This window comes from Galeopterus variegatus, unplaced genomic scaffold, assembly GCF_000696425.1.
Source record: "Galeopterus variegatus unplaced genomic scaffold, G_variegatus-3.0.2 Scaffold212, whole genome shotgun sequence".
Lineage (NCBI taxonomy): Eukaryota > Metazoa > Chordata > Mammalia > Dermoptera > Cynocephalidae > Galeopterus > Galeopterus variegatus.
The window spans coordinates 240,515-311,291 of NW_007726323.1; the positions used below are offsets into that span (position 1 = coordinate 240,515).

Sequence of the window (70,777 nt, forward strand, 5' to 3'; positions counted from 1 at the left end):
CATGTCCCCACTCCAGACCCTTCACCTGTGGAGGGGTATGGGGACCCGCTCCCCCTCCCCGCCTTCTTTCTCAGCTTCCCCACAGTTACTAAGGAGTGGGAGGCCGAGAGGGGCTGCATTCTGGAAGCTCATCTGCTCCCTCATTCTCACCCAGCACCCTGCTTGGCATAAACTATTTAGGGTGATGATTAACAAGGATGCAGAGAGGCACTGGGGGTGGGGAGAGAAAATAGGCGGTGTGGACAGAGTTTGCTCACATACTTGAATGTCCAACCAGGAATGACTATGTAATGACTGCCAAGCGTGGCTGCGCATTGGAATCACCTGGCTATTCAGCGGAAGTACAATTCCACAGTCCCAGCTTAGGCAGTTGCAATTTGGGGGCCGCTGCATTTGCATTTTTAAAAGCTTCCCAGTTGATTCTGATGCTTCTAGGTTTGGATTCACCATGTTAGACTGCATACCTCTCTCAGTGAACTGGGGGAAGCTCAGAGAGGCTGGGTCACTTACTCAAAGTCAGCCAGCAAGTCTTCAGCAGTTGTCCTGACTCTGAACCCAGTTCTTCCCGCTGAGTCTCCCTTGTTGAGCCTGGTCCATGGTTAGCAGAGAGAACTTCTCTGACGAATGTGGTGGGATTTCGTTGAGACTCCTTTGCTGCCAGGCTTGTCAAGGACTGTCTACAGAAGAGAACATGCTGTCTGAGCTGCCATCTGCTGAGAAGGCCAGAAGGGGTGGTGAGGGATATTGGTGGGAGAGGCTGGAGGGGGGCCAGCGGAGGAGGTGGCAGGAGATGTGGCCTCCTCTCTGTGGTTGCCAGCCTGCACGGTCAGCCTGCTGAGGACAGGAGCCAAGTCAGATGTATGCCACCAACAGTTGAGTTTTCATATGGGATACTTAATTAACAGAATTAGGGCCAATGACTGGGAGGTAAATTCCAGGTGGAACTTTCTAACAGTGATCAGTGGCCTGGGAGAAAATTAACCTTAGGGCAATTGCCCAGCTCCCTGCTTTTTTTATTATAAGATATTTGACATATGAAAATGTAGGGACAAATACATACAGATCCCATGTTCCCATGATCTGGATTGTGAAATAAGACATTATAAGTAAATAGAAGCTTCTCAGCTCATTCCCCTCCCACTGGCCCAGAGATTGTCACCAGCCCCTTCTCTGAGGTTGGCTTGAGTCATTCCCAAACATGTTTTTATATCTGTTACATATGTATACATTCATAAAACATAGAAAGTATTGCTTTGTAGATTTTTAAACTTTTTGTAAATGGCATAATATTGTGCATAGCCTTCTGCAACTTGCTTGATTCATTTACTATTGTTTGAAATTTATCTGTGTTGACATACAGAGCTCCAACACATATCTTTCCACTCTTCAATCTCTTTCACATTAAGTATGTACCATGATTTATTACTCCATTCTCCTGTTGATGGGCATTTGAGTGATTTTCAGCTTTCCCCAATAAAAACCACTGCCAGGACCACCCTTGTACGTGTTTTACACGTGCCTGGGGAGGAGTCACTGGGTGTGTGGGCATCTTGGGGCTCACCCGCCATTGCCCGACTGCATGTGAAGGGGCGAGCTTCTGCTGCTCCCCATCCAGACAAGCGCTGGCAACTGTCATATTTAGGAATGTTTGCCACTCTGATGGAGGCTAAATGTCTCTCTTTCTTGTTTTTAATTTGTATTTCTCTAATCAGTGGGGTTGAAACATTTTTATAATTATATTGGTCATTTGGATTTCTTCTCCTGTGGGTTAATTGCCTTTTGTATCCTCTGCCTGTGTTTCCATGGGGTTGTATCTTTTTTAATTGATTTGTAGGAGCTCCAATCCTATGATCTGTTGCTATTATCTTCTGCGGCTTGTCTTTTCAACTTATTTAGGCAGTCTTTTGATGTGCAATGGTTTCAGGTTTGAATATAACCCTCAGCAGTGATGTGTTCCTCTATGATTTGGGGTTCTGCAGTCCTCTCAAGCCGATGCCATTTTGCGGTGTGGCATCCTGCTCAGGAAGCCTTGGGGTGGAGTGTTAGGAGCATGGGCTTTAGAGCTGGGCCCACTTGGGTTGAAATTCAGACTGAGTGAATTATAGGCTGGGTGTACTTGGGGGTAAGTTATTTCACCTCTGGGCTTCAGCTTCTTGTAGAATAGGAATAAGAACAGTCCCAAGCTCTCAGGGATTCTACGAGGCTGGAAGGAGGAGGCTGATGTGTAGAGGAAGTACTGGAGCTCCCAGGAGATGGGGATTCACTGAGAAAAGTCTCCAGAGAAGCTGCTACCTGAGAGCCATCCAGGGTGGGTATCCTGATGCTGCCTGGCCCAAGGGGGCAACACAGTCTCTTCAAATCTCCTAACTGCATCTCAGAGCGGGACTGGGTCTCTGGAGGAACTGGGACATATGGGACTCAGGTCTCTCACTTATGGCCCTGGGTCCTGAGCCACTCCTGAGCCCATGTTGTGACTCTGGAGGCAGGGACGCGTGTAGAGAAGCATTCGTGACTCGTAGGAAAGCCAGGGGAGGATGGAAGACCTGCCCCATGCCCTCAATACACCAGGGCTACTCAGAGCTGCCCAGTCACCTGTGGCAGCAGGCTTAGGAAAGCATCTGATAGCTCCAAGGAAAATATTTGTCTGAGGAAAGAAAAGGACACACGTGCCTGGTTACTTTCACTCATATATAGCCACACGCCAGCCCACACAAACAGGTCTCTTGAGGCCATGGCAGGGGGGCACCCCGTCACCTCCAAGCAATTCATCCTGGGTACAGCAAGCACCATACTGGGGCAATAACAAGCTGGGGATGGGGAGAGTGGGCAGAGGACTGTGGGGTCAGCAGCCTCTGGGACAAGGCCATAGAGCCTATGGTCAATAGGGCCAAAAGATGCCTCCTACTTCATCCCACTTACTGACCCCAAGTCACCCCCCACCACCACTTCTGAGGGGTCAGCCTGCTCAAGTGACCAGAGCACTGGGTGGCAGTGAGAAATGTTGTTTAAAACTGAAACATTTCTGGAGAAGGTGATACATGTGTATGATGCAAAAAAGTAAAGGTACAAAGAGGGTATGGAGAAAAGTAAATCTCCCAGCCTCCCACTCCTGGCTTCCCAGGAAGAAGCAATGTTACCAGAGACTGTATATGTGTATACACACACACGCACTATTGATCATAGCACATTATACGCACTGTAGCGAACCTTGCTTATTTTTTTCCACCCCGTATTCTCTCCCCCAAATTTAGGACCTGGAATGTAACAGGCAAGAGTGAATGTTTGAAGAATGGATGGATTAGTGGAGAGGTGGTGGATGGATGAACCACGTCCATGCAGGTTTAGGCTTTTTCTCCTCTCTATTCTGAGACTCATCCTGACCTTGGGAGGGTGGCTCCCTCCTTCTTCGGCATGTTGCTGCAGGTGAGCAAATGCAGGCCTTCTTGACCCTGGCACAGAGCCATGATGGGGGAACTAAGTGATCCAGGCAGCTGAACAGCTTAATTGTCATTTCCACCAGCAGATGGTTACCAGGGAAACTCAAAGAATGTTAGAACGGGGAGGGGTTTTCAGGCAATGTGGAGGCAGCGTGATAAAATCTCAGACTGGGGAGGAGGGAAGTTCCCACAAGTTCTTTAAGACTTTAATATTTCATTTTCACTTCAGCGGTAATCTATAACCATTAAAAACTATTTTGGGATCATTTGGATGTCTGCCTCATAACATTGCATGGCCACACGACTTGGATGCCGTGTTGGTGTTTGTATTCATGATCATTTTGGCATTGAGATAACCAATGACTTCACAGCCTCCTGAATAAAATAAGATTTTGCTGTAGATCAAACTGAGGGGGTTCTTCAGTTTGGGTCTGCAGACCCCTAAGATACCTGGACATATTCTTAGGGCCAGTGAGAATCTTTTAAAGTATGTGTAAATTCCTTAAGCATAGAAATCCTGGTGGGGACAAAAGGATCCCTGGATTCAGCTCCTATCTCTGCCTCTTCCTATCTGGGTCACCCGGACTCTTCTGTCTTTCCTGCTTTAATGTCCTCATCAATAAAATAGGGATCAACATGCCTTCCTCACAGGATATTATGTGTATACATATGTGTGTGTGTGTGTGTGTGTGTGTGTATATATATATATTTTTTTTTTTTTGGTGACTGGCCAGTGCAAGGAACTGAACCCTTGACCTTGGTGTTATAAGGCTGTGCTCTAACCACGTGAGCTACCTGGCCAGCCCCCTCACAGGATATTATGAATGCAAAATGAGATAATGACTGTAAGCGTGTTCAACCCTTTCATTTTATAAAGGCGGGAAATGAGACTTGAAGAGGTGAAATGACATTTCCACCATCACACCATCATTGGCAGGGCTGGACTGAGAACTTGGGCTTCTAACCCTCTGCTGCCCTGGACGTGTAGGCCACGAACAGTAACGGTGTAATTCTAATTCTGGAAAGTGCAATAATAACATCTCAGGTGGGGCCTGTCACTATTTGGGCAAACATATTATCTTTATTTTTATTCATTAGGTGAAATTAAGGAAACCAAACAAATAAATGAGCACATTGAATTGCCCACAGCTATACCTCTCTCCTGGGAGCAAAAACAAATTCTTCTTCAGTCGAAAGATCAGAAAGTAGGCATGTGGAGACAAAACACCCAGGTACTTCGGTGCCAGACACCTGCATTTACTGTTTTGCTGGGTTGAAAGGCTACTGAGCCAGGCGTGTGGGCTTCATTTCATTACCTGGCTGCTCTGGGGAACATGGTTTCAGGATTTGGGTCCTCCAGGGCAGGCTGTGAGCACCAGAAAGCAGGGACCATGTCTGCTCCCTTCCGTTTCCCCCAAGCTCAGTGCACCTATGGGTGCACAATCAGCATTTAAAGAATGGAGGAATGAATGAATGACTAGAGTCACGTTCTTTGTGTTTAAAGATTTGGAGGGGTCCCAGAGAAGATGTGTTTCACATATCTAGGTTACTTAATCGGGAGGTCAGGAAGGGAACTCAGGGCAGAAATGGCCTTTTGGTCTGGATTTCAGGATCAGGGAGATAAGCAGGGAGTAACACCCAGTCCAGAGGCTGAGGTCAGGTGCAAAAAATTGATCGACTGTTTTGTTCTCTCTTTGAGCATCTTCCATGTGCTAGATGCTGGGGACCCTGAGTGAAAAAAATCCTGCACCTCAAGAACTGCCAGTCTCTGGTATTGTGCCACAATGGTGAAGAAGAGTTTGAGCTTTGGGATCCCACAGATATGTGCTCAAAACCCAGCCCCATGGTGTGTGACTGTGGGCAAGTAACTATTTCTCTCTGTTTCAGTTTCATTACCTGTAAAATGGGATGAAGAATAGTAAGTGCCACCTCAGCTGGTTAGGATGCAACCCTAAGGTTCATAGCATAGTGTGAGCTCTTTGTGCCTATTATCCAGCATGACGATCTGACTGGGCCTGGGCCCCACTAGAAGATGGGCCCCCCTCTTCCATCTGTCTTGAACTCCAGAGGAGTTTCTCTGAGTGGAGAGAAGGAAGCATCTTGGATGGGCATCTCCCATCCACGGATATCAGGTTATTTATAGTTGTTTGGTTATTGTGGTTTTGCAGTTGTTGGTGTTTCTATTAAGAACATCAATGCTATGAATAACTTTGTGCACTTCTGTTGGTGTACATGAGCATGGGGTTTCTTGAGGGTGTACATAATAATAACAAACAGCTCCAAAGGTAAGGGCACTGAACAGTCAGAATGAATACTATGGAGGTGGAGCATAGGCCTGGAGAGATTCTGTGAGGCCAGGTGTTAACCTTTTAGTTTCTGGATCATTGGGAGTTTGGGAGAGGGTCCAGGGAAGAGGCTGGGACAGCCAGAACATAGGTGGTTACACAGTAAGGGGGTAGTAGCTATTTACTAACTGGCATGGAAGCATTTCAAAATTCTAACAACCACTGTGGTCGAAATTGTAAGCACTGGTGTGTACATGCCTGGGAGTATATATTGCTTGGAAGTAGAGTTGCAAGGCTGTAGGGAAAGTGAGCAACCAACTTTATGAGATAACACCATCCCAAATCACTAATTCCGATAGACATTTTCTCCAGCAATGTATAAGCATCCAGTTGATCCACATCCTTGTCAACACTTGGTGTTGTCAGGCTTCTTAATTACTTGCCAGTCTAGTGGGTATAAAATGATCTCATAATGGTCTTAATTTGCATATCTCTGAATCCTAATAAGGCTGACCATCTTTTCATATGTTCATGGGCCTAGAGCTGTTTGCTTAAAAGACCAGGACCTGTATATATTAAATATGTGCAGTTTTTGTATATCAATTATGCCTCAATAATGCTGTTAAAACACACACAAAAAAACCCCAAAGCAGAGACCTGTCATTTTATTCTTAATACAATGGCTAACATTCAGTAGGTGTTTAATAATATTGAATTGAATATAGAAAAAAAACCCAAAACGCTGGGTTCCTCACACCACAGAGAACATTCTACTTCATGCCTCAGAGAGTAGCCAGGTGAGCAGTAAGAGCACTGGACAGGGAGCAGGAGACCTGGGTTCCAGCCTCAGCATGGCCACACCTCGCTCTGTGGTCTTAGACAAGTCACTTGCCTTTTCCTAGCCTCAGTTTTATGATAGGCCAGCTTGGGGAGAGCATTAGTCTGCTCATAGGGAGAGCAGCTAAGTAATTAAGTGAGATCATGGAAGTGTATGTGCTTCGGGGACTGAAACGTCCTGCACTAGGCAGGGATTATTGTTCCCTCTTTGAAGACAATTTAAGAAGTCTCTGGAGCCCAGGGGAGCAGGAGCAGCCAGCCAACCTCCTGGAAGCAGGGAGCATCAGCTCCAAGGCTTGCATGAATGTCTCCTCCCTTCCCACCACCCCCAACTCCAGGTAACTCTCTAGCCCCATCAGGCAGAGAAGGAACAGACTCCATTAACTCCTGGCATAGCATGCCTCTGGCCACCCTGAAGGTCACTGGGAACCAACACTCATGCCCAGGCTGTTCTCATGTGGAGATGGCGGGTCCCCTGGTACCCAATCCTTCCTGGGTCCCCTGGTACCCAATCCTGCCATTGTAGGCTGCTGGGCCGGCAGGCAGACACGGGCTTAGCTGCCCAGGCCAAGATGCAAAGATGTGGCCAAGCCAGGGTGCCTAACACTTAGGTTCATGGCTCTTTCCTCTGTTTCTTCTGGACTCATATTCCTCACCTGTTCAGTGGCAGGAGGGCTAGCCTTCATAGGAATTTCTCACAGCACGTGCTGCAGGACACTAACCACCGTGGATGGTGGCTAAACAGGGGTGGAGAAGGGGGGACGGTTCTATGGTCAGATCAAAACATTGAGTTAAATTATTTATGCAGCTAACATTTACTGAATATGTCAGGCACCAGGCTAGGCATTTTACCAGCATTGCCCATTGACTTCTTTACAACAACCTTATGAGGCAGGTACTATGACTGGCTCCATTTTACAGGTGAGAAAACTAAGTCTCTCAAGCAGTAAGTGGCAGAGCCATGATTCAAACCCAGGTGGCCTGTTTCCACATCTCCTGTTCTTAACCAGGTGGAATGAACTGGCCTTGGTGACTGATCAGGGGAAGGAGAAGGGAGTTTACATCTGCTTCTTTTGATTGAGTTCAGTGTGAGACAGTGTCCTGGCGGCGGGTGGAGGAACATGAAAAAAAGGCCCCGTCCCTACCCTCCCCGAGAGAACTTCAGGTAAGGAGGTAAGTTCAGCAGAGCACAGAGGCATACTGAGGGGCTTGGGGAGACAGGGCTTCCTAGAGTGGTCTCTTTCAAGCCAAGACTTCAGGGACCACTGGACACATGAAGAGCTGGGGACAGAGAGCACCAGGCAGAGGAAACAGCATGTGCACAGGCCAGAGTGGAGGGAAAGTGTGCACAGGGGCACACACAGCTGATTGAGGGGGTGGGGCATGGGAGATGAGGCTGCATGTCAGCAGGGGCCATCATGCAAGGCTTCGACTTTGAGGATTCTAGATTGGTGCGGGACAAAGGAGGGAGGAGAATGCTGAAAAGGGCCGAGGGAACAGAGGGGCTGCCAGCTGAAGCAGAGGACATGGAAGCAGGAGCAAGCTAGGGGTGGAGGGCTGGTAGTAATGAGCTTGGCTTTGGCCTCTCTGATTTTGAGGGGGGTCACTGCTAAGGTCTCTCCCAGTGCTGACCTTTTCAACTTCCCTGGAAGGAAGGAACATCTTGCTGCAGCCCCTCCACCCCCAAATATTCTGGGCAGGAAGGAGCAGGATCTGTTGTGTCAATGCAGCTTGCAATAAAGAGTCTCATTCAGGGAGGCAAACAGCTGCTTGACTATTAATAGGCAGGGGCCTCAGCCGCAGCCTGCTGGGAGGGCCTCGGCAGACAGTTCTGGAAAGGTGAATCAGTTCCTTCTGCTTGTCTGGGTTTTGCACCCCATGGTGGGACAATTGGCCAGGTGATTATTTCTCAGAAGGCCAGGCACCCCCAGGTGTTTGGGGGAAGCTTGGGAGGTGTGTGGCCTGGCCCTGCTAGGATGCCAACCCAGAGGTAGAGACATCCCAGAGGACCCAGAGCTGGCCAGAGAAGCAGGCATCCCTGGTGGATGGGGGGATGTCTGGTTGGGATCTCCACAGCTGCTCTTAGGAAGATCAGGTACCTGCCTTTATGGGGGACATGGAGAGATCAGAGGTGGGCAGCTGAAAGGGAAGGGGGGTCAGTCTAGAAACAGGGGGACTGATGAAAGGAACTGAGGATAGAGAAGGTGGAGGGGAGCCTGGGGTCAGGGAGAACCATGGGGCATCCCTGGTCATGAGCTAGACTGGGGCTGAGGGGAGCCTGGGAGTCCAGACCTGAGAAGGTAAGACCTAGGGAAGGCCACAGGCTCCTCCTGTTGCCACCGTCATGATGCATGACCTCACTGTGGCCAGATCACCATCTGGATGGGCCTGCAGAGAGGGCTGCTGGGAGCAAGCTAATGGAAACCCGCCCAGCACCCTGGGCTGCACCGAAGCCAAGTCCTGCCGTGCTAGAGTCCCCGTGCTCCTGCCCAGGCGGGCGCAGCGCTCACAAGCTCGCCTTGTTACTGCTCTCTCAGGTGGCTGCTTCAGGTGGTGGCCACTTCAAAGAGCCCCATTTAAAGTCGGGCTGAGCCTTGAGTTTCCTAAGGGCCCTGTCCAGGCTAATGAGATCATTAAGAGGCTCCTTGTTAAATGGGATTAAATAGTTTGCCAGTAAGGCCTCTGGCTGAGCCTTGCGCCCTGGCTGCAGTTTTTTCTTTTTTTAACGTATGTGTACTTGTGTCTGTGTATGCACTTAGCATGCTGGAGAGTGTAGGCTCTGCTGGGATCCTGGCCCCAGCACTTTCTGACAGTGTGACCTCAGGCCAAGTACCTAACCACTCCTCATTGCCTTAGTTTCCCCATCCAAAAAAGCAGGCTAATAACTGTACTGCTGAACTGTTCTGTAGAATCTTCAATGGCTCCCCATTGCCCTCAGGAGAGTGTCTAAGTTCCTTAGAGTGGTTAAACTTCCATGGCTTGCCCTTGGCCTTATCACCATATCTGTTTTCACCCTTGTCCATTTGACCACATGGACCAGCCCTCTTGATCTGACCTTTATGTGTGCTATGTATTCACCTTGGAGCGCTCTTTCTCTCCCTAAACTTTCTCTCCTTCAGGTCTTAGCTGAAGTTCCTCTTCCTGGGAAGTCTCTCTCTGCTGATGGGCCACGCTGGTTCCAGTATGTCCCACATGATGGTGCCCTCCACTCCATACTGTAATGCTCTGCCAATGTCTTGGCTTTCTGTGCTAGATTGTAAACTCCGTGAGTGCAGGGACCATGCCCCACTCCTCATTGTATTCCTCGGCCCTAGTGCTGCTTGTGATGGTTTCTTTTTATATTTTATTTGGCAGCTAGCCGGTACGGGGATTGAATCCTGGACCTTGGTGTTATCAGCACCACACTCTAACCAACTGAGCTAACCAGCCAGCCCTGATAGTTTCTTAATAAGTCTCAGTGGCTTACTTCCAGTTATTTTTGAGATAAAGACTCTTCTGGGTCTCCTTCCATTAGTTGTTCCTGGAAGCTGGAAGAACTCCCTGCTCCTTCTTAGGTTCCCAGTGGCCTTAGCTCAGAACCTGCTGCAGTGAAGCCAGTACCAGCAAGGGAGCACAGGGAGGCCCAAACCCAGGCACCTAAGCCCAGCCCATCTGAAAGTGTGTTGTCATTCCCTCATTGACACTGTGAACTCCAGCCTCTTGACACTAAGCCTCTCCCAGCTCAGCCGGGCCTTCGCCTGAGCACAACATGCAGATTTGCAGAGCATTCCAGGTCTTTGTGATTTTTTCCCCAGTGTCTGTCTGGTGTCTAGATTGAGGGAGGCATAGGCGGCAGTGCATAACTCCGAGTCGGAGGTCTATAGGCTGTCTGGCTGGCTGGAGTTGGGTCACAGTCATTACTGAGGGGCGAACAGCATTTTTCAAGTCAATGTCGTGAGGGAACGGTAGAAATGGGAGGCAGAGTAAGAAAACTCAAGTTGGGGGCAGGGCAGTGAAGAGAGAACTCAGGCCAGCTTGGAGATGTGAGCAGAGGCCAGTGGTTCAGGGTCAAGTGTGTGAACAGAGTGAACTCCATATCTAGCTTGTGCTATCAGGAGAGCCTCCTGATTTACAGGGGCCATTTGGGCTAAATACACATCCCCCCACTAAACCAGGATCTTCTCAAGGGGAGGAACCATGTACTCCTCACAAATGTATCCTCTGTATTACAGAATGAATAGCAAATTCTTTCAGACAGTCAGCACTTAAAGGAAGAGTTCTCTCCCTGGGCACAAAAATAGATATTTGTTGAGCTCTTACCATGTACCAGGCACTGTGCTAAATCACATGCATCATCTCAAAGGCTGTCAGATCCACGAGAGCAGTAACCGGGTCTGTTTTGTCTCACCATTGAATCCCCAGGGCCTGCTGTAAGCCTGACACATAGTAGATGCTTAATACATGTTTGTTGAATAAGCATAGAATACTGCCTAGTCTCCCGTTTTTACATATATGGAGCTGAGTCTCAAACAGGCTAAGGCACTAAGGCTATTCAGCTCATGGGATGGGGAAGACAGGACTTGAACTCAGGCCTATCTAATTCCCAAGTTCATAGCCTCAGCTATGCTCTGCTGTCACTGCCATTATCTTGGACCTTGCTAACAAAGTGTGGCTGGTGAACCACCTGGAGCTTATTAGAAATGCAGAATCTCAGCTGCATCCTGGACCTGCTGAATCAGAATCCACATTGTAACAAGATGCCTGGGTGATTCAGCTATGCATTAAGTTGTGAGAAGTGCTGCCTCCCCAGTCATTCCACCCCCACAGTCACTTGGGGGCTGCGTCCTTTGCTGCCAAGCAGGCTCAATCAATCTGCACTTGGCCATTGGGTCCTTTGTCCTTTGCCATGAGACTGCTGAGTGTAATTGCAGTGCTAGCGGCTTTGGCCATGACCTTTAAAATTATTACCACTTAAGGATCAAAATCGTATTTTCACCTTTTAAATTTTGCATGTCCATCAGGTTTCTACCACCCCAAGGAACATGTTCATGACAATGGAGGCAGAGTTTTCTAGCTGATTGATGGCTCGCCTCTAAACAGGACTGTCTTGGATGGGGTCTCATCCCCACAAGAGCCCTTCTTGATTCTTTGTTCTTCTACATTCAGTCATAGAGGTTGCGGATTCTCAGTCCTGGTCTTTGTTTATTATGAACAGACAATTTAATCCAGTAATTATATTCATAAACAATTCCCCAATGATTTAAGAGGCTCTGCTTGTTTACGTTTTGAAGCTTATGGGTTTGGTCTTTCAAAATAGCTTAAAGAATTGCTTTGTCTAGCAGAGAGAGCAGAGAAGATGGCTCATGGAAGGGGCCAAGCTTCCCCTTACCCCCTGCTCTCTCTGACTGAAGTCCCCCAGATCCCTAGGCCATCAACACCATGTGTCTCTAGCCTCTCCTAATAATTTATGTGGTGCTCTCATTCAAGAATTCAAGTTAGGGATTTGCTCCAGATTCGCCTGACTTCTGCTTATGGGTTTATCTAAATCTAGGTCTGTGAGATGAACTTGGAGGCCTGTGACCACCCAGAAATTGTATGTAAAAGTTGGTGCATTTTGTGTGGGAGAGGGTCAGTAATTTTCTCAGATTCTCAGTGGGGTCTGTGACCCCTACAAGATCACTGGTCTCTCCTGCCTCTGAACTTCTGGATCCACATCTATTTCTCTCGTTGTATTCAAGTTGCTTGGATTATATTTTCTCTGATAGACTGTAAGCTCTGTGCAGGTCAGGACAATAGCCAATGCCATTCACTTCAGAGGTTTTACCTTTTAAAGTGTGAGACCCTTTTGCAAAGTGCATTAGCCTCCTCACTCCAACATACACGAAAGGAGTTGTAATTTCAGTTACTATTATTATTTACAGATAATGCTTGTTACATGGACTATTCCCCAAACCTCTTAAAAAAGCTGCAGGCCCTACTCTAGGAATCTGTAGCTCACAGGTTAAGACTTCGATCATAGATAAAAAGAAAGGAAAGACCCTTAGGTAGTGTCAAGTCCAACACCCCATATACAGATGAGGACACTAAGGCCTAGAGAAGAGAAGTAACTTGCTCAAGGTCACACAAAGAGTTCCTGTCAGAGCTGTAGCTAGAAACCAAGTGTTCCGACTCCCCAGATTTCATGCCTGCCCCCCATACCCTCTCTGCAGTGCTAGCTACACAGCATTTTCAAGAAGTGCTTGTGAAATAAGCGAATGACTATTGGGCAGGGCAGACAGCTGTTACAAAGCCTGAAGATGCCCACAGATTTGACATTTTCTCTAGTTAGCTAAAATAAATTAATAGGGCCTTGTGTGTGCACTCTCTCACTCTCTCTCATACACACACACCTCTAGAGTGGGCTGATGCCACAGTTTGAGCCTGAAGGAAAAGACAAAGGGAGCTTCTCTTCTTGGAGCTTAAAGTTAAGGAGTGTTAACTTGATTGCATTTGACCCCAATCTCAGTTTTCTAATAATAATACTTATACCACTGTTCAAGCATGTATGCTTGTTTTTCTGGTGGCTGGCCAGTACAGGGATCTGAACCCTTTGCCCTCTGTGTTATAACACCGTGCTCTAAGCAACTGAGCTAACCAGCCAGCCAAGCTGGCCAGTTATTGAGTAACTTTTGTGTGTTGAGCACTGTGCTGGGCTGAGGATGTGAGATTCAGTAAATACAGGCATGGCCCCTGTCCTCTGGCTGCCTACAGTCTATGAGATGAAGGCTGTACACCTTTCTCATGGGCCATGGAGCTGATGGCCTCATTCTCCTGATTGCAGTCCTGACAGGATCTTCACTGAGCCAAGGGAGTTAAGCAACAGGGCCGCTTTCTCCTCTGTATCTGCCATTCCTAGCTCCAGGACTGGAAGGAACCTGGAGGTCATGCAGGTCCATTTCTTTATTTCATTTGGGGAATCTGGGGTCCAGAGCAGCCAAGGGACTTACCCAAAAGAATCCGAGGATCAGGGGCCCAGCCAGGACTATCACCTGGGTCTTGGAGGCTGGTCCGGAGGGCTGGATCAAACAGAGGGGGAGAGGAGGGCATTGTAAGGGAAGGCAAAAGCAAGGGCGAAGGCCTGGAAGTGGGATGTGCATGGGGTGAAGGCAGCAGGGAAAGGGCGGCCCTGGCTTTTCATATATTGCTGTGGAGTCAGACAAAGAGAGGCTGCCTTGGATGTGAGGCCAAGGTCACTGCCATGGAGAAGTTGTCATGCATCCAGCTCCAGAAACTGAGCCCAGGCCAAGGACTGATGCCACTCTCAGCCACCAGGGGCCTGGCAGGAAAGAAAAAGAGGTACTGTTATCAAATGTATGGAGTACTTTTGTGTGTCAGAACATTTATATATATTGCCCCTGTCAATGAGAAAATGGTTTCCCATCCCATCCTTCCTCAAAGAATCATGAGGGTCAATAATTAGTATTGTCATTACAATAATAGCAGCAGCCATTTATCTGAGTGCGAATGTGTGCTGAAGATAGAGCTCTGAGCCAGCAAGCGGTCAGACATGCTGCTCCTCGTGCACATGGCCAGAGCAGTGTGTGCATCCTGACTTTCCAGTGAGCAAACTGTACCAGAGAGGAGAAGGAGCTTGCTCAAGGTCACACAGTGGGCCTGCAGGGGGTGGGATTAAAATTTGCGTCCTCCTGCCCACAGGTCAGGGCCTGTCCTGATGCCACCATGGCTTTGCAGCCAGCCCCAAAGAGGGTGAGCACAGTCTTGACCCTCCGGGAATGTGCTGGTTCGCAACAGGCTTTTCCCGCATTCCCCCACCCTCCCTGACTCTGGGGGTCAGCACCGCCAGGGCCATGCCTGCCCTCTCCGCCCACAGGCAAAAGCATCACCCACAGGCCTGGCTGTCACCAGGCCTGTACTAAAGCAAGCGCTCAGCCCAGCTGAGTCCTGTCGGTGGCTCTAAGGCCACTGATGTCTCCAACAGTCTCTCGGTGATAGTCTTTAAGGATTTCTAGTCTCCCTTTTCTTACCCAGAGAGAAGCCCCGGGCCTAATCTGAAGGACTGGTTTTGCAATAGTGCACAGTTCTTCGAGGCTCAAAAGAGAGGAAACCAAATGGATTCTCAGGACAATGTGTGTGGCTTGGGGGGCAGGGGTTCAGGTTCCTTCACCCACACAGCAGAGCGAGGCCATTTACCTGGTGAAGGGACACACTCCTGCAGTGATGTCCAGGTATAGCACTGAACCACATGGAATCACTTGATGAGAAAGAGATGGAAAGTTCAGCTATATTTTCAGGCCTTCTTATTATACACTTTCAAGTTGATGCTAACATGTTTTTAATATCTTTCTAAGCTTTGCTTGTGTGTGTGTGTGTGTGTGTGTGTGTGTGTGTGTGTATAAATATGCTAAAAAAAATTTTTTAAAGAGTAAGCCTTGGGCTTGGAGCCTTTGGCAGGCAATGTATCTAGTTAGAATTTAATGGCATTGTTTTTATTATATTTATTTTTACTTTTAGCTCCTATTTATGGCAGGTGAGACTGGTTTTCCATTTGCAGTAGTGATATAAAGTTTCCATTTTAAAGACATTTATTTAAGTTAAAAAGAGTCTATTTAAAGAAAAATGCTAAATGAATAATAATACAGGTGGTAGCCTATGCGGTAAAGGTGGTACAGGAATGAATGAAATTTGGGAAACACTGACATATGCAGTCATGGAACAAAAAAGTCATATATTCTGAGAATCAAAGACCATTAAATTTTAGAAGCCCAGGATTCTAGAATCCCAGAGCATGGAATCTTAGCAACATAAATCCTAAAATGAACAATATAATACATGAGATAGTAGAAAACATAGTCTCACAAAATATTAGCGTGTGAAGGAGAAAGCATTGAAGTCAGTTCAATCCCCTAATTTTGATGTGGGGAAACTGAGGACCCAAGAGATTAAGGATAGAATGAAATAACATGTGAAAGAGCCTGGTAAAACATAATGTGTTCTTCAAATACTCAGGATATTTGTAAAGGGCCCCCCAAAGTCACAGGACTTTCCAGCAGAGACCTGGGACTGAAATCAGCTTTCTTGACTTCTGTCCCTGCATTTGTTACTTTCTTGGACTCCCTTGGCCTATGATGAAGTTCTTGAGGCCTTCTGACCTGGGCCTGGCCTTTGCTGGGAGCTAGGGCAAATCTGTGGAGGGTTGGCTGCTGGGAATCCTCCAAAGATGGGGACAGAGGAAGGGGAGACCATGTTCAGGGGTCCTGGGCAGAGGGAACAGTATTGTGCTGTGTGGAGGGGATGGGGGCACATTTAGTCTTCTCCATTCTCTGGGCTGTAGAGTTCGCACTTGCAAAACCAGCATGTTGCTAGATGGTCTCCAAGAGAAAATCTTCTCTATGATTTGAACTCAGCTTTTTTTCTGGGGCTTCAGTTTCTCCTTGTGTCCCATAGCCAGGCACCTAAGCAACTCTTTCGCTGTCCCCCAGGACTATACACCAATTCCAAGAGTCTTATTTGTAAAGAGAGTAGGACTCCATCCCATGGGAGTCTTGGAGAGTCTCAGTGGGGACCAGGACATTAGGCAAGGCAAGGTCTTGAGAGCGGTTGATGAGATGAAGGGAAAGAAACCCACACCCTGTTGGAAAAGAGCCCTGTCTCCCAGCTTCTGCAAGAGTGGACTTCATTTCTCCATGTGCCCGGAATTTATGGGCTCTCCTTGCCCTGGGGGCAACTGCCTTGAAAACTGGGGCTCCAGGGTGTGGTGCCAGGCCGGACCATGTGGTTAGGTCAGATATGCTGCTGTGACTTAGTACTTCTGGGTATGCAGCTTCTAGAATTGCCCTTCTTCCCATCCAGAAGCACAAAGTGTGGCTCCAGCCAGGGCCCAGCCCTTCTTCGTGCTGTGGGGTGTCAGGGGCCTCAGGCAAGGAGCAGGTAGGGCAACAATTTTCTACAACCACACAGTTGATGGGCCATTTCTCCTGACCACCAGACCAGAGGAAGCCCCTTTGGATGAAGTTTTCAGGAGGTCCAAGGCCACAGAGTTGCCCCTTCTCATGGACGGCACCTCTTCTGCCAGGCCCAAATTTTCACACCCACTTCTGAAGTGTGTCCTCTCTCTGTCTCCCGCAAGAACTGTTTCATGTGGCTCATGGGAGGAAAATACCATGGGTGGTTGCTTCTTTGTAGCTGCCTGTCTGGGGCTGTAGCAGCCCCCTCTTCCTGAGGTCACCCGCAGCCCACCTCCCAGGTGCCAGGGGCCCTGGCTGTTCAGTGATGTGGATTCCTGTGCAAATTTCAGGTGGCCCCAAAGCAACCACCGCCAACACGACTGACCCTTCCTTGCCCACCTTCCTCCAGACAGGCGCCTGGGGAGGAGGAAAAAAAGACCACTTCTCTTTGCCGGCCCTCACTAAGCCATTCTCTCCACATTAATCATGGAAAAGACAGCATGCCCCAGCTTGGGAGGGAGAAAACGCCTTTTTCGTCTGTCTGTCTGCATGGGTCTCAACACAAAAGTTCAGCCCTGGCTAAGCTCTTGCTCTTGATAGACTTCCCCGCCGTCTCTGACCCATCTCACCCTATTCCACCCACACCCCCAAAGGATAAGAGGATTAAGTCGATTTCACTTTTCTGAGAAAACGATCGATAGCCTGTCTTGTCCACTGTACCCAGCAGAGGCCAGCTCACGGCTCCTTGGCACCCATCCGTGGGCTCCCCTCCCTCGCTGGCCATTACCCTGGGCTGGGCCTGTTAAGTATTTCCTCATTAAAGCCCTGGCAGCTCAACTCAGGTCTGCAAGCCAACACCAATAGTTACAACCACCCCGGAATGTTTGGACAGATTTCTGCAGTTACGAGTTTATGAAGTTGAAAGGTTTTATAGATGGGGAACCGTGTTGGTATTAAGGGAGACCATTTCTCCAGGGGCCAGAGTCGGCTGTCTCAAGATCCTAGTGGCAGGAAGAAGAGGGGAGAGGGCTAGAAGGAAAACTGTGAGGCCAATCAAGGAGCAAATATAACAGAGTCTGGACCAGCCAAATGGTCTGCTGAATTAGGTGCAGGAGTGCCAGAAGGGGCACCAAGGGGCACTCGGCTAAAAATGAGGAAATATAAATTCCACAAAGAGGGAGCACCAAATCCTGAGCACCTTTTACAATCAAAAGAATAGCTATTTGTTCTTTGTTGTTTTTTGTTCCCAAATCTGAAGACCTCAGAGCAAGATCAGGGATTCTGGGGTAGGCTTCAAAGGGACTATGGACCTCATCTCCAAACTGGATGCAAATGTTGTGTCTGTGCTTTCTTGGGCAGAGGATACCTAAACTTCATTATATTTTAAAAGTCTTCTGTGACCAGAACTACTAAGTTATACTTACCCTCCTACTGTATTGATAGGGTAGGCAAATTGAGGTCCATCCATCCATCCATCCATCCATCCATCCATCCATCCATCCATCCATCCATCCATCCATCCATCCATCCATCCATCCATCCATCCATCCATCCATCCATCCATCCATCCATCCATCCATCCATCCATCCATCCATCCATCCATCCATCCATCCATCCATCCATCCATCCATCCATCCATCCATCCATCCATCCATCCATCCATCCATCCATCCATCCATCCATCCATCCAATATTCATTGAATGTCTAAGCACTGAAGACACAGTGGAGAACCAGACAGAAGGTTCTTGCTGCCATGGTGCTGACTGTCATGGGGCTGAAAAGAGGTATATGCACAGACAATAAACATGACAACAAGTAAACAGGAAATGTTCTGATGACAACGTGTGCTGAGAAGACCCTGACATGAGCTGACGGGATAGAGAGCTGGGTGACTGGGGAAACCTCTCTGAAAGTGACATTGTATTTGGGGCTCAAAATTCAAAGAAGCAGCCAGGTGAAGGTCTGGAGAAGAGAGTTCCAACCAGGGGGAACAGCAGTGCAGAGGCCCTGAGAGGGGATGAGCTTGGAGGGAAGGCAGGGAGGTTAGTGCGGCAGGCAGGGCACGAGTCAGAGATACTCCAGTGAGCAGTCTCTGCCCCCCTTGGGACCTCTTTCTTCTCTGCTCCACACTCTTTATGGCTTTCAACTGCCCTCAGAATAACCCCCTAACTCCTTGCCATGGCCTTACACAATCCATCCTGCTGGCCTTGTCTGCTCCCAGCCAGAGTCAATGAAGAGCTCCAGGGCAAGAGGTGTCCTCTTAAGACCGTTCTGCTTCTTCCTCCATAGCTCGGCTTGTTTCCTTCTGTCTCCCGGGAGCTCCCCGTTGGCTCTGGATGTGACATGGTCCCTGCCCTCCTCCAAGAAGCCTTCCCCAGGATCCGCATCTGCAGCTACCTCCCCTGGGCCCTGTACACTTTGGCGGTGTCTTCTGAGGCTGTGTTTCTACTTCAGGTTGTGATAATGTGTGTCTGTCTCTTTCTTCCTCCTCAACTGTGGTCTCAGACCTGAGATTTCACAGACCAGACATGTCCCCCAAAATGTAAAACAATTAAGAACTGGGAAATGAGATAGGATTGCCAACTATTTTCTCTGGCTAGCGATACTTTTTAAAAACTGTTGTTTACTATAGTGACAATTTCCTTAAAGAAAGGACATTTTAACATCAGACAGAGCAGGAAGGACATAACTCCTGAGGAAAAGACAATCCTTTCAACACAGTGAATGGTGGCTTTAAGAAAATCTACATTGTCCTTACTGTCTCTTTGCTATAGATCTATGAAAACGTCCCCTTGGACCAGCATTTGGGGCTGTGGCTCATCAGATGCTGCCTAAGGATACTCTCAGCCTGGCTCCCTGCCATGACGGGCTTCCCCCCCCAGACCCCAAAAGCTGTGATATTCAAGGGGTTATTTTTTTCACCTTGAAAGAGCACCAGGGTGCATGGATTCCCAAACCTGTTATTAATACTTTAAAAACTTCCATGTTCCAACCAAAATGTGGACATGCCTTTGAATGTTTGTAGTACCTCCCTCTACCTCTCAGCTTTCAAGAAGTGAGGACTTCAAAGGCCATTTCCTTGCCGAAATAAACACTGGGGCTGGAGGTAGGGGAGGGAAACATGGGCTTGTTGAGTGGAAAAGAAAATTGTATTTTTCTTCTAAAAGGGATCCAGACCCATTGCTGTATAAATGGCCTCTAGTCTGAAGGACAAACATTCAGAAGGTTGAGGACAAGGGCTGGGGCTGTATGTGGGATGTAATGACCAGTCCCTTTGCCCTGTGTGTCCTAAGGTTGGGGTGGGGGTGAGCCTAGGTGGTTCTATGTACAAAGGGCTATGCTAGTGATTATATTAGTCCACTTCTGTTGCTTATAACAAGATACCTGAAATTGGGTAATTTATAAAGAAATAGAATTTATTTTTTACAGTTTTGGAAGCTGGGAAGTCCAAAGTCCAGGGGACACATCTGGTGAGAGCCTCTTCCTGGGGTTGAGTCTGAAGCAACACAGAATATCACATAGTGAAAATGGCAGGAGCAAGAGAAAGTTAAGTTTCTTTCTCAGATGCTCTCCTTTTAAAGACATCAGAACCACGCCCATTAGTCCATGAACATTTTAACCCACTCACAAGGGTACAGTCCTCACAATCCAATCATCTCTTAAAGGCCCCACCTATCATTTGCCATAATAGGATTTCCCACCCTCTTAAGAGTTACGGTAGAGATCAAGCTTCAATGAGTTTTGGGGGGACATTCAATCCACAGCAGTGACTGTTTGAGAAATGCCTAGTCAGTGCTTAAGAGCTTGACTCTGGAGCCCGCTGGGTTCAATCACAGAGCCATCACTTAGTAGCTGGGTGGACGTAACTTTTCCATGCCTCAGTTTCCTCATCTGTGAAGTGGCGATAATAGTTTTTGTGAGGATTAAGCCAGTTAACACAAGCACTGTTGCCTAGAACAGTGCCTGGCACGTTGGAAGCACTAGGTAAATGCCAGCTATTGTAATTATTATTATTTATGAAAACGTTCAGAGGACAGGATTCCTATCTAATTCCCTTCTCCAAGGTCTTGCCCAAGTTTGAGAAGTTCTGTGACTCTGATCCCTCCCTACCTTCTCCCCGCTTTCCCATCAGGGGATCAGCTGGATTCCCTAGGAAAGGAGTAGGCCGTTGGCTCACTCGGCAGCCCTGGGCAAGCCCCGCCACGGGGCGATGACATATGCCCCTCTCTAGAGCCCTGCTCTTCCTGAGTGGCACAGGTGGAGAGGTTGTGCAGAGGGCTTGGGTGTCCACTGCCCTGGGTTGGAGCCCCTGCTCAACCATTTACCAAGGCAAATGTCACAGGCCTTCATCATCAAAATGGGACTAATGAGAGAGTCCTCCTGAGGATGCAGTGAGATGAGGGGCATGGCACGGGAAGCACTTATTGTTATGACTGAGTGGAGCCCACCTGAAAACGGTCACCTCGGATGTCCTACATCATCACCTGGGGTCGACCAGGTCCTGACTTGAGGAAGAAATGTGGGGTTGTTCCCAAGCCTCAGGGGAAGGGAAAAGGTGAGTAAGGACAGAAGAGTGGAGGGCATCAGAGGGATGTGCCCCAGAGGTAAGGCTGCAGAGAGAGGAGCCTAGGCTGGGAGCTGGCGCAGAGCACAGGCCAGGGAGGGTCTCTAGAGCTGCCCCCAATGTGTGTCAAAGCAGGGAGAGGAGCAGGGGTGCGCTGAGGAGGGGTCAGGTAGCCAGGAATCCACAGCAAGACAGGAACAGTGCAGAAGAAAGGATCTGGCTGACGTGGTGTTCAGAGTGGAGAGAGGGCCCTGGCTTTGTTGGGGTGGGGGGAGATGCAAGGGGCAACTAGGGAGGAAAGTTCTCATGGAAACAAGTAGGGAAGGCCCAGGCCGGGAGGGCTGAGCTCTGTCCCTGGACTGCCACGGTCCACACCAGGAAACAGTCCTACCACTCCATCAACCTCCCTCCCCACACCCTAAGCAACCACTCAGGGCCCCTTGTCACTGCCTCTGAGAAGCCCTCTGGCTCGTCCCTGCCCCCAGCTCGTCCTCTGTCTGTGCTCATGCAGTACCCTGTTCCTCTCTGTCACTCACTGACTGCAGTCCTGGTTTATTATGTGGGTTAACTCTTAGCTTGTGTCTTCCTCATAAGATGTGAGGTCCAGGAGGAGAGCCCCTGGGGAATCAGGTTCACCATGCCTGGGCCAGCAATACATGAACAGATAAATACTAGCTAAAAAGACATAGCAACAGCAAGGGTGAGAAAGAAAAGGTGTTTTGGGTGATCTTAGCCTAATTCATGCATATAGGTAAAGTCTCCCTCCCTCCTTTCCTCTTCTTTTCTTTTTTTTCCTCCCCAAATAAATCAAGTGCCTACCAGGTGCCCAGCCCTATATTAGGCACAACAGAAGCCATGTTGAACAAGATAAAGAAGGTCCCTGTCATCATGGGGCTAATATTCTAGTGGGAGTGGCTGGAGAAAAGATAAACTACATATAAATGTGTCATACAGTATCAGGGAAATGTTTTGGGGAAACACAGGATGTCAGGGTGGTGTATATGCATGTGGTTTTAGGTTGGGAGGAAAGGGAGGGCTTTGCTGAATGCCGAAGACCCGAATGACGTGAAGAAATGCACTGTGCAGACACCGGGGACGGCGCTCAAGGCGGAGGGCACAGCAGGTATGGAGGACGGTGGTGAGTGTGACCTCTGCATGTTCCAAAGAGGCTGGTTGGTGAAAAGCCAGGCCAACCCCTTCCGTGATGAAAGGAGAAAGAATACTAAAGAAGGGAAGGAATGACACCGAGCATGTCAGTGGCAGAGCAGGAGACAGGACCAGGAGTCCTGGCCTTTGTCTTAACTCCTGCCATTGTGCTCATCCTCAGGTCTGGAGCCAGAAGTGTCCTGCAGGACCACCCAGACTGAAATCATGTGACAAGAAAGCTGGTGAGGTCTGTCAGAGATTGTCTAACCTAAAGCCCTTGTGAGAAGACTGAGGACCAGAAAGAGAAAGGCTCCCCAAGGCGCACAGCATGCCCATCCAGAGGTGTTTCCAGACAAACCAGGCCCATTCTCTGTGAAGCCTGGCAAGGGACTGAGCAGGGGGCTGAATCAAAGGTGCCGGATGGGTGCATGAATGGAGGCCATGGGCTAAGGAGAGAGACAATGGCCACGATGTATAGCCTATGTATTATATGTGCCATTTCCTATGGTGGGAATGCTTGCTGTCACATCAAATTGGTGTTGATGAATATTTATTCAAGTTTACCACGTGTCAGCCATGTGCCGAATTAACTGCACTGCCTCTAAATTTAATCCCTGCAACAACCATATGGAATGGCAACCACTCTTCCCACTTTACAGAAAAGGAAACTGAGACTTGGGGAGCCAAGTGACAAAACTGAGGAAGGCCAGGAGAAGGGACAAGTTCCCAGAGAGAACTCTGGGAATGGGGAAGGTGGGAGGGCTGCAGGCACAGCCTGGGGTGCGGGGTGGGGGGTTTGTGCAGAAAACCTTGCAGTAAGTTTCTGTCAAGCTCACGTGAAAGATATGAGCAAGCAGGTAGCGCCCAGGAGAAAGTCTTCTCATCTGTTCACAGGTTTCCAGGCTGCAAAGCCCCTTCACACTCCCCACCTCATTTGGGTCTCACAAGAACCTGGTCGGTGGGGAGGGGGGTCACTTTCCCTCATTTTTCCATGAAGAATAATAAGGTCCAAGAAAGGAAAGTGCCCAAGGTCACCTTGGGAGCTGAAGGCAGGGTCCAGCACCAGTGCTACCTCCTTGCTCTCTCCCTCCCAGTTTCTATTGACTCTGAAAACAGAGGCTATGTTTTCAGTGTGATTGTGGATTGTGTATTAGTCAAAATGGCTTAGGTTATGCTGCAGTAAATACACAACCCAAAAGTCTTAATGGCTTATAACATCAAAGCTTATTTCTTGCTGGTGTTACATAATCATTGTGGCTCACCTGGGGGCTCTCTCTCCTCTGCACTGTCCTCACTCTGGGACTAGGCTCTGGAAAAGAGAGTGCTAGGTGGCCTCACACCAGCAATTAAATGCCCTAGCCCAGAAGTAATGTACAATTCAGGAAGGGCCAGAACTGGTCACATGGCCTCACCCAGTCACAAAGGGACCACCCAGGAGGCAGAAATCCAGAAATGCTTGCTGCACAGGGCTAATGATGACCACATAGCTAAGTTGCATTAAGTAACAGTGAAGCACACAGCAAAAAACTGATTTCCTTTTCAATCTCAATTTTAGCTTTCAGAGTATTTCAAGGCGAAAGCTTCAATTCAGTACTTGTGTATCATTGACACTTTTCCAACACTTGCTAATCTCCCTGTTTCATCAATTGAGAAAAGATTTCAGGCTCAGATCCTTGAATAGCAACAGCATCTAGCTAGAATTTACTAACATCATTTGGTTTTCATTTCTTTTATTTTCACCTTTGCCTAATATGGGGTTTTCATTAATAGTAGTAATAAGAAGTTTCCTTTGAGAAAAAAAATTTAATATAAGTAAATAAAACACAATGAAAAGCAGAGTGAGCTTTAGAGTCAGAAGGCCTAGGTTCAAATTCTGATTCCTCTACTCAGTGGTTGCTTGACCTTGGGCACATAATTGAGCCTCTCAAAGCCTCAGTTTCTCTATCTATAAAATGGCAGTAACATAAGTGGCCATAGGGTTGTTGTGAAATGTTGGTTACGCTCTTACCATACAGCCTGACCCATAGTAAGTTCTCAATTTTAGCAATTACTGTCTAGCTAGGTGGCCCTCTCCCCTCTCTGGTCTCAGTCTCCCTGTCGCTGAAGTGGGTTCAGGGTATGATCTGTGGCAGGCTGCCCTCCCTGCTTAGGTTAGTCAAGGTAGATGCAGGTTCTTGAATGCCAGTATGACTGCGCTTTGTAGTCAGGGAGAGGACCTGGGTGAGCCTGGGCAGCCCCTTCATCCCTGCCTGATCCCTCTCTGCAAGTGTTGTGTTGGGCCCCTGGCTGACAACTGTGTTTTCTCTGCTCAGTAAAGGACTTAACCATAAACAGCAGAAATCGGGTGACCTCCAGCCCCCAGAAAGCCTCACCCCAAAGGCCTGAGCAAGAAAAGGCTCCTTGTGTCTGGGGTAGGGGCGGGTTCTGCGTTCCTCAGGTCCAAACATTTGGGCACATTTGCTCCTGGAATGCAGCCGGAAGGCTGGGCCCTGCCAGAAACAGCGCAGCGCAGAGTGGCTTTGCTGTGGTCTCCTTGCCCACTCCGGAGGACTGAGAGTCACAGCAGCCTGAACAGGACATATGATGCCCCTTTGGAAAAACGGCCACATCTGTAATTTTCTTTTTTATTTTCCTTTTGCCTGTTTCTTACCTCATTTTTTCCCACCAGAATGCAAATTCCATGATGGTAGAAACCATGTCTGTTGATATTTGTGTTTTCTCTGCTTAGCAAAGGCCTAACTATGAACATCAGTGAAGCCTGTGATGAAAGACTTCCCTAGTCCTTGGAAAGCCTTGTTCTGAGCTCCGTCCCCACCCTGGTAGGCACTCAATAAATATTTGTTAAATGAATAAAAGGAGAATGTGGGATGAGATCCTGGATGATATTTACTATTATCTTAATAATAGCTGCCAACTCCTGAGAGCTTTCTTGGTGCATAAGTGCATTACATACATTCTCTCATTTAGTTCTTCAGTAGCCCTGTGAGTTAGGTACTGGTTTGCCCATTTTCAGAGGCCCAGAAAGGTTAAGTAACATGCCAAGGGCATAAGAGGCAGAGTTGGGACTCCACCCCCAACCTGGGCTTATCTTGGGGTGAAGCCTGTGCTCTTAACACTCCCTGCTACCCAGAGGTGGGGAGTGACTTTCCCAAAGAGAGGGTGTCTGAGAACCCTCTTGCCGCCTCCTACCACCGTCTCCTAGCCCAGGCAGTTGCTGGTGGCTTCTGCCCCGTGCTCCTTCACAGGGAACACACTGGGTCAACATCCCACTTCCGGGCAGCACAGAGGTAGCTGGAGTTTCTCTGAGTCATCTGAATCCCAGAAGCCCCCACATGTCAGCCCCAGACTGTTGTGCCATGACCTGAGGCTGACTCCCTCATGACTGGCTGAGCTGGAGGATGCCAGACTCTCCAAGGTACATGGGCAGGGCCCCGAGGCTGCTGAGCTGTGGTGCTCTCAGCCACGAAGAATGCTGCTGACTCACAGCGGCAGACAGGGGTGAGTCAGGGGTCGCTCAGGCACAGCCCTTGGGACAGGACAGGAGAAGGGTCTCGCTGGGGAATGCAGGCCAGGCCCACGTTCTGATGTGCTGTGAGGGCTCTCTTCACACCTGCAATTGCTGTTATCTAGCACAAGGAACTTAGTCAGCCCTTCCCCACAGTGGGTCTTGATTTCCCTGTCTGCACCTGGAACAGAGGCAGAAGATGATCCATGATGGGCTGTCACCCATGATTAAGATAAAGTGGCCGAGGACCAGGTGACGCAGGGCCTTGAATACCAGTGTGAGAACTGGGAAACTTGGTGAAGGCCAAAACCCTGGACTGGGAGTTGAAAGTTTCAAATCCTGCCTTTGACAACAACTCATTTTATGACCTAGCTAGATAATAATTGCTAAAATTGAGAACTTACTATGAGAACTATGGAACATTACCTCCCCTCAATTTCTGCATCTGTCAAAGACCAGCTTCTAATGAGCAGAGTGTTCTGTCACGAACTTGACTTTTGCCCACGGACTCTCCTCTGCTGAGAATGGCCTGATCACCATTTCTGCCTCTTGACTCTTCAAGGGCCTATGCAAGTGCCACTTCATCAAAGGAGCCTTTCAGCATCTTCTTTTCAAAATCAATCTCTCACAAATATTAAGGTTATGGCACAAATCTACATTTGATGACATAAAAAAATGTCCAAAATAAATTAAGTGAAGAAAAGCAGAAGACAGAATAAAATGCATAAAATTCATTTTTATCTGTAATGTGTGTGTCTATAAGTAGAAATGCACAGAAAAAAGTCCTAGTAGGATATATATGTATATGTAAATGTTAACTATGATAATCTCTGAGTCATGAAAATTATGTTGACTTTTACTTTTTCTTAATATTTTTTGAGGTTTTCTAAATTGCATGCAAGAAGCATGTTGCTTTTATAAACAGAGAGACAATAGAGCTTCTTTGCAGTTAAAAACTGCATCTCCATTCCTAAACTAAGGCTTGACTGTTGGTTCTAGCTGTGGCCTTAAATTGTTGTGTGTGCTTATATAAGTCCCTTCCTCTCTCTAGGCCTCATTTTTCTCACCTATAAAATGAATAGGTGTATTCTACAATGTCTAAATGCTCTCCAGTAGAACTTACTACAACGATGGAAACATTCTATATCTTTGATGTCCAGTATGGTACCACTCACTAGCTCTTGAAAGGTGGCTAGTGCTATTTAGGAACTGAATTAATGTGAACCTAAATAGCCACACATAGCTAGTGGCCACTGTGTTGATGGAATAGTTCTAAATTCTCTCCTAGCTCTGATGTTGATGGTCCTTTGATTGGGTCACATCTTATTTATTTATTTATTATTTATTTATTTATTTATTTTTTCCTTTTTGTCTTTTTTCGTGTCCGGCAATGGATCGCAACCCTCAGTGTCGCGCCTGTACCGGACCGGACCGGCAACGGGATCGCAACCCTCGGTGTTGCGTCTGCACCTCGCTCAGCCAGTGAGCAGGAACCGGTCTGTATGTGGGATCCGAACCCTCGGCGGGAGCGCCGCCGCACTCCCAAGCGGCGCACTGTAGCAGTGCGCCACCGGGCCAGCCCACACATCTTATTTATTAAACTAAAATTTCATTTTATTAGAAGAGTATCCTGTCTCCCACAGTCTTAGTCTGTTTGTGCTGCTATGACAGAATACTATAGACTGGGTAATTTATGACTAACAGAAATTTATTGGCTCATAGTTCTGGAGGCTGGGAAGTCCAAGACTGGAATGCTGGCATCTTGCAATGGCCTTCTTGCTGTATCATCCCGTGGTAAAAGTGCAAAGAGAGAGTGAGAAAGATCGAAAGAAGGGCCAAACTTGTCCTTTTATAATGAATCCATTCCCATGATGATTAATCCATTCATAAGGGTGGTGCCCCATGACCCAAACACCTCCTAGTAGGCCCTGCTTCCCAATACCACCACATTGGGGATCAAGTTTCCAACACATAAACTTTGGGGGCACATCCAAACCACAGCACCTACCCTTCAGGAATGTGACTTCCCCCAACTGTGACACTGATGGGAGCTGCCACTTTTCTTGTAGATCCCATCCCCAGATCCTGTTGATTGGCCAGGGTGGGCATCTGACCCAAGATTGGCCAATCGGATCTATTCTCTGGGACTTTTACATATTATCATGGTAAAATTCACATAACCTAAAATTAACCATTGTAAAGCAAACAATTCAATGGCATTTAGTACATTCACCATGTTGTGCAACCACCACCTCTACCTAGTTCCAAAACCGTTTCATCGTTGCAAAAGAAAACCCCCATTCTTCCCCCTTTCCCCTGGCCCTGGTGACCACCAGTCCATGATCTGTCTCTATGGGTTTACCTGTCCTGGATATTACACACAAATGGAAGCACACGATATGAATTTTCTGTCTGGCTTCTTTCACTTAGCATGTTTTTAAAGTTTATTTCTGTTGTAATGTATATCAGAATTTCATTCCTTTTTATGGCTGAATAATATAATAATGTATGTATTTGCTGCAATTTGTTACCCATACATCCTTGAAAGGACATTTGGTCTGTCTTCACCTTTTGGTTATTATAAATAGTGCTGCTATGAACATTCATGTACAAGTATCTCTGTTTTCAATTCTTTTTGGTATATACGTAGGAGTGGAATTGGTGAGTTATATGATTATTCTATGTGTGACTTTGTGAGGAACTGCCAAGCTGGTTTCCTCAGTGACTGTACCCTTTTATATTCCTATCAGCAGGACTTAGCAAGTGGCTCTTAGTCCCTTTCTGGTCATCATGAGGGCTCCTTGTCTGCAAGAATGAAAATGACACCCAAAGAGGGGTAAAGGTAAAAGATGGAAAGAGTTCAAGTCATCTCTGAAGCCTTGCTCTGTCCCATCTCCTTCCTCATGCTTACACAAGTCAGGGAAGTCCCCTTCTTGCCAATGGGTTTCTGTCACCCGGAATCCTGGCTGACATCCTCTTAGCACTGAGTTCAGAACTGTGATGGTTCAAGTCGTGTTTGAGGGTTCTCTAGGTAGAATCCTCCACAAATGTCAACCCCAGCCTGGACCCTGCAGCTCAATCACCTTTTAGTTCTCTCTGCTCCTCTGCAGGTCCTGAGCCAAGAGCCCCAGACAGAACACTAAGAAAAACTTGACCCCTGGCTGGTCACCTGATTAGAGAGTCAGCCAGAAAGGCGGGTGGTAAAAGCAGGCAGGAGGTGGGTTGTAGGGAGAAGAGGGCTAGATTCCCCCAAGGACACTGTGCAACCGGGCAAACAGAAGGGAGGCTGGAGGCCAGGCCAGGGGGCAGGAGGAGGAAAAGGTGGAAAGAAAATCCCAGCAGAATCGCCAATGTTTAGCTGGCCTTTCACAGGGTAATTGAGTCGGCTCTCCTGTGGCCAAACATGAAGGCAACGTTCTTTCAGGTTCTGAGCGGAAATAACTCCGATTTCATTTTCTGGGTGGGGAAGAGGAATGGAGAGTGATGGGGAAGGGCAGTTTTGGAGATAGATTCCAGGCCACTCTGACTCCTTAATTCTCTAGAATCTCAAATCTGAGACCTGGGCCCTTGGGAGCAGAGCTCAGACAGTTGTTTTTCTAAATAGGATCTTGGAAGCATACACAGGCTCCAGGATGAGGGCCCTGGGGGCAGGGGTGGGGAAGGCCTAGCTGCTGACGATGGGAGAAAGGCCCAGATGGAAGGAGCAGTGTGATATCTGGAGGATGAGGACAGGCCACAAGTGCCATCTCAGGCATATCCTTATAGGAAAACGATTCTGTGATCATCTTCTATTCAGAGAATGGAAAGACAATCCACTCTTCCCTTTTGCATGGTTAACCGAATTTTTCTTTTTAATGTTGAATGATTGGAATGCATAAGACATGAGGCTTCACACATGGATGTACTCACTGTTTATAATACTGCTGCAGGTGTGTGGCCTCCAGACACAAGTCTTCTGATAACTTCTATTTCACATGTGTATTAGTTCGCTAGGGCTGCCAGAACAAAGTACTGCAGACTGGGTGGCGTAAACAACAGAAATGTATTGTCTCTCATTTCTAGAAGCTACAAGTCCAAGACCAAAGCATTAGCAGGGACAGTTCCTTCTGAGAGCTGTGAGGGAGAATCTGTTCTGTGCCTCTCTCCGAGCTTCTGGTGGTTGCTGGCAGTCTTTGTTGTTCCTTGGCTTGTAGACGCCTCACCCTAATCTGCCTTCATCTTCACATGGTGTTCTTTGCATGTCTATCTCTGTATCCAAATTTTCACTTTTTATAGGAATGCCAGCCTAATTGGATGAAGAACCTACCTTAATGAGCTCATTTTAACTTGATTACCTCTATAAAGACCCTACTTCTGAATAAAGTCACATTCTGAGGTACTTGGGCTTAGCGCATCAACATATCTTTTTTAGGGGGTGGGGGGACACAATTATACCCATGACAGCATGATACCCATCAAAAAGGAAAAAAAAAAGGTTATGGTGCATTTATAATGGTATGTACTGTATTATAGAGTATATTTCTGACAGGAAATAATTTCCATTTTGTCTAAGCATCTCAGAGCACTGAGTCTTCTGCTTACAGTTTTATGGGTGTGATAATCAGAAGAATTTTCCGCAGCCTAATTTCTGGCTCCCTAGATTCCAAATGGTCTGTCTTCTCCACCACACACACTCCTCTTACCAGGCACTGGAGGACACGTTCACATCGCCATCCAAGCTCTGAGCCTGCCCCTTTGTGTCATTATGCCAGGTGAGTCTGCTCAGTGACAGCAAGAAAGAGACATTTCCATGTCCAGACAGCTGACTTAACTGTACATGAAACCTAGAGTTCCACTAAATGCAAATGAAATGCCTCCCCAAGTCTACTTCCCCTGAGTCCAACCCCCAAAATGCCACGGCCATTCTAAAGCCATCTGATAAGAGAAAAATGGCAGTGAGGAGGTCAGAGTGGAAAGAGTCATTGATCACAATTGATCGCAGTTAAAATGACTTGCTTAAATTCTGCAGCAGCACATAGTCATGTGAACATATTGCTAGAGTCCCGCTTGGGGCTTAGAGAGGGGCTCATGCCAAGGGAGGATGCTTAAGCTGTGCTCGCTTCATGGTCAGTCTGCCTCAGGATGGGTGCTTCTCTTCATCTTAAAAAAAACCCACAAACATCCATTTGAGAAACATGTATTCATTCACTATGTGCCAGCCCTGTGCCTGGAACAGACAAGGCAGAGACAAACAAAGCAAGCTGAGTGCAAATCCAACTTCTAGACATTAGAGCCCCTGGAGGGGCCTGGCGCGGGAAGACTGGCTTCTCCCAAGGATGGGTCATTGGATGAAGGAAAAAAAATTAGCCTCAGTTTTGGCTAGAAAATGGGGCCTTTCCCTTTGATAAGTATACTGAAAGCTCCTGTGAGAAGGAACCTCCTTCCAGGATAATCTTGATGCTAGAGAGCCCTTTAATAGTCAGAGTTCCAGACCAAAGGGAGAGCGCATCAATTAAGCTAGGAGCATGGGAGTCAACACCCTCAAATCAGACCTCGGAGCCATGCTGCTCCCAGGAAACTATCCCCTTTGTAGAGCCCTGGAACCTCCAGGTCCAACCTCTAGCCTTGGCTTGGAACCTTCCTGCTAAGCAGAGGTTCACTAATCCCTAAACCTGTTCTTCATGCCAGTGACCAACTAATCCCAGCTGCCTGTCTCAGCTCCTGCCCAGCCTCATTCAGGACTGCGGCACTCTTAATCATTTGAAAGACTCAAATTTTGGGGTGTTCTCCTCTTTGAGCCTCAGTGTCTTCATAGTCAAGGAGGATAACATCGGACTATCAACTCTAAGAGTGCCAAGTGGTTTGTCTTGTCTAGCCCTGTAGTCTCAGCCCACAACTATTATGTGAATAGTTGCTCAGTAAGTGTTTGTCAAGTGAATGAATGGAATAAAGAGATCCTTGACTTCTGTGTGGAGACAGTGTACTTGCAGTCGTTGGTACTCATTCAGTTGCAGGTGACAGACACCAACACCAATTGGCATAAGAAAGAAAGCATGTATTGGTTCACATAATTAAAGTCCAGGAGTAGTTCTAGCCTCTGGTATGGCTGGAAAGGATTCATGTGCTCAGGTGATGTTATTAGGGATCTGTCTGTCTCCACCTCTGCTCTTTGCTTTCCTCTCTGTTCCAGTAGCCCCAGATGGGTCCACGCTTCTAGTCTTCTTGCTCCCAGTCTAGCAGAAAAGAGACAACATAATTCTCAAAATTCAAGCAGAAATCTCAGAATCGAGTCTCACTGGACAGTCTTGGGTCACTTGTCCATTTCCAAAGTAATTAATCACCGTGGCCAGGGACATCCCATGCTCTGGTTGTACATGCCTGCTCCTGTGGTCAACCCACCTGTGGGGAGTAGTAGTTCTACAAGGAAAAACTCGGTTCTGTCACCAGGAAAGGAGAAATGGCTGCAAGGCAGACAACAGGTGCCCACCACAGTATTTGACTAAAATCTAAACATTTAGTTAAATCTTCCTCTCTCTGAGACTCAATCTCTTTATATGTCATTGATGACCATGATGACAAGAAATCCCTGCCCTTATTCACATCCTAGAGCTTTTGTGAGGTCCAAATGAGACCACGAGTTATAATAATAGCTAACATTTTTTGAGGCATCACTAGGCATCTGGCCCTGTACTAAATAAACCCTTTAAGATATATACTATTCACTTTTTTTTTTTTTTTTTTGGCAGCTGGCCAGTACAGGGATCTAACTCCTGGACCTTGGTGTTATCAGCACCATGCTTTAACCAACTGAGTTAACCAGCCAGCCCTACGTTTACTCTTTACAACAATCCATCTTACTGATGGGAAGCAGGTTGGGAGAGGTTACAAGGCATGCACGCTGTCACACAGCTAGGAAGGGAGGGAGGAGCTGGGGTTTAAAGCAGTGCCCTCAAGCATGAAGCTATATTTAAACTGTAAATAATTTTACAAGCATAAGGGACTATTAGTAACGGTCTGCACTGTTAATAATAGCAATTTTTAAAAAGCCTGAAAGGGAAATTCAAATAAATTCAAACAAATGTTTGTTTAGCACCTACTATGGGGCGATCACTCACAAGGGGCTCAGAAGGAGACACATAAATAACTGTGAAACAGGCAGACTGTGATCTAATAGAACTGTAAACACGCCCCAGGGGAGTATGGGGAGCAAGAGACTGACTGCATGGGGAGGGGAGGGGGTCTGGAAGGGTCTCTTGGAAGAGGTGGGATTTGAGCTGGGCTTTAAAGAGTAAAGAACTTCAGCAAAGGAGGGAAGGGGAAAATCAACTTTTAAGCGACCTGGAAGGATCTAAAGACACAGAGCAGAATTCTCAGATAAGAGGCAAGCACTTCTGTGCAGAATAACTTTCACACCAGCAGGAGCTTCAAAAGTGATTGACTAAGTAGAGCACAGCAGTTGCCATGGGAACAGAGGCAAGCCTCGTCCCTGTCGTTAGTGAGCATCCCTGGCTTGGAGCTATGTAGCCAAGGCCAGGAGGCAGAGGGAGCTGGGTTGCTCTGTCCCTCAGAAGAAAAGCCCAGCAGAATTGCTGTCCTGGGAAACTGATTCTTGTTTCACAGTGAGGCAGAGCTGACAAGTGACACCTGTGTCTGAGAAGATAGACAGCCAGAGGAAGCCTCTGCCTTGAAGGGCTCTGGGACATCTTGAAGCTATTGGAGCAGGCAGTGGGGCCTCAGGGAGCAAATGGGAAGGGCAAGGAACAGGCCTGAGAATGGTTTCCACGTGGAAGAGTATCTCCATTCCCACTTGGTACCCAAGGAAAGGAGCAGTGCTGGAGGCGGCTTTACCCAGATGTAAGCATGGTGTGGGAGTCTCCCAGAGCATGTATCTGTCCCAGTCACAGGTCCACTAGGGCCTCCTAGGGCCTCTGGGGGCTTCCAGGGCATCCCAACACACTGGGAGTGCTGGCATTTAACCACTCAGATGCAGAGGGGAAACTGCAAGTGAAGACTCCCTTGTTAGGCTGAGAACAGGAGAGCAAATGGTGAGGTCTTTCAAATAGAAGACATTAGGTTTGAGACCTAGGTTCAAATCCTGGCTTTGACACTTTCTAGCTGTGTGACCTTGGGCAAATTGCTTACCCTTTCTGTGTGTCTCGGTTTCCCCATCTGTGAGATGAAGATGATGATAATAATTTTACCTACCTCAGAGGACTATATGAGAATTAAGTGAGATAGTGGATATAAAGAGTTGTGCCTGGTATCTGGCGCATAGCAGATGTTCAATAAATGCAAGCTATATTATTATTATTTTATTTGGTATCGATTCAGTTTCCCCTGCCCAGTCAGGGTCTCCTTTTTGTTTGTGCTGAAAGCCAGTTTCTCCAAGTATACTAGATGATGACAATGACAACTGCATTAGTAGCCATGGGACCTATTTACCTTCTGTGTATCCAGTGACCGACATTGTGAAGGAGGAAGGCAAAGTTCTGTTGCTGGATGCCAGGCCAACATGCTTGAGCTTTTTACTACAGGTAGCTAGTAGCCACTGAACATTTGGAGGAGAAGAATAACTTGATCAGGGTAATGCAGATTTCTGTCCTGAGGCTATACACTCGTAGGAATAGAATCTAAATATAATTCAGACTGTAGAATCTAAGTATAGTCACGATAATAACAATAGCTATCATTTCGAGAAAGCCTGTTATACACCCAGCACTGTGCTAAGAGCTTCATATGCCTTGTCTGTTGCAATCCTCACAACAACCTTATGAAGCATCTTCTACTATTATTCCCATTCTACAAATACAAAAACTGGAGCACAGAGAGGTTAACTCAGGTAGCTAAGCCACACAGCTAGCAAATGGAGGAGCTGGGCTGGAACATAGGCAATCTGGTTCCAGGGTCTCACATTGAACTAGACACTCTTTTTCCTTCCGTAAACCTGTGAAGGCCCTCGTTGTGGGGGTTGGGAGGCTGGTGGGCAGCCTGACATCCTAACTTTTGGTGGGTCCCTTCATTTGTCTCAGCACACCCACTCTCTGATTCTCTGACCCTTCATCTCTTTCTTTGACAGTATGTGTGTGCGTGCCTGTGTGTGTGTGCGTGTGTGTGTGTGTGTGTGTAAGAGAGAAACTTCAGCTGACCAGTGAGGACAGAAGCCTCCAGACGTCAAAGCGGGCAGAGCCCCGGACGGATGGGCTGGAGGCAGGCCTGGGTCCCATTAGGCTAATTCCTCCCAAGGCTGGCAGAGTCCCCCAGCGGGAACTTCTGAGAATGTGGAGAACAAGACCTTTCATATGGCTTCCCTTTGAGCTGGCCTCAAGGTGGGGCCAGGGTCGGGTGGGTGGAGGGTGGGGAGTGTGCGGAGAGGTGAGGCCGCAGTCGGGCTGGCAAGCAGATTGGGCAGCGGCTGTGAGCACAGAGCGCCCATTGTGTACAGGGAGCTCTGCTTTCAATAATCTACTCCGAAGAATGTTTCATTGAGTGCCAGAGAAAGGAGCCATTGAAATGCCCAGGGCTGGGCCTCATGAAGGGTTAAATGCAAGGGGGCTATGGGTGCCCGAGCTCTTGCCACTCCTGGCTCAGATGCCTGGTATGGGGATTCCTGACCACTAGGACAAGGGACACTCAGTGAGACCACCCAGAGGGCCGGAAGCAAGGGTCAGGGGGGATGTGCACCTCCCCCAGAAATGCTAAAGGGGGTGCTCCAGCATCAAGGAGGAAAACCCCTTTCCTCCCAGAACCACTATGCCCAAATAAAATCCAGCAAGTACTGGGCCTCAGATGCCCCCTCAGCCTGCCTAGTGGAGAGAGTCACTCATCCAGGCAGGCGTGTCTCTACCTGCACTTCCTGCATGGACCTTTAACTAGGGCCCTTGCAATCCATTCTCCATCATGCAGCTGGTATGGCTTTCTTAAACCCCTACAACCTTTCCATCAATCATTTATTAATTATAATGAAGGATGCACTAGTAGAGAGTGTGGGAGTTAGAGTGAACACCAGTGGTCACTGGATGAGCTGACCTAGGTAACCTGTGGACTTTTGTCTTTCAGAGTTCTTTTTCAAATACTCATAGAAAAAGGAGGATGTGGCCTGTCAGAGAAGGCCCCAGAAGTGGGTTCTGTGCTTCCACACTGAGTGCCAATGCCTTTTCAGCTACAGAGGCTTGTGGAGCTCGAAGGGCAGGCAACATCATGCAGGCATCTGTGGGCTGCAAAGAGAAGGCAGAAGGTGGTGGCTCGGCCAGCAGGAGTAAGTGCATGCTTGTGGAGAGTGACCTCCAGCATTGCAGCAGTGCAGCTCCCTTGTCACTGCCACCATGGAACCCGGAACCCACTGAGGACGTTACTGCCTTCCTGAGCCCGTGTCTGCCGGGAGGATGTTCTACAAATGAAGCAAGTGAACACTTTACTTACAGTGTGAACTTTTTGTACTTCCAACCATTTTGAATTGAAACCTTAAAAAAATATGATGCCTTTTCCAGCTTTCTTAAAAAGAGGGTCCAGAACAGAATTTAATCTTGGAGGGTGACCCATCATTCACTTCGATGCTGGGCTGTGATTTGGTGATGCCCTTGGGTCTGTTCAGGTGGATATAGGTCTTTATTCCTGCAGCAAATAGCCCAAACTCCCAGGCTCTTGGAATTCATCAGAATTGACCTTTATGTCTATTCGTTTTTTCTCTCTCTGTTTTCACCATAACACTGTATTACTATAAAACAGGAAATTGCCTCAAATCACCTCTTATATTCCTTCTGAGCTGCTGCTAATATTCCTGGACTGGGAAATGAAATGATTGGCCTCGTAAGAATTGTGTATGAAGTACAAGTCAGTAGTCTGTCTTGGAGTGAGGAAGGCCTGAGGAGCTCTCCTCTGAGTTAAGGAACTGAACTCTGTGATATTTCTGACTGTTCAGAGACCTTAAACGTTTTCTTGTAGGTTTTTAATTTGGCCCAGCCTAGGTAAATTGACCTCTGAGAGAGGATGACAACATGCATAATCTGTGCATAAGATCTTTGCCAAGGGCAATAAATTGGAAGAAGATAATATCTGTACTAAGATAATTTTAGTTCAAAGATGGCCAAATATACACCTACCCACTCACATATGCAGGCACACACACATACACACACTTGCACATGCACACACAACACACAGCAATGAGAGACAAAGCCACAAGGCAGACTCACCCCGTTTTTTACTTTTATATCCCCATGTCCTAAAAAATTGTCTGGGGACAAATAATTAGAATCATAACATTTTCAAGTTGAAAAGAACTTGCAAAATACTTTAGTTTTGCTCCCAATTTTAGTTCAGGATTCTCTTCTATTATCTCCTAGACAGATGAGCACTTTATCACTGGCTTGTATAGTTCCAGTAATGGGGAGCTCAGTACTTTTTGAAGTCTGATTTCATCAATGGAAAGATCTGACAGTTAGGAAGTAACAAAAACTACACCCACATCTCCACATTGGATCTGCATTTCGTGTACAGATGTTAGGTTCCTTATAATGTTTTAATGTGGATATCTTTTGGAGGTTATGAATAAGAGCACACCTATGTGAATGGGGTGACAGATCTTTCCTGTATGGGGTGGACATTCTTGATGTCAATCATCTTGGAAACAGCTGGGTCCTGAGATGGAAACCGCAAAGGCTCGTTTTAGCTTGGCTAGAGAGGGAACGTCTGTTTCTCGGAGCCTTATTTCTTGGGCCTGAACTTGATACATCTTGGAATTTTGAGAGTCTTCCTGGGTGGGGGTAGGGCTGATGGACATTGTCCCAGGGAAGAAGGCAAGGAGGTACCTTGAAGACAACACAAAGGAAATGTAAATGAGCTTATCCTGAAAGCTTTATGACCTGGATTCTCATTACACTTTGTGTTTATTTCCTCTTTGTCATCACCAAGCCTTTGGAAATGTCTGGTTTAAATGTTCCAGCCTGGCCCAGCTGTGTAATGGCATTAAAGAAGGAGCTGAGGGTCCGTGTTTATTTCCCTAGAACATTAGGGGGGAATGTTGCCCTCCGATTGAGACACTTTTAAGAGAATTGTGAACACTGGGGAACAAGAGTTGGGCTCGAGAGGTTCACCCACTCCTCTCCACATGGTGATTCATTCACCCATCACTGCCATCCTTTTATCAAGCAAGCTGCCAGATTTCCTACAAAAGTAATTCCTTAAATTGGCCAGAAACCTGTCTCCCAGCAACTTTCACTCACAGGATTTAGTCCTTTCTCTCAAAACACAGAGAACAATCATTATAATCGTTCACGTTCATTGTGTATACTATGTGCTGTATATTATTATCCTTTATATTATATTATATCTCCTTTATATTATTATCCCATTTTACAGACAAAGAAATTGAGGCCAAGAGAGGTAAGATAACTTGTCCAAGGCCAGACCCCAAATAAATGGCAGGATTTGAACTCAGGCCGTTTGATGTGAAAGCCCACAGTCTAGAACTCTGAAATACTACCCTTCTTGCCCCTATGATAGCCCCACAGAGATGTGCAGCCTGTGATCTTGTCTCCCTGGGCCTTTTTTCATTCAGGTGGAGTCCCCACCCCATTCCGCTTGCTATTTCTCTTTGTGCATGGAGCAGGTGGAAAGCAGCCCTGTCCAGTTCCTCCTGACCAAGGTCTGGGACAATGCAAAGAATAAGAAGCCCGAGTCCATCTGACCTCTGACTTGTCCCACTTCCACCCCAGCACAGCCTCTCCTGAAGCCTCCGGAAGCACCATTTTAGCAGCCTTCACCTCAGGAGGCTGTACTTTTCCTGTCTGTCCTCAACATTTCTGCTGCCAGAACAACAGTCTCAATTTTCCCTTCTGATAAATCTGGTCACCCTAAATATGGGGCTTTGAGCAAACAGGAGCGGCTGGCCCTACGCAGCCCTCATTTCAAAATGTAGATTCACACCGGCTGCTATTTTGGAGGTCTGTTTTCTTTCCCCACACATAGTGGTTTTAAGTAAGAGGCAAGAGATTATGACAGCTCTTGGTAGAGGAAAGATGCTGGGAGAGAAAATGCACCTGGGCAGTTTTTGTTTCCCAGAGTTCCTAAACCACTGGCCCTTCAAGAAACTCTGGGAAAAAGAGGGTCCTTGGTCACATAACATTGGTGAATACAGCTTTACCACCCCCTTCCTGTGCATGTTAAACATTTGAAGTCCTAGTAGTAAAGAAGCTTAACTGATCTTGTTAGCCCAGTTTTCCCACTTAAAAATATAGCCTAGTAAAATTTTGGAAAACAATGATGCAGATCAGAGGTTGCAAACTAGCACCAATGGCCGAATATATTCCTCAGATAGGTTTGATTTGGCCTACACAGAGCTTAAATTCTGCTTTATGTTAGTTACTAACACTGAACAACTAGAATATTTCTCATAATAACCTGGATTTGAGTGTTCTTGAAAAACTAGATCCGGAAACACTGGTCCACATTCTTGCATGACTGAGGTCGGCTGGAAACAAAGCTGTGGTCTTCAGCTCGCTGAAGCCCCTGTACCGCCCCATGGCTATACAGCTGCCCCCTGCTTTGCTCATCTATGATACTTGCCTGGTCCCACATACCCCACGCTAGCCTTCTCTAGTGTGGAGGTTTTCTTGGGTGGGAGTTGGCCTGGGTGACTGTGGAAGCCCATTCATCCATTTATTCGTGATACAAATATTGATCGAACTCCTACTCTGTGCCGAACCCTGTGGATACAAGATGCTTAAAACAGCCCCAGCCCTCCGCATTCCAGCGCTGGCATTTTAAGATTCTAGTTGGGAAGTGCAGGATGAGGAAGAGGGAGGAGTTGAGGAGAGGGGAGCTGGCAAGGCCAGAACCTAGTTTCCTGGTATCCAACGCCTGGTGTTTGCCAAAGTGCCTGCAGTTCTCCACTGCTGTCTCTTACAGGCTCAGGGAAGGGAGCTGCCACTCAAACAGCCACTGCACGCCCCAGGGAAGAGCCCCTTGTTCTGTGACTTAGACGAGTTCCCGCCCGTCTTAGGGCCTCACTTTCTCCATCTGTAGAATGACCCGGTTGGATTAGTAAATTATAAGCATCTTTTCCAGGGCTGGCACTCAGAGATGCTAAGACTCCACGATCGAGGAATGTCTGACAGGGCCATGCCGGAGCTGTTCCATCGAATTCCAAGCAGCCCCCTCCCTCCTTTCGCCAGTCCCGGCCGGGGGCGGGCGCTGGAGCCAGTGGGCCGAGCGGGCCTGGGCTTCCCGCCCGGGGGCGGAGCTGCTGCTCGGTGTCCCGCCCCTCCACCTGGGCTGGGCCCCGGCAGATGTTACAACTTTTTCGCATTCTCTCCCGCGGTGTCCCCCCCGACCCGCCCAGCCCGTGCCTCCCTCCCCTTCCCCTCTGGGGTTCTGCCCACCTCCCTGCGGGAAGCCGGACTGTTCTTAGGACTCCGGGCGGGGCGAGAGGCCAGGCCTGGGGCTGGAGGGTCGCGGGGAGGAGAAAGGGGAAGCAGAGGCGAGAGAAATTAGGAGGCGAGAGAAATCCGGAGCAAGAAGGAAGAGGAGAGTCAGAGGATGGTGGAGAGTGGCTTTTGGAAGCTGCCACGCCGTGTCTCAGGCCGGCCCAGCTGAGCTGGGGGAGAGGGAGCGAGGGCGGCGCAGGGCGGGCGCTCAGGCGACTTGAGGCAGCTCGGTGCGGGCCTGACCTCTTCAGAGCGCCCCGCTGCGGCCACGCAGGTCTGGCCCCGCCGTCCGGCCGCCAATCCTGGACCAGACGCTGGGCCGCCCCCCCGGGGCGCTGAGCGCTCTCGTAGCATCCAGGCCGGCGGGCGGACCGTGCGCCCTGGGCGCGCGAGGCGGTGAGGCCCCGGGTGCCCTGCGCGCCCGGACGCGCGGGCCGGCTTAGCGATGCACGCTCTCACGGGCTTCTCTCTGGTCAGCTTGCTCAGCTTTGGCTACCTGTCCTGGGACTGGGCCAAGCCGAACCTCCTGGCCGACGGGCCTGGGGAGGCCGGCGAGCAACCCTCGGCCGCTCCACCCCAGCCTCCTCATATCATCTTCATCCTCACCGACGACCAGGGCTACCACGACGTCGGCTACCATGGTTCAGATATTGAGACCCCTACGTTGGACCGGCTGGCAGCGGAGGGCGTCAAGCTGGAGAATTATTATATCCAGCCCATCTGCACACCTTCGCGGAGCCAGCTCCTCACTGGCAGGTAGGCATGGCCCAGGCCCCTGTGGCTGGGCGTCCAAGCCCCAAATAAACCCAGGCGGTAGATATCCCCTGCCGCTACAACAGCACACTTGGATCTGGGAAACCAGAGCTCAGGGCTGATTTTGCCTCTGATTGGCTGTGTGATCATTAGTCAGTCCTTTATCCTCTCTTGGCCTCAGTTTCCCTACCCTTATCCTGAATGCGTTTAATCATCTTTGAGATCTTTTCTCTCTGATGTTCACAATGTGGAGGAGACATCTGGTCATCCCTTGTTGGAGGAACATGGCAATCTCTGACATTTATTTTCTCCTTTCTGAGGCCCTGAGCAAGCCACTTAACTTCTCTAAACCTGTTTTCTTGTCCAGGAAATGGGGTGAAGAACAGTTTTTTTTATATTGAAAAGGAGTGGTGGGGTGGAATTAGTTGTGTGTAACCTGTTTGGCTGTCAATAAGGGGCAGCCTCTCTGTCATTGGAGGGATTCAGGTCCCCACACTGGTTGAGGACTACATTGGGAGAAAAGCAAGGAAGTGATAGGTAGAAGAGAAAGACACACATGAGATGCCATTATCTGTGTAGCCTTAGGCTGGTTACTTCACTTCTCTGAACTCTTTTTTCATCTGCAAAATCCTCCCAAGTTGGCTGGGAGCCCCAAGGAGACATGCTGCTTTCTCTGTAAGGAGTTGTCCACAGGCGAGGAGGCAGGATTACAGGATTAAAAGAGCAGGGAAACAGGAGGTGGGGGTGTGGCAGGCAAACTCTGGCCACTTAGGAGAAAATCCTTTGGCAGGACTGAAGCTAATCCTCCTTGGATGGGGTCCAAGGCATGCTTTCTCCCAAGTTCCACCCCATAGCCACTAGTGTTATCTCAGGAACCAGAGCCTTAGTCTCCCTGTTTCCTGGATGGGAAAAACTGAGGCATGGAGTCAGAGACTGCCCAGCTTGGTGCCTGTACTCAACTTCAGGGTCTGTAGGAGAGGGAGCTGAGAGGCCAGGTGCTCGGCAGGCATCCTGGAGCTGGGAATCAAATGGTGCCCTTTCTTCCTTCATTCTGGCATTCGGTATTTAGATCCAAGAACCAAGAGGGAGAACAGGAGAAAGAGGAAGGGGGTGGATATGTATGTGTTGTGGGTGGGGAGTGGTAGTAGTGGTGAAGATCAAATGTCCACTAACCTCCAGAAATAGGAGGAAGAATCTGCATTCCTGAGAGTTGTGCACAAGTTAGCATTTCTCCTCCGAGAGGTGACTTTTGGTTTAAGCAGTGGAATGAGCAGCCAGCAGGGCAGCGCTCCAGCCCCCTGATCGCTGCCGGCCAGCATCTGTTCTCCACCTCCTGCAGCTGGTTCCATAGGACTGATGCTTGTTGCTCTCAGTGTTTGTTAACGCATCCAGTCATGTTTGGTGAGTCTGGAGAGAGCCAAAGTTTCTCATGTTACTCACTTGCAGATGGGCTTTGGTGACTCTTTGCTGGCCCACCCACTTTATAAACTAGTGCTCCACAATGCCCCACCCGTACAAAGAGAGGCTTGGCTGGGACTCAGGGCCCCTTCTTGTATCAAGTCCAGTAATTTATTAGGTTGAGTGAGGCTTGGAGAGCCAGTATCACTGAAAGATTTTGAGCATGAGTTGGGTAGACCTGGATTCAAAGCTCAGTTCCACTGCTTGCTAGCTCTCTGGCCTTGGGCCAATTGCTGCACTTTTGGGAGCCTCAGTTTCATCATCTGTAGAGTGGGGGTAATACTGGTCTTCCCTGTAGGTTTTTTTTTTTTTGGTGACTGGTAAGGGGATCACAACCCTTGGCTTGGTGTTGCCTGCACCGCGCTCAGCCAGTGAGCACACCGGCCATCCCTATATAGGATCCGAACCCGCGGCCTCGGCGCTCCCGGCGCTGCTGCGCTCCCAGCGCCGCACTCTCCGGAGTGAGCCACGGGGTCGGCCCGCCCCTGTAGGTTTTTTTATAATGATTAAATCAGATAATGTATGTGTGTGGCACATAGCAGTAGTAGCTAATTATAGCTAACAATAATAACAGCTTTAAAATAAGGAAAACAAAACAGAGAAACCCACCCCAGTGCCTAGGTTAAAGGTGTCAGGTCTTGGCTTAACTTGGATGCCTGGGAGTGAAAAAAAGGTGTGAGTTTCTAACACAATTGTGAAGTTCCAGGCTTCTTACTCACTCTGGGACTTTTAAGACTTAAGACAGCATAAACAGATCACATGGGGGCCTTGACCACTGAAGGAGGAAGATGGGATATGAATGAATAAATGAGGAATTTAGGATTCTGCTAACTATTTACTCCTGCCTCAGGGCCATATGAGCTCACGGGCAGGCACAAGGGAGCTGGTCACATAAAATTTGGTAACTGGATGGGTCGTAGAGATTTCCCATTCTAACCAGCTCACTCCTACACATGATCAAACTGAGGCTTCTATGTGGGAAGAGACATGGAAGCCTCGTTTGCTGAAAAAGAGTCCCTGCTTGAACTCTGCTTGGATTTATGTTCAAATCCTGGCACTGCCCTTGACCACCGAGTGATCTTGAGCGAAGCCCTTCCCTTCCTCTGGACCTTAGTTTCTTTTTAAGGCAAGGTGAATAAAGTAGAAGATGAGTTGGGTCCCTTCTGGATCTAAGTCCCTCCAAGTGTCATTCATTCAGTGAATAATCAAGTGTCCTTTAAACATCACTTGGGTGCTAGGAATACAAGATTGAGTAAAGGACAGTTATGTCACATATCATTGTACTATCATGTACACATCACTGGGCCCAAGACCATGTATGAGGGTACTTAAAAAAGTTCACAGAAAAATAGAAATAAAAGATAATATGAAATTTTTAATGAATTTTTAGAGGTATTCTTGTACAACTGAGTATAATCCCATGGCTAAATAGGACAATGATGGTGTGTGTACTAAATGCTGGGGGAACCCAGAGTAAAAGGGACACACTCTTTGGGAGAGTTTTGAGAGCCTTTCCCGGAGGGGTAACATTTGGGCTGGGCTTTGATGCATGAGTAGGGGTTTTCCTGGGAGAGCGGGATTTGCTCTAGGCCCCATAGCAAGTTAGGGACTCTGAAGTCTGGAGCCAGACTGCCTGGGATTCAAATCCCACTCCAACTACTAGCAAGTGATTTAATTTACTGAGCCTCAGTTTCCTTATTTAGGAAATGGAAATAATAATATGTACTTCCTAGTTTGTGGCAAGGATTCAGTGAGATCATTCATACAAGGGGCTTAGTGCAATGCTGAGCACAGAATGAGTGCTTGGTGTTAGCTACTATCGTTGTCATTATTATTAACCTGGGTTCAATTCTTAATTCCCTGTCTTCCTAGCTGTGTGATCCTGGCAAGTGGCTTAATCATTGTGAGCTTCAATCTCTTTATCTGTGAAACGACAATAATATCTACTTCATTTGATTTTGAGGATTGGATGAGATAATGCATTTGAGATGCTTAGCATGTTAGATAATACCTGGCAATAGGGGGCTGACCGGCTAGCTTACTTGGTTAGAGTGCAGCCTTATAACACCAAAGTCATGAGTTCAGTTTCCCATACCAGCCAGCCAGAAAAAAAAAAAAAGAAACAAAAAACCTGGTGGTTACTGTTACTATTTTTGCTGGTAGCGCTGGGACCAGAGCCCACTACAGAGCTGGTATTGGACATTGGGTGGCTGGAGCAGTGGTCTGTAGCTCACCTGCCTTTTATGCTTTCCCCTCCCCCTAACAGGTACCAGATCCACACAGGACTCCAGCACTCTATCATCCGCCCACGGCAGCCCAACTGCCTGCCCCTGGACCAGGTGACACTGCCCCAGAAGCTGCAGGAGGCAGGCTACTCTACCCACATGGTGGGTAAGTGGCACCTGGGCTTCTACCGGAAGGAGTGCCTGCCCACCCGCCGGGGCTTCGACACCTTCCTGGGCTCGCTCACGGGCAATGTGGACTACTATACCTATGACAACTGTGATGGCCCAGGGGTGTGTGGCTTCGACTTGCATGAGGGTGAGAGTGTGGCCTGGGGGCTCAGTGGCCAGTATTCCACTATGCTCTATGCCCAGCGCGCCAGCCACATCCTGGCCAGCCACAGCCCCCGGCGGCCCCTCTTCCTCTATGTGGCCTTTCAGGCAGTACACACACCCCTGCAGTCCCCTCGCGAGTACCTGTACCGCTACCGCACCATGGGCAACGTGGCCCGGCGGAAGTATGCAGCCATGGTGACCTGCATGGATGAGGCTGTGCGCAACATCACCTGGGCCCTCAAACGTTACGGTTTCTACAACAACAGCGTCATCATCTTCTCCAGTGATAATGGTGGCCAGACTTTCTCAGGGGGCAGCAACTGGCCACTCCGAGGACGCAAGGGCACTTACTGGGAAGGTGGTGTGCGGGGCCTGGGCTTCGTCCATAGCCCCCTGCTCAAGCAAAAGCGACGGACAAGCCGGGCACTGGTGCACATCACTGACTGGTACCCGACCCTGGTGGGTCTGGCAGGTGGCACTGCCTCAGTGACCGATGGGCTAGATGGCTATGATGTGTGGCCAGCCATCAGTGAGGGCCAGGCCTCACCTCGCACGGAGATCCTGCACAACATCGACCCACTCTACAACCACGCCCGGCATGGCTCTCTGGAGGGTGGTTTTGGCATCTGGAACACCGCTGTGCAGGCCGCCATCCGTGTGGGTGAGTGGAAGCTGCTGACAGGGGACCCTGGCTGTGGCGATTGGATCCCACCACAGACACTGGCTGCCTTCCCTGGCAGCTGGTGGAACCTGGAGCGAATGGCCAGTGTCCGCCAGGCTGTGTGGCTCTTCAATATCAGTGCTGACCCCTATGAACGGGAGGACCTTGCTGATCAGAGGCCTGACGTGGTCCGTACCCTTCTGGCCCGCCTGGCCGACTATAACCGCACAGCCATCCCTGTGCGCTACCCGGCTGAGAATCCCCGGGCCCATCCTGACTTTAATGGGGGTGCTTGGGGGCCCTGGGCCAGTGACGAGGAAGAAGAGGAAGAAGATGAAGAGGAAGGCAGGGCTCGAATCTTCTCTCGGGGTCGCCACAAGAAAAAATGCAAGATTTGCAAGCTTCGATCCTTTTTCCGTAAACTCAACACCAGGCTGATGTCCCACCGGATCTGATGGTGTGGGGAGAAGGGCAGGGATCCCTGTCCCCCTATAAGTTCTTTTCCACTCAGTCCTGGTCCTGCTTCTTCTCAGGGGGAAGCCTGGGGTCAGGTCTCCATCTGCAGGGAAATGGAGGGTGTAGAGCCTCTCGGTTGAACAGGGTGGGGAACTTGCATGGGGGAGGAGGGTGGGAATGAAGCAGACTGGGGTGTCTGGATCCCAGTCCTGCCTCTTTGTTGACTTGCTTTGTGACCTCAGGTGACTGCACAAGCTTTTGGCCTCAGTTTCCTTATCTGTAAAATGAACTCTAATGACTTTGTGACTCTGTGGTGTGCACCTGGTGCGTGGGACCATGGTGGAGTTCCTGGTTGACTGCACCACCTTGAAGCTCATTTAAGGCCCTGCTATAACTCCGGATCTCTGTGGTGCTGCTTGGGGGAGGGGCCACATGGAGGCCCTCCAGGTCTGGACCCCAGCCAAGGCATGGCAATTGTGCTGCTCTCTGAGGGTATCCCCTGTGCACCAAGGGTGGAGGTGCAGGGATTGCGGGGGTTGACCTTCCTGGGTCTTCATGTGGCCTAGGCTAGTTCTGGGGCCAGTCTGGTGTGGTGGGAAGCTCTTCTTCCTGCCCTCGCCCACCGACCTCTAGCACCCAGAGGAATTGGCTGGGCCCTTAGCCACTGCAGTATCAAGGGTGGTGGAAACAGCTGTGAAAAAAGCCCTGAACCAATAGTCAAGATATTTAGATTCTCCTTTGACCTTGGGCACAGTCCTTCCCCTCTGGGCCTTGATTTCCCTGCCTGCAAATGGGGGTGCTAGCCCTGGCTTTGCCTACCTCACAGCGCTTAGAAGAGTGGCCAAGGTAATGGTGGAGGAGCCTGTGAACTTGATTAAAGTGCTGTAACAGGTGAAGGGTGTAGTGCTATCTGTGTGCACATGTGGGTGTGTGAGTGTGTGTCCTGCGCAGGTGGAAGCTCACAGTTGGTGGGGTGAATGGGAGAAGAGGTGGGCAGCCTGGATAGGAGGCAGAACGTATGAGAGTCCTGCCACAGATCTACTGTATGACCTGGGGCAAACCCCTGGCCCTCTCTGGGCCTCAGCATCCCTTGTGTACAGTGGGTGATCTAAGAGCCCTTCCCATTTGGCCATTTTGGGTGCCCTTGTGTGTGTGTGTTGGGGGACGGAGGGGGCACAGGCTGAGTGATGGTAGGGGGTGGGGGCTACAAAGCCTCGTTGCAGCCTAGCATGCCTCCATCGGCGCACCGAGTTCTGCATCTCTCCCTTCAGGTTCCAGTCGGCACAGTGTGTGTAGGCGAAAGCCCTGCTGTGAATTTTGAAAATAGTTATTTTTGTCACTGGCAAAGGAGGCCTGTTAGGACTCGTCAGCTTGTGGATGAGCGGGATGGGTGGGGTGGGTGCGGTGCGATGCGGTTGGGGGAGGGGGGTTTGGGTACTGGTTACAGAGCTGCATTCCCACTGCAGAGGTGGCTGAGTCCAGGAGTGAGGGTCTGGCCTAGGACTGCCTGGGACAGGTGACCATCCACCCCCTAGGCTCCTTCCTCCCTTTTACCTCTTATCACCTCCCCCAACTGGAGCCTTTCCCTGCCTCCACGCTGATGCCGGTCTCTGGTGGCTCTCAGCATTTCTGCCTGCTCAGGAGGGAGGTTCTGAAGAAGCTACCCATTAGGACAGTATCCCAAGCCCGGTGTACCCCAATGTGTGAGTCATCTCTAACCTGCCCATTACTCAGGATACCCCAGTTCTGCTGGATGGTCTGGGTGCTTCCAGAGTGGTGTGGAGCCAGGGCTCCCTGGCAGCTCTTTACTTGCATGAGTTGTGTGCAGGCCTCTCCTGTGCCTGCTGAGTCAGCCCTGCCCCAGGTGGCTCAATGTCCAGCTACAGTCCCCACTTCTTTTCCTGGCATCCCTGCCCTTTAGGGCCACAGGTGCAGGACCATAAAATGGCCCTTTCTGCTCTCACCTAGGCACCAAGGCCTACTCCCTGTGGCCAACCTGGTACCAAATGAGAGAGACCAGCTGGTGCCTGCTCCTGGTGCCTTGAGAAAGAGGCTTGGCCCAAGTCTCAGTCCAATCTCAAACCCAACCTAGCTCACAGTGCTACCCAACCCAGAACCCAGCAAACAACCCAGGAGGTCCACTCAAGCTTTAGCCCACAACCTGGACCACAGGGGGAGCTGGCAGTTGGCTTAGGCCTGAGATTAGTGGAGGGGGCTGGGCACTGTGAGGAGAGGCTCAGCCTGATAGGGCTCCTGCCTGCCCCCTCCTGCCTCCTGTGGTCCCCTGAGTCCTCCCCAGACAGGATGCCTGAGTCGACTCTGTGCCAAGCCCCCAACTGGCACCACCAGGCAGGTGTGTGTAACCATCTGAGGCCCTGTGCTGGGGAGGGGTGAAAGGAAGGGCAGGCCAGAGGCAGCCCTGGCCCCTCAGGTCATAGATCTGGGGGGGGGGGTGAGGCCCGATGAGGCCTCCTGTTTCTCTCTTGGCTAGACCAGATGGCAGTAGATCTATTAGCTGGCAAGGATAGAGCTGGAGGCAGCCTGTCCAAGCTGGGTCCTTCCTGTGGAGTCCTGGGTTCTGATGACCAGTCCCCCAGGAGCCAGGAGAGGGCTCCATGCCTGGTTGGAGGGGCAGAGCTCTGGGCCCCATCTTTCTCAGGAGGAAGTGGGGGTCCCCTGGGAAAAGACCTGCCAATGGCTCTCCCAGGACTTGAACTTGGATCCCCTAAGGGCAGGTTGTGCTGTGCAAGCCTTGGCCCAGCAGCTGCTGTCTTCTGTCCTGTGGCCCTCTACTTTGCTCTCCCCTGTAAGGAGTGCTTCCTATGTGGGACACCTCAGAGGACGGTGCTGCTCCCCAACCCCTGACTTCCCTCCCTTCTGCACACAGGCCTGGCATTACCTGCTGTGATGAATTAACCCACTCACCCTCCACTCAGACCCTCGGCAGGATCGTTTCTCTCCTGGCCCGATTTCCACTAGTTCTGCCCCCGATGCTCACTGCCCTTAGTGGGACAGGCCTCGTGGGGACCCTTCGGATGGCACGTTTTCTGTAGTGCCTGCCAGGCCCTGCAGGACCCTGAGGCAGTCAGGTACATGCATGTGAGCACATGTGGGGCTGCGGAAAGTGGGATTTTTGTCAGCTGTCACAATGACACTGGAGCTCTGATCACCCCCCCAGAACTCAGCTCTGGTCTCCTTTTGTCCCTCCTATCTACATGGGGTACTGTCTGTGTTCACATGCAGATCCCCATTCTGGCCTGTCAGGTCTGTGCCCAGCAACTTTCAGGGGCTCCCACCCCTGGCCACTAGCTTGTGGCATGCAGGCCTGCTCTTGAGTGCCACATGCATGTTGCAGATGGGGCACATATGTTGGCTCTCGTGCCTGCCATGGCCCTGGGGAGTGGGGAGTCTGGCAAGAACAATCCCCCTGATGCAATCATCAGCGCCATGGAGGCACTCTGGCTCCTTGATGCCCGCCACCACCGGGCACAGCTGCCAGCCTTGCAGACACAGGGGAGGCAGTGAATTAGCATTCATGCCTTCTTGGCACAGTGGCAGTTATGCTCAGAACGGGGGTGCCTGTCCAAGGCAGTGCCCACACCCCTGAGCTAGGCTCTTGAAAATTGAGAGGGGTATGGGTATGTGTGTGCACTCATGTGTAAGAGCGACTTGCCAAGAAGGCCTCTTCTGTCCTCTTCCTCCCTCTACCTCCTGTCCAGCCATCTCATCACCATCAGGATCCTGCAGCCTGCACATCCCCCAGTACTGCATGCAATGGAGGGGGGGGGGGAGTGTCCGGGCCAGGAGAGAGAAGTGACAGAGACCAAGAGACAGGAAGGGAGGGAGATAGAAACAAAAAAGGAAGTGAAAAAGAATGGAAAAGACAGAGAACCGAGGAGGAAGGATGCAAAGGAAGGAGGGAGGAAAAATGGGGGTGGCCAGAAAGAGAAAAGAAAGGAGAGTTGGAAAGAGAGATGGAAGAAAGAATGGACAGACGGGTGACAGGAGTGGAGTGGGGCTGGGTTGGCCCTGCCCCCTACAGCCACATGGGCCACCCCCATGGTGGTCCCGGTCACAGACAGGGAGAGAATGGCCATCTCTGCTGCCTCCATCCCTCACACCCTCCTCTGAATCACTGCTGACCCTTCCAGTGACCTCATGCTGGGGCCTCCCCCACATGATCTGCAGGCTTCTGAACATGTTCCATTTCAGCAGTGGGAAGGGGCAGAGGAAACAGGGTGGTCAGGCCACGCCAAGCCAAGCAGGACTGTAACCTCCTTTGTTCACAGCATTAGATTTCCATTAATACAGCCTCACTGCACTTTTGCTTTTTGTGTTACTTATTAATTTTTAAAGCAGTGTTATCATTCTGTAGGCACCTGATGAGCTGGAGGTCTTTTGACCTCCTCTCCTTCTAGCCCCAGTTCTTGGTTCTATCGGAATTTCTACAAAGTAGCCCTGGACAACGTGAGCTAAATTCCAGTGGAGACTCAGAAAACAGTGCCCCAAAGTGCTGGGACTTGAAGGTGGTGGTGTGTGCCCCCACGATTCAGGGAGAGTGTTATGAGGGGAAAGGACTTTTGAGTCCCTCAATAATAATAATTTCTCATTTATTGAACATTTAGAGTGTGTCAGTCACTGTGCTCATCTCATTTAATCCACAGAACAGCCCCAGAGGTAGATAATATTATTTATCCAACTTTGCAGATGAAGGCACAGAGAAGTTAGGATACTTACCCAAAATCACACAGCCTGTAAGTCACGTAGTTACTCTAACTACTAAACAACACTGCCTCCCCTCTCCCCTGGGCAATGGCCGGGTGGCTCAGTGGTCACTAAGGGCTGTTCCAGTGCTTTGATGTGTAGTATCCATCCTCTCCTGGGGCAGGCTAGAGGGTGTGGTGCAGCCCTTCCCCCACCTCCCCGCATATGTCCCTAGCCATGCTGTTCTGGTGTTCTGTGTCCTGCTCGCTGCCCACTGGCTGTGCGCCCCCGGGCACAGGCCTCTCCTCTCTGCCTCTGAATTGCAACGTTGGCGGCTGAAGCAGGAAGCATATTGTGTGCAGAAACAAAACGGAGTGGTTTTTCCTTTTTCTGAAGGTGGTAATGGTGCAATTAGTGGCTAAGCCATTACCCTCCTCCTCCCTTGCTTCCCTCCCCTCTGCCTCCCTCCCTTTTCTCTCTTGGGAAAAATGGCTGAATGGGAGAGCGAGTTCACCGATCATTCTCCCCAGCCCCCAACTCTCAAGAAGAGGGGCAGAATTGGGAGGAGAGCCACATGTCTCCAGGGGTCCCTGTACTTAGGGGAATGAGTCAGAGACTTGTTGGTGTTGGGGAATATCAACAAGCAGATGACATGTCCAGCACATGAGGTGACCAGTGAGGTGATTTGGAAGTTCAGAAGGGGTGAGCTAGAAACCCAGAAGATTTGGATCCCTGGATCTTTTCATCCGACCCATGCTCAGTGGGGGCAAATGTTGGCATGAGGCCTCAGCCCGGTAAGCTGTAAAATGAGCTAAGTCACCCTTTTTCCTAAGTGGAGGGGGTGGGCGTGCAGGGTCTGAGATTCCAAGTCAGTGATGGGGGTGGTCATGGTCCTGCCTTAAACCTTCCTTTTCCTCTTTTAGAAACTGAAATGTTTACATCTTCCCACAGGCCTCCACAGCCCTGAGCCCATTCCATCTTCATAGCCTTCCTCTGCCAGGGCAGCTTTATTCTCCTGTTGTGTAGAAAAGAAGCTGGAGGCTCAGAGAGGATCAATGATTTGCCCAGGGTCACATAGCTAATAACTGTCAGAATTGGAACTCAAACTCAGATCCTTGGTCTTAAACATCATTCTTTTCCTTCTTAACCTCCCAGGACTTGATGAGGTCTTAGAGCGATAGGTATGATCGATGGCCTAAAGAGTTGAAATTGGCAGGGAAAATGACCACAAAACTTGGGAATGAAGATTTCAGGGCAGGTGCCTGGCCATTGGCCTAGCCCCAGGTAAGCCAGGCTGTGATCGCCTCCCCACAGCTGCCTCTTTTACCTTGACTTGCAGCACAAGCAGAAACTGGGACATGAGCCCCAGGAGACGAGATCTCCATGGTCCCTGTGGGGACATGGGGTGGGGGTTTTGGAAGAGGCCTCAGGAGAGGACCAACTGAGCAGGCAGCCAGAGCTGATCCCTCCAGAATCCTGGGGTGTCTTCTGCACTTCTCCCCAAGCTAGAGTGCTAGTGTGAGGGACAAAGTGGTAGGAGAGCGGAGAGAGCAAGAGCAAAATAAGGAAGACAGAGGCAGAGGAAAAAATACAGAGGGGAACAGAGAGACAGTTACAGAGACTATAGTGAGCCACAGAGACATCGCAATGAATGAGCCATCGTCTCCCTGTAAACCTTAGAACCCAGCTGTTGCTAGGGCAACGGGGCAATACCTGTCTCTTCAGAGGAGATGAAGTTGCCAGGGTAACTGCATCCTGTCTTTCTTGGGGACCATCCTGGAATGTGGCAGCCACTGGCCGTCACCATGGCAACTACCTTTTTGCCCCACTTAATCCCATCCTGTCTGCTATAAGGGCCCCACAGTTGGAGGTGGGGGAGGTGGGAAGAGAGATCACTTGTGGACTAAGTTTGTTCTCTCCTCCAGCCCCTCCGTCGGTCCATCACCCTGGGGGTGCTGGGTCCACCCGCCCCCGGGCCCACACAGGCCTGCAGTACTGTATGCAGTAGGGCCAGGGTGTCCTGGAGCAGGTTTTGCAGTGGAAGACAGGCAGGTGTTGGGGAGGCAGTTACCGGGGCAACGGGAACAGGGCGTTTAGGAGGTGGTTGCCATGGGGACCTGGATGCTGACGAAGGCTCGCGAGGCTGCAAGCAGCCACAGTGCCCTGCTCAGAAGCCCTAGGCTCGTCAGTCAAACCAGTTCTCTGTTTGCATTCGGCAGCTCGGGCAGGCGAGTGGCCTCTAGTTCCAGGAGCAGATTGGCAGCGTCCCAGTCCTGGTCCCCCAGCCCTGAGCCTCACCTGCCTGCCCAGCATCAGGATGGCCACCATCACCTGCACTCGCTTCACAGAAGAGTACCAGCTCTTCGAGGAACTGGGAAAGTGAGTCGCACCTCAGGGAGTCCTGGAGGGTTGCAGGGGGTCAGTGTCTGCCGGGGGCATGTGCCTGCAATTCCTAGGGAGTATTCCTGTGCACACAGATGAGGGCAGGCTGCATGGGTTTGGGGGCACTTGCGTGTGCACAGAGTGCCCAGAGTCGGGTGTGGGCATGTTTGTGGATGCACAGATGTGCCAGACCAGCTGGGTGTGTGTCGGGGTGAAGGGTCGACAGTATATGCCAATGCACACAAGTATACACAACGTGCACACACACTGATTCCTAGAAACTCAGGGTTAAAAAGGGATTTTCCCAGTCAGCTGGGTCCAAAACTGGAACCTCTTCTCTAGTTTCGCCATCTGGCCTCCACTTGGATACCTCCAGTGGCAGAGAGTTCACCACCTCCCAGGTGGTCCTTCCTGACTTGGAACACCTGCAGCGACTATAGAGTGGCCAACTTCTCTCTGTAAGCATGTCCCCTACTAACCTCCCCTTCCCAGCTCCTGCCAGGAGTGAGGGCATCAGTACAGTAGGAGTTAATATCTGAGCGGCTGGTGAGGCTTCCTGGGTGCTGGGAGGAGGGGGGCAATCAGGCGAGCTGGAGGGGCACAGGGTCTCGGGCTGGTGGTAGGAAGAGTGCGGAAGCTTTGGTCCTTCAGCAAAGTTGCCCAGTTCCAGAGCTCATTTTCTGACTCTCATGACAGATGTGGGGAGACGGGTGGGAGAATGAGGAGGGGAGGCTTTGGGGGTAGCCCTGTAGGCTATGGAGTGTCAGAGACTGGTTCCTGGATGCTCCAGCTAGGTTTGTGGAGGATCCTGGGATGGACCAAGGGTTGGGGTGCACTTTGGAGGTGGAGTTTGCCCCATGGGTAAAGGAGCACCAATGCCCTGGTTGTTTCCTGCTGTAGCAGCAGGAGCGCAGGGGAGAGGGGCCCTGTAAGCAAGTGTGTGCTGATGTGAGGCTGGATGTATGAGCACCAGTGTACATTTTGAGGGAGGGGGATGATTTGTGTTGCTGTATAAGGACTTTTGAGGGAAGTTGGTTGTGTTGTATAAGATTGACTCTGGGGTACACTTGTGTGCATTGAAATGGTGTGCAAGTGTTTAAGTGTGTGCACCAGGAAGAGGTGCTGGTGTGTGCTTCATGTTTAAGACCTGAAAGTGCAAATGTGCCCTGCAAGGGTGCAGGTGTGTGAATATCACAAGGAGTGCTGTTGGCTGGGTTGCATGGGAGCGAAGGTATGGACAGGTGTCACTGTGTGTGTGCATGTGTATAACAGGTCAGAGCTGTGTGCATGTCAGTAGGCATGTGTGTGAGGTCTGGGGGTGTGTAAAGATGCACATGTGAGATGTGGACACAGTGGTATTCCTATGAGGTCTGGACATGCACATGTGTGTGAGGACTGGAGGCATGCACATGGGAAGGTGTATGTTTGTGTGTGTGTGCATGTGTGAGGCCTGCACAAGAGTTTGTGTGGGAGTGTGGGTGTTGTAGGCATGTGTGAACTCATGCTGGTGTCTGCATATGTGTGGGAGGTGGGCCTATGGTGGTGTACAAGTAGGCTGCATGCACACACACACTTGCACATCCAGACTATCCTGACACCTACAGGCACATGCCAGTCCCCTTGTGCACACACATCCATGTGCAGATGTATGTTCACTCTCGTTTGCAGGCATCCTGCCTTTGAGTGTGTTTTTATGCTGGCAGGGAGGGCAGGAACAAAGTATTCAGGGCTGCTCTGGAGGACAGGCTGTCCACTAAACTTGTGCAGGGACCCCTCTCCAGCTGGTTTCCAGTGCCCACCTGGAACCCAAGAATTCTCTGATTAACCAGGAACTGCCTTTCAGGGAGCAACCAAGGCTGGGTTCTGGTAGGACTGCGTCACAGAGCACAGTGACATGGAGTTGAGATGTGACTCAAGTGCTCAAAGTGAAAATGAAAGTGATGTTTTGCCCCAGGAGGAGATGGGTGTCATTCAGACTGGGTTTAGTGGGGGTGACTTGGCAGAGACAGCCTTCTTGAAACTTCTTGGCCCTGCTGCCTGCCTGGGCTCTTGAAGGGACCAGGGAAAGGGCAGAATTGTAGGGGAAAGGGACCCCTGGCATGGCGATGGCAGGGACACTGAGGGTGGCCGGCATGGCCAGGCTTTGTCCAATCAATTTCAGACTCCTTCCTTCCAGAACCATCAGTGCTCTTAACCTTTTTTAGGTCATCTATTCCTCCAGGAGTCTGATGAAAGTCTCAATCTACATTCCCCAGAAAAATGCACAAACCTGTAAAATGTTGCATGCAATCTCAGGAGCTTGCCGGACATCAGGAAGGCTGTGTATGGGCCTGAGGTTAAGGACGCTTGTTTTGGAGAAAAGAGGATAAGGTAGCCTGGCTCTACGCCTCCGCTGTCTGTGTTGAAAAGCCAGGGTGCGTCACTGACAAGGCTGGGGGCTCCTTCCCTACACAGCAGCTTCAGGCGGGTGTCCAGTGGGGCAGGGAGGAGCAGTGCCATTGGGGGCACAGGCTCTGCACCTCACTACCCATAGTTCTGTGACACTGGGCAGGCTACAACACTTTTCCCCTCCTCCTGCCATCCTTTGAGGATTACATGAGATGGTACATGTGAAGACGCACTTCCTGGCACATGGTGGGCTCCAGTAAGGGATGGCTGCTGGGGTAAATGCTCTCTTCAAGGGCTGGGCGGGGCCGAAGATGGGGGATGGGACCTGCTGGATGTTTACCTTTTGTGTGGAGTTTGCCCAGCTCAGGGGAGGGGGTGGCCAAGCCCTGCCTCCCCTGTACTGGCAGGGATGCAATGGCTCCTCTTCTGTGCAGGGAAGCACCCCTGCTGGCCAGGACACTGCCATCACCACCCAGGAGCGGAGCCCCTGTTCCAGAGCCTACTTCCAATCACTAGCAGGGCTTGTTCCAGAGCCACTTCCAATCACTAGCAGGGTGACTAAAAGGGGCAGCTGGGTTGTCCCTAAAAGGGGAGAGGGGAGCCTTTGGGCCACCTTCTGCAGGGCCCTGGGCTGCCCAGCGGGAGAGGAAGGCTTCCTGATCCTGCCGAGTGAGGCCTGGCTTGGGACCACAGGCCTTTGAGGAGCCCAGAGTAGGGCTGGCTGTGGATGTTAGAGGAGCTACCTCTTCCCACCCTGGTGGGCAGCCAGCTGCAGTCAGGGCCCTGAACAGGGGTTTCTGGAGCCTCTTGATGCTGCTGGGCTGAAGATCCCACTGAAGTATATGAATTCAGATGAGCCAAGAACTTGATTTCAGGTCCTTAGAGGGTTGGGGTGGGGCAGTCTCTTGGGACCCAGAGACTACTCACTCCCTCCTTTCCTGACCCCAATCCTCCTCCCTCCCAAGGATGAGAGAAATGAAAGCCCAGACGGTAGTAGCACAGACGCTTGCTTGGAAACAGGCTTGAGGGATACTGGCTACAGAGGTTAGGATAGGCCCGGGCGGCCAGGCCAGAGCTGCTGGCGGACCTGGCCTTCTCTGAAGACCAGAATCTCTGAGAAAGGAAGGAACTCTGGCCATGGAGTGGGGAGGCCAGGGACGGGCATGGAGGCAGGGAGAGCATGAGAAGGCATAGGGAAGGGGTCAGGTTCAAGGAAGTGGAGAAGCCTTTGACATTCTCTGGGCTTTGGATCCCACCCCCATGAGAGGTTAGAGAGGCACAGAATTACCCTGCAGCCTGGGTAATCACTGGGCTGTACAGAAGGAGCCTCAGAAGGAGATGTTACTTGAGAGAGGGAGAGATAATAGAGAGAAAGCTCAACCCACTCTTTTCTCTCTGGAAACTGATCTGCAATTGACTTGAAGGTGGCTGGGGTTGGGGGAGGGGTTGCAGGGGCTGTGGTTGGCCGGCAAGGTTGACAGAAGGAGGAGAGGGCTGGCTCCTGCATCCAGGGCCCCTCTTACCTCCATAGCTTTGTGTCATAAACCAGGCTTGGCAGTGTGGCCCAGAGGCAGCTCCCTGTGCTGGCATCCAGAGTCCCAACCCAAGCTCTAACATCTGGAGAAAGTGCTTAGTATTTGCACCCTTCCCTAGCATAGCCATTAGGAGGATGGACAAATGTCATATCGGAGAGAGAGAACCCCTGGGCATCAATGCAACCCCCCCCCCCCAAAGATGGGATGGTGTGCTTTTATTCCCTTCTAACATCCTCTCATACCCACAGCACTGTGGGGTCAGCGAGGCACTTCATCTGTCAGCTCTTCTCTGCGGGAGGCAGGCAAGACTTACCCATCTTACAGATGGGGAGACTGCAGCTTCAGGAGGTGGAGGGAGCAGCTCAGGAGACTGTGTCCAGGTCTCCAGTACCCACTTATGGGGGCAAGGTTGCCAAGAGGGACCACTCCTGGTGCCGTGCTTGGGGAACGTCCTCCATCTTGCCCACTAACGAGGGAAGAGGGGCAGTGTCCTTGTGGGTGGAGGAACTCTTGGCTGTCACTTATTTTTCAGTCATGATTCTGCATCTAACTTACTGGGCCACCCTGGGTGAATCACCTGTTTTTTGGGTGCCTCAACTTTACCATCTGTAAAATGTGGATCATAATACCTCTGTAGATGACTGAAATGCCCCGCAAGGGTTGCTGCCCTCTGTAACCTCCCTCTGTGGTAGGCACGCATGGGAAATTGCAGACCCCAGAACATCAGATTTGGAAGGACCATAGAGACTGTTTCCTCATTGCACAGATGGTGGAGCCAACACCCAGAGAGAAGATTTGTTCAGAGCCACAGGAAGAGTCAGTGACAAGGCCAGGGCTGGGGACCAGATGATGTGCAAGGGCCAGAGGCCAAAGGATGGGAAATTGGGGGGCAGGACCTCAGGAGGAGGTGGCAGGGACAGGACAGGGTGCAGCCTTTCTTGGCTCTCCCTTTGAGCCATCAGAGCCCAGAGCAGCAGGCACGCACATGTTCTGGTGCATGCCGCAGGCCTCCGCCCCCACGCAGCCGCCCCCACACAGGCTGAGACACACTGACACTGCCGAGCCTCTCTACTTCCTCCCTCCCTGCCTCCCTCCGCAGCACAAGTGACACTGCTGCCAGCATCCCCTGCAGTCTGGGGCCACAGCCTCTCTGTGGGGTGAGGTCAGAGCCTCAGGATGCATCATTCGCCTTCTGTTGCTAGTGCACACACACACACACACACACACACACACGCTTCACCCAAGCTCATGGGATCACACACGTGTACATGGACATATGCTCGCTGACTCTGACAGGGCACCAAGCACAAGGCCACCTCCCAGTGCAGGGATAGAAGGTGATGCTGGCTGGGCTTCTGGGCTCTCTCTTTCTCTCTGTCTTCCTCCTTCCATTTCTGTCTCTGTCTCTCTGCCTTTCTCTCTCTCTCTGCCTCTCTGGTCTCTGTTTCTCTCTCTCCCCTTCCCTCCGCCACAGTCCACCCTCTCCTGTGTGTGTACTGCCCATGGCACACCCTACTCTGAGCTTCTCTCTGTTCCTGTAGGAAGCCTCCCACCCAGGCAAGTCTGGTGCAGCCCAATCTGCTGGGACCTAGCCCAGGCCCCTTAGGTCTTCAGGGGCATGATTACTCACTGCACTGTCAGGTGGGGCTATAAGGCCAGTGGGACTTTCTATGCAGAAGGCTGAGAGCCTTGGTGTCTTGTGATCATGTAAAAGAAGGAACACATCTGTGATATTTGCATCCATTTGACAAATATTTCCTGAGTGCATGCCCTGTTCCCAGCCCTGGGTGGAGCCCAGCATGTACCATGTGCAAGACTTATGTAGTCTCTGCCCATATGGGGCTCACAATCTGGTGCAAAGCCAACATTAATTAAATCACTTCTGAAATTATTTAAATGTGACTGGATGGGGCTATGATGACAAACATGGAACTATGAGCTGCAAAGAGACCTCACCTAGTTGGGGTAAGGGAGGTATCCGGGAAGGCTCCCTGGAGGAGGTAACATCAGGGAGCTGGAGGCTGAATAAGAGTTAACCAGAAGGAGTAAGATGGAAGAGTGTTCCTGAGAATGGGAACGGCTCAGGCAAAGGCTCTGAGGTGTGTATTTTAGTGTAACATGTCAGCCCCAGGGTATCTGGGATCCCACTCTTCTCTGGCCTGCTCAGTCCTCCCCCAACTCCTAGATGCTGGGTCCTAGAAGGAAAATTTTAAAAACTGCAGATTGTCCAGAAGAGAGGCAGACAGGGTGATGAAGGTCTGGAAGCCAAATCAAGTGAGAGGGCACTGAGAAACTAGGGGTCTTTAGTGGGGAAAAGAGATGTTTTGGGGGCTTTGTCCTCTCCCCCATGTCTGTGGGGATGTCCTGGGGCCAGAGAGGCCCAGAGGGCAGAGCAGTTGGATGTGTAGAGTAAGGGAGGTAGATTTCAGCTCAACATCAGGAAGAACTTTCTGACAGTCAAAACTGGTCGGCATCCCACAGAGGGACACAGCCTCAGGAGATAGTACTCTGGTGGCGGAGATATGCAAATTCCCACCCCTCATTCCACTTCTTGCCTCCCTGGCATCCCTCCTGCCCTATGTACCCCTGCCCTGGACTGCTGAGATGTTTTGCTGCAAGAATGAAGGGGGAGACAGCTCAGGGCCAGGATATCCTGGAGCGAGGAACACCCCAGAGAGGTCACATGAGCCAGTGACACATGAGAACCGGGCACTGCAGCCTTTCCCATTCCAGTGCTTGTCCTTCCATGTCCAGTGACTTACCCCTCAGAGCCTCTTTCTCTGACGCTTGGACCTCTAAAAGCCTTTGGGGTACGCACTGTGGTTGGGACCAGGCCCAGAGGCCATCAGGGGTTGGGGAGAAAGTAGACCCTCAGCATCTCCCCTGCTTTGCTGTGCGCTGGCCCTGCCTCTAAGCACATCTGTGAACATTTTTCCATTTTTCTTTTTGTAACCCATTCAAGAAAACCCATGTGCAGCCAAAATAAGGAATATGTTAGAACTTCTATTGGTTCAATGTTCCCTGCAGCAAATGGAATCTTCTGGTTCCCAGGCCTTCTGTGTCCCCCACAAGACTTCTGCTGGGTTGGCGTTGGAGAGGGGAGGTGAGGGACAGCTTAAAGACACTGCGTCCCTGCAGCATCTTCTGGAGCCTGGGAGTGGGTGGCTGCAGCCGCGGGCAGGTGGGAGGAGGGGAGAGGTGGGGTTTCAGTAGTAGATCTCAGGGCTTTCTGGCTGTCTAATGCCGTGGTCTGTGGAGTTCTGTTCCCAGAACTGCTTCCGTGAGCCAGGAAGAAAAGGAAGCAAGTCAAACAAAGGGGATCCTGAGCACCTAGCCATCTCCTCTGAGCTTTTTGCCATTTGAGGACCTGCATATCTATGTTTTGTTTGTTTATTAAGAAAGGATACTACTGCTTAAAATGAAAATAAAGAAAAAGAAAGAAACGGGCTTGAAAATTACTTATCACCAGTTGATTTTACAGATGGGTAAACCAAGGCCCCTAAAGGTACAGGGACTTGTCTAAGGTACACAAGGTGCTGTAGAAACACCTGGTACAAGATTTATTTTCCTTATGCTTCTGAATAAATCTGAACCCAGCTTTTTCATTGTTTTGGCAATTAGGAGTCCTCAGAAAATCTCATGTAAGCTATGGCCACTCCCCCCGCCAAAATGCACACTCACTCCAACACACAGCATGCTGTATTTTATTACCCCACAGACCCCCTACCCTAAAGCCCAACTGTGGCCCCCAGGTTAAGGCCATCTTTGATCTGAGAGTATGCAGTATTGGGAAAAGCAACAGATTATGAGTCAGGAGTCCTGGGTTCAAGTTCTTGGCCTCGATTTCTTCATCTATGGAATGGGAGGGGTGGACCTCAATGCTAAGACATTACCGGGTACACCAGTTTCTACCTACCAAGTGCGCCACTGGGCCGGCCCTACACCAGTTTCTGATGCAGCCACAGGTGGCCCACACTTCAGTCCAACTGGTGGCACTGCTGCTATGGCCGATCCCTACTCTGTCCCTTCCTCAAGATATTCTAACCCTTTCTGCTCTGGGATCCACATCCTGGGTGAGAAGGTCAGCTAGCCTGGGCTATGAGTTACTGATCACCAGGAAGTCTGGGATGCTAATCCTGTCACAGATAACAGGTCTGTCTGCATTTGACCAGGAACCTTCCAAAATCACCACCAGCTCGTCTCAGAGAGGCAGAATGTTTAAGTCTTTTAACTGAGAGTGGGTAAATTTGGGGAAGGAGACTGGGCTTTGATTGTGAGGTGCCTGCCATGTAGCATCCAGGCAAGATAATGAGTAGCTAAAAATACGGGACTAGAATCCTGAAGACAGGAAGTAGATGTCGATTTCAATCTTGGGTGATGGTCAGTGGTGCTGGCCATGTGGGGAGTCATGGATTCCCTTGTGAAGCTGATGAAGAACACGCTTCCTTTGCCTGGGACAATGCACAGACACAGAATCACTTTAATAAAATGTTAGGTGGTTTCACGAACGCCCAGAGCCTCTGCAGGGATCCCAGCTAATAGCCCTGGTGGAGGGCATGGAGGGAGGTGCTAAGAGGATGGGCAGAGAGAGGACAGGGAGCAGCAGTGTCGGGGGAAGATGGGGCAATGAAGGCCCTTCAGCGAGGGAGAGTGCAGTGACCCAGAAACAAGAGGGAGGATGAGCCTCAAAGCTGTGCAGTCAGTGGGGGCAAACGCCACCTGGTGTGGGGCAGGCCAAGCAGATTAGGTCCTGGGGGCGCTGCCAGGGGTATGGGGAGTGGGAGAAGGCACTGCGTGCATGAGCCTGGCACAAGCATTTCTTCCATGGAGCCCCGGGGGTGGCAACCAGATTGTGGTGGGTTCATGTAGTGTGGGAGGTGGAAAGAGGAGGCGGCGGATGTCGGACATTTGTTCTCGAAGTTTGGCAGCAAAGAGGAAGGGAGGAGGGAACAGCCTAGTTGCTGGGTCGAGGGAAAGGTACTTGATGGTTTTATTTGGGGGGGGCGTGGGTTTTTTTCCCCCCCTGGAATGAAGGAGACCTGGATGGATGTGTGTGAGGAAGCAGCCAATGAATGAAAGACCCTAAAGACTGTAAGGAGTCCAGACGATGAGATCTCCAAGGTGTGCAGAGTGAAGGGAGGGTTTGGTGAGCGTCTGCAGAAAGTCCCAATATATAAACAGTGTTCCTGTTGCTGAGACCCACGGGCATGCCCTGGGCTCTGAGCACCTCGGGGTGATAGTAGACAGGTTTCCTTTAGAGGAAATTGGCAGTAACCAGTCTTGGGTAGCAGGGACCACTCACAAATGGACCCAGGAGAGAGCGGAGCTGGGGCCACTCATCCCTGTCTTTCAAATAGGGAAACTGAGGCCCAGAAGGATAAGTAAGCTGGTAGCCAAGCTAGGTGAAGACTCAGGTCATCTGACTCCCCATCTAGTGTCCCTGGTGCTGCACCAGGCTGTCCTGTCAACATGAGGGTGGTGGGCCCCTGTGGGCTGGCAGTCAGCAACACCCAGCACACCATGCCTGCCAGGCAGCCAGAAAGCAATTTCCCACCGTGAATCTTGCTTTTCACAGCCCATTAGCACGCTCCCACATTCTCAGCCACGCCGGACCACTATTGCTGCGCACTCTTGTCTGCCGGCAGAGTGCTGGGCAGGGCCTCCCTGCCTGATCTCACTCCCACCTTCACACACCCGGGCAGCTGCTCAGGGCTGGGGAGCAGCCCCTGCCTCCCCCCCTGCTCCAGCTCACTTCTGAGCTTGGCGAACAAGGCCCATATTGTTTCTGAACATGCCAGCTGTCCTCATCCCCTCATAGGTAATGACGCCTATACTAGGCATTGTTTCTGGAGCACTTACTATACTCCAGGGACTCTGCTAAACTCATTGCATATCTTATTATCTCATGGAATCCTTGAAACAGCTGCACAGGGTGGGTGTTATCACTGTCCACATTTTATAGGGGAGGAAACAGGCTTATTGAGGTGAAGTAATCAGCTAGTAAGTGATTGAACCACGATTTGAACTCTGGTTGGTCTGCTCTTAACCACATAGAACTGCACTATCCACCATGGCAGTCATTAGCCACATACAGCCATTTAAATGAGATAAAATAGAAATTTGGTTCTTTAGTCCCACTAGCCACATTTCAAGTGCTCTGTAGCCTTGTGTAGCTAGTGGCTGTCACATTGGACAACACAGACTATTTCCATCATCATAGAAAGTTCTATTGGACAGTGCTGGCATAAAACATTAAGGCTGGAGTGTCCTTTATACCGTTTAGCCTCACCTCCACCCCAACCTCCAGGCCTCAGATGAAGAAACTGAGGCCCTGATTGGAGCGAATTCTTGCCCAAGGCCTCCCAGCAAGGCACAGTCCTGAGATTTGGTCCCTGCAGTGTCTGCCTGTCTGTATCTCTCAGGCACACCCCTCCCTGCTTACATTCTGCGACTGTCTTGCTCATATGGATATGCACATCATATCCCGGGTGACACATGTGTGCCTTGTCACACCTAGAGCCTCACAGCACCATACACTCAAGGGCTAGACCAGGCTACCAACGCACACCTATGGTCAGATGCCCATCCCTTGCGTATAAGAACACTGCCCCCCACCCCTATGCCCTGCACCCAGGAACTCTGTCTTCCATTCCTATCCCCTGCACCCAGGAGCACTGCCTCCACCCCTCCTCCTTGTACTTAGGAGCATTTTCCCCAACCCCCCCCTTTGCATCCAGAAACACTCTCCCCCACCCCTTTGCACCTGGGAACCCAGGAGCACTTCTACAGGCACTCCCAGGACTCACCCACAGGCATCCCCCACTCACACAGGTCCCTCAGACCCAGGCCTTGTCCCTTCCTTTTGAGACTCTTGGCTACTCCCCCCGTCCCCACCCTCCCCGCCTTGGCTTCCTGGCCTCTCCCACCCACCCACCTGCTAGCCACCTGCTCAGCTCCGGGCCATGGGAGGAGTGGGCTGGCTCTTCTGTCTGCCAGGCAGTTGGGCTGTGGCCACTCGCTCACACAGGACAAGAATACAAAAACATGCCTTTTATAAACAAAAGAACAAAAAGGGAGGAAGTTCAGGCTGCCAACTCGCTGCCCTCACTCTCAGTTTTGCTCAGAACTCTCCTCTGCCCCTCGTCTCCCCCGTGCCCACTGCCGTGGCAGGCAGGGGCAAGCCTGTTCACTATGGATGGAGACCTGAGGCTGCATAGGTGGAAAGAGGGGCTCCCTGGCCCAGGTCCTCTCCTCGCCTCATTCGACCCCCCTTCTGCCTCCATCATGTCCTGTTATGCTCTGTGTGCTTGGTATTGTGCCAAGTGTTCTGCACGAGTTACCCAATCTCCCTAACAGACCCAGAGGTAGTGCTATTATTGCCCTCTTATGGGAAGGGAACAGAGAGGTGAAGCGCCGAGTTTAATGTTGCACAGTTAGTTAAGGGCAAGATAGGATTGGAACTCAGGTCTTTGTGACTGTTGAGGACCACACTCTCCTGCCTTTGGTGGAATCAGAAGAAAAAGTACAGGTGACCGGGATTCTCTTCATAGCCTCACTAGGAATATGCCTGCTCACTTGAGGCCTCAGTTTTCTGATCTATTAAATGGGGGATCATAGTCCCAACTTTGTACAGTTGCTGAGAGTCAAGGAGTGTGATGCTGAATATGCCTCTGAAGGGAGGAAGCCTTCCGGGCTTGTGAGGAGGGGCTGGTACCTTCTGGATCCTTAGCTGTGAACTGGTTTTGAGAAACCTCTCCCTCTGATCACCCGATAAAAGCTATGCATCCTTGCCCAAGGGAAATGCACACACCTACACTCAGACACACAGGATGTCCTTCAGGGGTTTCAGGACCCCTGTGGCTGCCCCACCCATGGCATGGACCCCTAGTTAGAGACCTTTGATTTACACAAAGGCTTGGTGCTTTTCTGAGGAAGTTCAGCAAATGTGGTTTCTCTTGTTTTACAGATGTGGCTCTTAGGCTGTCGGCTCAATGGGCAGAGCCCAGGTTCATGGGGCCTGTCAAGGCCCTAGCACAGAGCCGTGTGGTGACCCATCAGAGCTGACTTCTGGGGGGTGGGGGGAAGGATATGTAGCAGGACATCCCCAGAAGGTGGGCAAGACGGTGCCAAGCTGGCTGAGAAAAAATCAACTGGAGAGGATGTTACAATGGAAATACAGATTCCCTGGGCCCATACCCAGGGGTTCTGGGTGTGGCCTTGGAATCTGTATTCTAAAAAGTTCCCCCGGGGGATCCTGAAGCAGCCAGTTCAGTAACCACAGATCTAAGGTCTTTACCTAGAATGAAGTTTTGTTTCTCTAATAGACAAATTATATCCATCCCTCCCTCTCTCAGTCCATCCATTCCTCCATCCGTCTACCCCTCCATCCTTCATTCCATCCCTCCATCCCCCAAAACATATTCACTGAACTCTAGCTCTGGACCTGTGCTCCAGCATGTAGCATGGGCTACATGCTGCTGAGCAAGACAAGACCCAGCCCCTGTACTCAGGAGCTTACAACCTTCCTCCTTTCCTGCCCTCCTCTCCCTGGAGTGCTCAGAACCTTTCAAGATGTGCCCACTTTGAATGCTTTCTTCTCTAGGGCTTTTGAGAATCATGGCCTCCAGCTGGGCAGAGACTGCCCTCCAGGAGGGGAGAGGGGCTGAGGACTGAGTTAATCGATCGTGCGTATGCGTACGTGAGGAAGACTCCATAACGAACCATAAAGTACGGGGTTTGGAGAGATTCCAGGCTGGTGAACACATCCACATGCTGGCAGGTGAAGCATCCCAACTCCGCAGGGATCTCCCTGCCTGGGGGCGCACCTCTGACAGGCTGCTTGCCCCGCCTTCCTCTGGAGCCTGTTCCTGTTCTTAACACCCTGACTAACAGTCCTCTCTCCTGCCTGGTCTCGGTTCTCTCACTATTGTTTACATATACCTCCTGTCCTGGCAGGTAACACTTATGAAGATAGCAGGCTTTGGGAACCTGGGATCTGGCAGCAGAGAGAAGAAAGTAAAAGTCTTGGCCCTCAGGGACTCACTGTCAGGGTGGGGAAGACAGACAGGTGAATGATCAACCACCAACCTGGGCTGGGTGGGGAGGTGTGGGCTGCGATATTGTGATGTAATAAGAAATATATATTTGGTCTTCATCCCCGGTTCTTGGCACAGAACTCCCAAAACTTGTAATTTCCTAAGGGATAGGGGTGCTAGGAGCATCTTTTGTTCTGATATTTTGTCTTTGAACTCAGTTCCTGACACAGAGCTTCTAACTCCCTTGGAATTTCCTGGGTGATAGGAGCATCTTTTGTTCTAATGAGGCGGCTCTTGGTGGCTCCCGGAGCAGGGCTGGTCATCAGAAAGACCCAGCTGTGATTAGAAGCTTGGAACTTTCTGCCCCATCTCCATCCTCTGGGAGGGGAGAGGGGCTGAGCGTTGAGTTAATAATTAATAGTGTCTACATGAAATAAGGGGTTCAGAGGGCTTCCAGGTTAGAGAACACATCTCGTGCTGAGAGGTGGCGCACCCCAGATCCACAGGGATGGAGTTCCTGTGCTCAGGACCCTTCCAGACCTCGCCCTATCTACCTCTTCATTTCGCTATTCATCTGTATCCTTTATCATATCTTTTATTGTATAATAAGCCAGTAAATGTAAGTGCTTTCCTGAGTTCTGTGAGCTGTCAAAGAAAATTATTGATCCTGAGGAGAGGGCCATGGGAATCTCTAACTCTAGCCAAGTTGGAAAGAAGTATGGGTAACCTGGTGACCCACTCCTTGTGCCTGGCATGTAGATTAAGGAAGTAGTCTTGTGGGACTGAGCCCTTAACCTGTGGGGTCTGCACTAACTCTAGGTAGTCATTGTCATAACTGAACTGCAGGACACCCAACTGGTGTCTGGGAGTAGGAGAATTGGTTGGCTTAAAAAAACCTCCCCATATTTGGTGGCCAGAAGTGTTGTGGGAGTGAGTAAAGAAAAGTGAGTTTTTCTTATACAGAAGGGCTCTGGGAGGACAGAAGAGGGGCCCCGTGGCAGGGGAGGCATCTCGGGAAGGTGGCTGGGGTCTAGCTGCTTTCTCTCTGATGAAGACCAGGCAGGGTTGCACACGCAGGGCAGGAGCCGGTGCCATGTGAGGGCATCCGTGTGCCCATGACTTCTGGCCTTCTCCAGCCTTCCTGTCATATTCTCTGGTCCTTTGTTCCCGCCCTGCTCTTTCTTCCTAACCCTTCTCCATGGTTTCCCAGCCGCTCACTTCCTGCTGCCCAGACATGAAGCAGGTGATACTGTGCTCAGGGGTGGGTGCAGAGCAGGAATCTGTGCCAGCCTGCAGGCTTCCTTGATCCTGCCAGCATCCTCCCCTGCTTCTGTTGGCCTCTTCTTTGTGGCTTGGACCTGCCTGTAAGCTTAGGCTGGGGATCCAAGATTGGAGGCGATGACAGGGAGTGGCTGTGTCAAGAACCTGGGCATGGCTCAGCACGCCAGGAAGTGGGAGGCTCCCTTGGTGTGGCAGTCAAAACCCAGGAGTGCAAACATCTGCATTCTAGGCACAGCTCTGCCTGGGACTTGCTGTGTGACCTCGAGCCATTTACAGAGCTGCACTGGAGTGCAAGGAAGCGTAAGGTCTTGAGCCCCACTCCAGACTTGGGAATCAGATCTGCATTTTAACAAGATGCCTGGGTGATTCATATAGACATTTAAGTTTGGGAAGCCTGCCCAGGAGACTCTCTCCTTGCCATTAGCATGTGGTTAGGGCAGCAATGGTGGTGATGACTATGGTCAATGTTAGGCCCCTGCAGAGCCTCCTCTGTGATGTGAAGGGGTTGGACCAGGTGGCCTTTGTGGTAAAGAGTGCAAAATGGCACCTAGACCTTAGATCTAGCCCTCAGACTGGTTTTGTTTGGCCTGATGACACGCACAAATTCTTTTGGAATAAGGTGTGGTATTTAAAAATTGAGAAATTTCTCATCAATGTCTGGACTTATAGCTTTTTTCTTGAACAATCGAGTGAGATGTGAAATAGGCCACATTCCATGTGACAACAATCAGTTTCCCACCACAAGCCTTGAAATTCACAGCCCTTGACCCAAATTCTCTTCTAATCATTCATACTTGGAGGGTAAAGTCCCAGGAAACTTTTAAAAAGTATGAAAAGATGCTCAGCCTCACTCTTAATATGACAATTACAAATTAAATCTATACTGAGTTACCGTTTTCCACCTGTCTTACTAGTAAATATAAAAACGTTTAATAACACACTGTGTTGACAAGGACAGAAGAAACTGGTCCTCTCACATACCAGTGGGAATGTAAATTGGTCCAGTGTCTAAGATGGACAATCTCTCATTATCAATCAAACTTGCCAACCAACACCTACTCTTGACCAAATAATGCCAGTTCTAGAAATTTATCTCACAGACATGTTCACACACAGGAAATGTAATTCTAATACACACATACAAGGCAAGCCATTGTAGCACTGTTTGTGATGGCTATAGATTGGAACTAACCTAATTGTCCATCAATAGAAGACTAGCTAGGTAAAGTGTAGGACAGCCATACAATTACATACTATGTGAGGAGCTCTTTATGTCATGATTTGGAAAGAGGATCTCCAAAATCATTTACTGAAAAAAGGAGGCTGTGGAACAGCATGCAAAGTCCAGTACCATTTGTGTGTGGGAGAGTATCTGTGGAAAGAGACTCGAGGACCTGGCAAGAGTGGTCACTTCTGGGGAGGGGACCTCGGAGGCTAAGGTACAGGGGTGAGATGGAGTCTTTTCAACCATGTCAATGTGTTACTTCCTCAAAGAATAAAAAACTTAAAAACTTTCAGAGACCTACACTGCGTGTTTCTAATTCCACATGATTCTAATGTTTTACATCTTGGAGCCTAACTTTTAATGACTCTGGAAGACTCATCTTGCATGAGGCCAGATTTCTACTGATCTGCTTCTGGGCCCATATTCTGGGTCTTCCAGGCCCTGCTCTGTGGTGGAGTCAGGGCACAGCAGCCCTGTGAGCCTGAGCAGCTCTGATGAAGGGCTCCTTCCTGGCCTGGTATGGCTGCATGAACCCCAGCATGTCCCAGGGCCACAGCCGTAGGCCCTCCCTCACTTTCCTCCCCTTCTCTGTCCTCCTAGGGGAGCCTTCTCGGTGGTGCGCAGGTGTGTGAAGGTGCTGGCTGGCCAGGAATATGCTGCCAAGATCATCAACACCAAGAAGCTCTCAGCCAGGGGTAGGTGCCTAATCTATGTCCTGCCCAGCCTCTGGGGCTCTTCTCCCTTATCCCCTCCTTCTTGGCTTAGCTCCAGGACCCGGGTCTGTCCCCTTAGGTGATGCTGATGGCATGGGTGGGACTCTTCTTCCTGAGGGTGTCATGAAAATAGATCCCCCTTTTCCTTTCTGGGAGTTGAGACTGGAGGCCACAGCCTCTCCCAGACAGGCCAAGCTCCTTGCCCCCACCAGGTGAAGGCCGAGGTGCTGATGGGACTTCCTTCCCCTACTCTCCTGACATCCCCTTCACTGCTCCCCTCCAAGCCTCTACTCTTGCTAGCCCCTCTGCCCACATGCCCTGCCCTGGCTCCTTACATGGCTGGTTCTTTCTAACCTTCAGATCTCAGCTCCATGTCACATCCTTTGAGAGGCTTCTCTGCCCCCCCCATTTGAAGGGGTCGCCCCCATTTTCTCTCTGTAATTACTGTTGCTTTCCTTCATGGCTTTCTCCCAACTGAGGCTTCTAGTTGCTGGTTTGCTTCCTTGTGTCACACCCATCTCCCTTCCTGACTGCAAGCACCACATGTGTGGGCTGGGTCTCGTTCACAGCCTTGTGCCCAGCACCTAGGACAGCGCCTAACACCACTTGCTCAGTGAGTGTCCATCGAACTCCAGGTGGGCTCTGCTTCAACCACACCAGCCCACTCTCTGGTCCCTAAATAGTTGGTATGGGCTATGGCCTGGATTTTGGAAAAGATACCCACATAGTTCCAGTTTGGGAACCTCTGACCTAGGACATTAGAAGTGGTCCGGGACCAGCAGCATCACTGGGAGATTGTTGGAAATGCAAAGCCTTGAGCCCCACTCCAGACTTCAAGATTCTGAACCTGCATCTTGACAAGATGCCTGGGAGATTCATATGAGCATTAAAGTTTGGAAAGCCTGCCCAGGAGACTCGCTTCTTGCCAGTAGCCTGTGTTAGGGCAGTAGTGGTGGTGACCACAGTGTGATGTGTTGGAGAGGATTATCTTCAAAGATGCCAATCCCCATCCCAATAAAACAGTGTATAAGCTTCCATGGGAACCGCCTCGTGGTGGAAGGAATTGTGTTGGATGAGGTGGGCGCAGGTGTGGGCTGTGCAGCCTTGTGCAGCGTGGGAGATGTCATGGGAGGGGCTAGTACAGTGTCCAGGTGTTTGACAGGCTGCGGCTGTCTCGGCCAGGGCCCAGCAGGTGTGGGGTTCATGGAGGCATGCACAGTGGCTGGTACAGGATGTTCATGCTGCTCATGGCAGACCTCCCAGCAGGCCCTATGTTGGACAGTGTGTTGCTGCCTTTCATCTCTCTGGCTCAGTGTTGCTGGAAGCTCTGCACTTTCTCCTGGTTACCAACCTCCCCCAGTGTCCTGCAGGAAGAAGAGGCTCAGCAGAGGGGAGGCTAGGGGTGGTGTGGGGGTCTCTGTAGGCCCAGAGCCTTCACATGGCAGACAGTTTGGAAAGGCCGGAACTGTGGAAGTCTGGAATCAGATCCTGGGCAGGGAGCCAGGGTGGCACGAAGGCTGGCAGGAG

At 50.1% G+C, this 70,777-nt stretch overlaps 2 protein-coding genes and 1 non-coding gene across 3 annotated transcripts in view; 2 read left to right on the forward strand and 1 right to left on the reverse strand.

The window, feature by feature from the left end:
* Window positions 1-9,914: 9,914 nt before the first annotated feature.
* Window positions 9,915-9,988, reverse strand: TRNAI-GAU. The gene has a single exon. It is a non-coding gene; the product is annotated as a tRNA-Ile (tRNA).
* A 30,501-nt stretch (window positions 9,989-40,489) lies between these two features.
* ARSI (arylsulfatase family, member I) lies at window positions 40,490-46,883 on the forward strand. The gene is made up of 2 exons (XM_008565898.1): window positions 40,490-40,857; window positions 44,579-46,883. The coding sequence occupies exons 1-2, from the start codon at window positions 40,547-40,549 to the stop codon at window positions 45,984-45,986; spliced, it is 1,719 nt and encodes a 572-aa protein (XP_008564120.1). The 5' UTR covers window positions 40,490-40,546; the 3' UTR covers window positions 45,987-46,883.
* A 6,040-nt stretch (window positions 46,884-52,923) lies between these two features.
* The window catches only part of CAMK2A (calcium/calmodulin-dependent protein kinase II alpha), a 58,635-nt gene continuing 40,781 nt past the window's right edge, over window positions 52,924-70,777 (forward strand). The window contains exons 1-2 of the mRNA XM_008565899.1: window positions 52,924-53,070; window positions 69,138-69,232. Coding sequence (XP_008564121.1) covers window positions 53,009-53,070; window positions 69,138-69,232 — 157 coding nt within the window. The 5' untranslated portion in view covers window positions 52,924-53,008. The remainder of the gene's footprint in view (window positions 53,071-69,137; window positions 69,233-70,777) is intronic.

Excerpts from the sequence above, each read along its gene's own strand:
- ARSI (XM_008565898.1), top strand. The coding sequence starts at position 40,547 with ATGCACGCTCTCACGGGCTTCTCTCTGGTCAGCTTGCTCAGCTTTGGC. Across the intron at positions 40,858-44,578 it reads AGCCAGCTCCTCACTGGCAG|GTACCAGATCCACACAGGAC; the intron begins GTAGGCATGGCC and ends TCCCCCTAACAG.